This window comes from Zea mays, chromosome 8 (genome assembly GCF_902167145.1).
Source record: "Zea mays cultivar B73 chromosome 8, Zm-B73-REFERENCE-NAM-5.0, whole genome shotgun sequence".
Taxonomy (NCBI): Eukaryota; Viridiplantae; Streptophyta; class Magnoliopsida; order Poales; family Poaceae; genus Zea; species Zea mays.
This window is the reverse complement of record NC_050103.1, coordinates 153,010,761-153,071,708: the sequence shown is the minus strand read 5'-3', so window position 1 is coordinate 153,071,708 and position 60,948 is coordinate 153,010,761. Positions and strand designations below refer to the sequence as shown.

The window sequence follows — 60,948 nt, the reverse complement described above, 5'->3', positions numbered from 1 at the left end:
GCCGAAGTTCAGAGGCTTGATGTGGCCACCGCGGGCCCAAGCGCGGTGCTGGCGTCCTCCTTCGAGGTGGAAATCCTTCCGCTTGCGTCGTCGTCCGAGGCCGAGGCGGACCTCGCCGAGGGTGGAAACGACGCTGAGGGTGGAGATGAAGCCGAGGGTGCTGCTCCTCCCCCGGGCGATGCCTGATTCTGCCGGAGCAGTTTGTTTTGAACATGTATGTGTCTTTCGCGGCCGCCGAGGCCTGAACACTTTGTCGTCGTGTTACAAAGCTGCGTTTCTTTTCCTCCCGTTTCGAGTATCCGGACTTGTTCGTCAGTAGCAGAATCGCTTATCCGAGTAAGAGTTATTTTTCGCGAAAGGTGACGAGTGAGGTATCCGTATCCCGGAGGCGTAGGAGTCCCTCGGCTCGGTCGGCCTCGCCGCTTACATGCGCTCTTATTCGTTTCGCGGGGTCCTGTTACTGATATAGCCGGGAAACACGAAAGTCGTTTTGGTAGAAGACTTTTTCCGAGGAAAATTTTGACGCAGAGGGGGTTCCCCCCTTCTAGCCCCCGAGGGAGGGTCGGGCTTTGCCGAGGCAAGGCTGACCCTTCCTTGACGGTTAGACTCTTTTTGCGTATGTAAAGAGAACGAGGTATGTGAACGACTTGAAAACATCTTAAGGGTAAAAGCGACGTAGCTGTCGGATGTTCCAAGGGTTGCTGTAGACCACGCCTTGTCTGTTGGCCAGCTTGTATGTTCTGGGCTTCAAAATCTTGGCGATGATGAACGGCCCTTCCCAAGGAGGTGTGAGCTTATGGCGCCCTCGGGCGTCTTGTCGTAGCCGAAGCACCAAGTCCCCCACCTAGAGGTCTCGGGACCGAACCCCTCGAGCGTGGTAGCGTCGCAGAGACTGCTGATACCTTGCCGAGTGTAGTAAGGCCATGTCCCGAGCCTCTTCCAGCTGGTACAATGAGTCTTCTCGGCTGGTCTGGTTGCTCTGGTCGTCGTACGTCCTTGTCCTTGGGGAGCCGTATTCTAAGTCTGTGGGCAAGATAGCCTCGGCCCCATAGACTAGAAAGAACAGCGTGAAGCCCGTGGCTCGGCTTAGCGTCGTCCTCAGACTCCAGACCACCGAGAGGAGTTCCTTCATCCATTGCCTGCCGAACTTGTTGAGGTCGCTGTAGATCCTCGGCTTGAGTCCCTGCAGAATCATGTCGTTGGCACGCTCTACCTGCCCATTCGTCATGGGGTGAGCTACGGCGGCCCAGTCCACCCGGATGTGGTGGTCCTCGCAGAAGTCCAGGAACTTTATGCCAGTGAACTGGGTGCCGTTGTCGATGATGATGGAGTTCCGGACCCCAAAGCGATGGATGATGTTGGTGAAGAATGCCACCGCCTGTTCGGACCTGATGTTGTTTAGGGGTCGGACCTCAATCCACTTGGAGAATTTGTCGATAGCGACCAGCGGGTGCGTGAAGCCCCCGGGTGCCTTATGCAAGGGAGCGACGAGGTCCAGACCCCACACAGCAAACAACCAGGTGATGGGTATTGTTTGCAGGGCCTGAGCGGGCAGGTGTGTCTGCCTTGCGTAGAATTGACACCCTTGGCAGGTGCGTACAATCCTAGTGGCGTCGGCCACCGCGGTTGGCCAGTAGAAACCTTGTCGGAAGGCGTTTCCAACGAGGGCTCGAGGTGCTCCGTGATGACCGCAAGCCCCCGAGTGTATTTCTTGCAATAGCTCCTGACCTTCAGCGATGGATATGCATCGCTGGAGGATGCCTGAGGGGCTGCGGTGGTAGAGCTCCTTTTCTTCACCCAGCAAGACGAACGACCTGACGCGCCGCGCCTGTCGCCGAGCTTCGGCTCTGTCGAGGGGTAGCTCTCCTCGGTGGATATATTGCAGGTACGAGGTCTGCCAGTTTCGATTAGGCGTGACCCCATTCCGCTCTTCCTCGACGCGCAGTGCCTCACCCTCGGCGGCCAAGGCTGCTTCAGGCTGAGCCGAGGGTGCCTCGGGCTGGGCCGAGGCCTCCTCGGGTTCGGGCGTGTCGTTGGTCTTGACGGAGGGTTGATGTAGGTCTCGGGAGAAGACATCCGAGGGAACCGTTGTCCGCCCCGAGGCTATTTTAGCCAGCTCGTCCGCAGTCTCGTTGTATCGTCGAGCGACGTGGTTGAGCTCGAGCCCATAGAACTTGTCTTCCAGGCGCCGAACCTCGTCGCAGTAGGCTTCCATCTTTGGGTCGCGGCAATGGGAGTTCTTCATGACTTGGTCAATGACAAGCTACGAGTCGCCACGAGCATCGAGGCGCCGAACCCCTAGCTCGATGGTGATGTGCAACCCGTTAACGAGAGCCTCGTACTCGGCCACGTTGTTTGACGCCGGAAAATGGAGGCGCAGCATGTAGCGGAGCTGCTTCCCGAGGGGTGAGATGAAGAGCAGGCCCGCGCCCGCTCCTGTTTTCATCAGCGACCCATCGAAAAACATGGTCCAAAGTTCTGGTTGGATCGGAGCTGCTGGAAGCTGGGTGTCGACCCATTCAGCCACAAAGTCCACCAAGACTTGGGACTTGGTGGCCTTCCGAGGGGCGAACGAGATTGTCTCGCCCATGATCTCCACCGCCCACTTTGCAATCCTACTTGAGGCCTCTTGGCACTGGATGATCTCCCCCAGGGGGAAGGATGACACCACAGTCACCGGATGAGGCTTGAAGTAGTGTCGCAACTTTCACCGCGTTAGGATTACCGTGTACAGTAGCTTCTGAATTTGCGAGTAGCGGATTTTGGTCTCGGACAGTACCTCACTGATGAAGTAGACCGGCCCCTGGACGGGCAATACATGTCCTTCTTCTCGTCTCTCGACTACGATCGCGGCGCTGACCACCTGAGTAGTTGTGGCTACGTAGATCAAGAGGGCTTCTCCGGCAGCGGGGGGCACCAAGATGGGCGCGCTTGTAAGGAGCGCCTTTAAGTTCCCGAGGGCTTCCTCGGCCTCGGGGGTCCAAGTGAAGCGCTCGGTCTTCCTTAAGAGGCGGTACAGAGGCAGGCCTCTTTTGCCGAGGCGCGAGATGAAGCGGCTCAGAGCCGCAAGGCATCCCATGACCCTTTGTAGTCCTTTCAAGTCCTTGATAGGTCCCATGTTGGTGATGGCTGTGATTTTCTCCGGGTTAGCCTCGATGCCCCGCTCGGAGACGATGAACCCTAGGAGCATGCCTCGGGGGACTCCGAAGACACACTTCTCGGGATTGAGTTTTACGCCTTTCGCCTTGAGACACTTGAATGTCGTTTCAAGGTCAGTGAGGAGGTCGGAGACTTTCCTCGTCTTGACTACAATGTCATCAACGTAAGCCTCGACCGTTCGGCTAATGTGCTCTCCGAACATGTGGTTCATGCACCTTTGGTATGTCGCACCTGCGTTCCTCAAACCGAATGGCATAGTAATGTAGCAGTACATGCCAAAGAGCTGGTCGGACTCTTTCATCCTGATTTGGTGATACCCTGAGTAGGCATCGAGGAACGACAGGGTTTCGCACCCAGCAGTGGAATCCACGATTTGATCGATGCGAGGCAGAGGGTAGGGAACTTTCGGACATGCTTTGTTTAGAACAGTGTAGTCTACACACATCCTCCATTTCCCACCTTTCTTTTTCACAAGCACAGGGTTGGCTAACCATTCGGGATGGAATACCTCTTTGATGAACACTGCAGCCATCAGCTTGTGGATCTCCTCGCCTATGGCTCTGCGCTTTTCTTCGTCGAATCGACGTAGAGGCTGCTTCACGGGTCGGGCTCCAGCTTGGATACCCAGCGAGTGCTCGGCGACATCCCTCGGTATGCCAGTCATGTCCGAGGGACTCCACGCAAAAACATCGGCGTTTGCGCGAAGAAAGTCGACGAGCACGGCTTCCTATTTGGGGTCGAGCTCGGAGCCGATCCGGACTTGCTTGGAGGCGTCGTTGCTGGGGTCGAGAGGGATGGACTTAACCGCCTCTGCTGGCTCGAAGTTGCCGGCGTGGCGCTTCACATCTGGCACCTCCTTGGAGAGGCTCTCTAGGTCGGCGATGAGGGCCTCGGATTCGGCGAGGGCCTCAGCGTATTCCACGCACTCCATGTCGCATTAGTACGCCTGTCGGTACGTGGATCCGACGGTGATGACCCCGTTGGGGCCCGACATCTTGAGCTTGAGGTAGGTGTAGTTAGGGACGGCCATGAACTTGGCGTAGCATGGTCTCCCCAGCACTGCGTGGTAGGTTCCTCGGAACCCGACCACCTCGAACGTGAGGGTTTCCTTTCGGAAGTTGGAGGGAGTCCCGAAGCAGACGGGCAGATCGAGTTGCCCAAGGGGTTGGACGCGCTTCCCGGGGATGATGCCGTGAAAGGGTGCCGCACCGGCCCGGATCGCGGACAGATCGATCTGCAAGAGCCCGAGGGTCTCGGCGTAGATGATGTTGAGGCTGCTGCCTTCGTCCATGAGGACCTTGGTAAGCCTGACGTTGCCAACGACAGGATCGACAACGAGCGGGTACTTCCCCGGGCTCGGCACGCGGTCGGGGTGGTCGCCTTGGTCGAAAGTGATGGGCTTGTCGGACCAGTCTAGGTAGACTGGCGCCGCCACCTTCACCGAGGAGACCTCACGGCGCTCTTGCTTGCGGTGCCAAGCCGAGGCATTCGCCACTTGCCCACCGTAGATCATGAAGCAGTCGTGGACCTCGGGGAACTCCTCTGCCTTGTGGCCCTCCTTGTCGTTGTCGTGGCCTCTGCCACCTTCTGCCGGGGGCCCAGCCTTGTGGAAGTAGCGCCGAAGCATGACGCACTCCTCAAGGGTGTGCTTGACGGGACCCTGATGATAGGGGCACGACTCCTTGAGCATCTTGTCGAACAGGTTGGCGCCTCCAGGAGGCTTCCGAGGGTTCCTGTGCTCGGCGGCGGCGACAAGGTCTGCGTCGGTGGCGTCGCGTTTCGCTTGCGACTTCTTCTTGCCCTTCTTCTTGGTGCCGCGCTGAGCGAACGCCTCGGGGACGTCTTCCTACTGGCGCCCCTGAGGCTGCTTGTCCTTCCGGAAGATGGCCTCGACCGCCTCCTGACCAGAGGCGAACTTGGTGGCGATGTCCATCAGCTCGCTCGCCCTGGTGGGAGTCTTGCGACCCAGCTTGCTCACCAGGTCGCGGCAAGTAGTGCCGGTGAGCAACGTGCCGATGACATCTGAGTCGGTGATGTTGGGCAGCTCGGTGCGCTGTTTTGAAAATCGCCGAATGTAGTCCCGCAGGGATTCTCCCGGCTGCTGGCGGCAACTTCGGAGATCCCAGGAGTTCCCAGGGTGCACGTATGTGCCCTGGAAGTTGCCGGCGAAGGCTTTGACCAGGTCGTCCCAGTTGGAGATCTGCGCAGGAGGCAGATGCTCCAGCTAGGCTCGGGCGGCGTCGGAGAGGAACAGGGGGAGGTTGCGGATGATGAGGTTGTCATCGTCCGTTCCACCGAGCTGGCAGGCCAGCCGGTAGTCCGTGAGCCACAGTTCCGGCCTTGTTTCTCCCGTGTACTTGGTGATGGTAGTCGGGGTTCAGAACCGGGTCGGGAACGACGCTCGTCGTATGGCCCGGCTGAAAGCTTGCGGACCCGGTGGTTCGGGCGAGGGGCTCCGATCCTCCCCGTTGTCATAGCGTCCACCACGCCTGGGGTGGTAGCCTCGACGCACCTTCTTGTCGAGGTGGGCTCGACGGTCGCGGCGGTGGTGCTCGTTGCCGAGGCGACCTGGGGCCACAGGCGTTGCATCCCGCGTGCGCCCGGTGTGGACCGAGGCTTCCCGCATGAATCGGGAAGTCGCGACGCGATGCTCCGGGGGGGTACCCCTGCCTTCGGAAGGCAGAGCTTTCGGCCCGTCGGACTGCGGCATCCTCCAGGAGATTCTTGAGTTCTCCCTGGATACGCCGCCCCTCGGTGGTGGATGGTTCCGGCATCGCTCGGAGTAGTATTGCTGCTGCAGCCAGGTTCTGGCAGACCCCACTGGAAGCCGGGGGCAGCCTTGCCCTGACATCGTCGGCGATGCGGTGCTGGACGTCCTAGGCCAGATGACGCACTTCTCCGGCTGGTGCTCGGCCTGCCCACTCCTGCCCGATGTTCTGCCGGAGCTGCACAAGTTGTCATGCTTCCTCGTTGAGCCTAGCCTGCATCTCGCGGATTTGCTCGAGCTGTGCGTCCTGACCCCCCCGTAGGGACTGGGACCACAGCTAGCTCCCGCAGGGACTGGTTGCCTTCGTTGAGACCCCCTAGATCGACATGGAAACATTCGCGACTTGGGCCACAGTCCTTGTCGTCAAGGCTGTGGCCATCATTGGAGTAATCGGAGAGGCAGTAGTCACAAGCGGCCGTGAAGTCTCGCATGACACTGGGGTTACCGAGCTCGGAGAAATCCCAACCAGAGTCAGGCTCGTTATCTTCCTCGGAACCCGGGGGCCCGTAGGTCGAGACGGCCGTCAGTCGGTCCCAGGTTGACCACATATGGTACCCCGGAAGGTTAGGATATGCCTTTATGAAAGCGTCCACCGAAGCGGAGTCGCTTGGTGGGTCGAAGCTGAATCTAAAAGGCACAGGGTGGAAAACGGACGGTACCTCTTGATCGACGGATGGTGACGGAGTCGCGTCGGGGACGAACTGCACCGTTATCTCAGGTACGAGGCTAACGCCCAGCAAGTCCTTCGCGAGCGTGCTGGCGTCATCCGTCCGCTTGGGGTTGGCGTGTTGCGGGGAAACGACGCTCGTCTTCGTCTCAGACGTGAGGTCAACGCCCGACGTGTCTCCCGCTGGGGCACCGGCGTCGTCGACTCGCCCGACAGCCGACGAGGTGCCACCTCCTGCTTGGTCATGGTTGCCCCACCTCCTCCTCCGTCGGCGGGGAAGGTGACGGGACAGACCCAGATGCTGCTCTTCTGCCACGTGGGGAAGACGTTGTCGATTCTGCCGCCGGCGGGCGGGCTGACGGCCGCCATTGTCGTTGTCGCGCGGCGGAGGAAGGAGTACCATGTTGTAGCTGCCGTCGAGGGACATGAACTCGAGACTCCCGAAACGGAGCATCGTCCCGGGCTGGAGAGGATGCTGGAGACTACCCATCTGGAGCTTGACGGGAAGCTGTTCGTCAACACGCAGCAGGCCCTACCTGGCGCGCCAACTGTCCACGTTGCGACCCCGGGGGGTCCCTGGACCGACGAGTAAATTGTCGCTGCATGTCCCAGCCCCGATGGGTCGGCGCGAGATGGAACACAAGGGGGAAAAGCCGCGGCTCGTGTTATCCTGCGCCCAGGGCGGATGCGCTTACAGTAGGGGGTTACAAGCGTTCGCGTGCGCGCGCTCGAGAGAGAGAGAGAGAGAGAGAGAGAGAGAGAGAGAGAGAGAGAGAGAGAGAGCGAGAGAGAGAGAGAGACTGTCCGTCAGCCCGTCCTCCCGCGCGGCCACCTCCTTGTACGAGGGCCATGGACCTTCCTTTTATAGATGTAAGGAGAAGGCCTAGGTGTACAATGGGGGGGTGTAGCAATGTGCTAACGTGTCTAGCAGAGAGGAGCCAGAGCCCTATGTACATGCCGACGTGGCTGTCGGAGAGGTGTTGCTGCCCTGTTCATGTGATGTTGTGGTCGTCGGAGGAGCACTTAAACCCTGTAGAAGTACAATTGTCGGGGTTGTCGGATCCTTGCTGACGTCTCCTTGCTTCCGTAGGGGGCTGAGAACCGTCGTCGTCATGGAGCACGCGGGGTGCCATCATTACTTGTTTACCGGGGCGAGCCAGATGGGACGCCGGTCTTGTTCCCCGTAGCCTGAGCTAGCTAGGGGTAGGGTAATGATGTACCCCCCTGCGGCGTGGTCGGTCCGAGCCCGAGGTCGGGCGAGGCGGTGACTCCTCCGAGGTCGAGGCTAAGTCCGAGCCCTGGGGTCGGGCGAGGCGGATACCGTCTTCCGAGGTCGAGGTGGAGTCCGAGCCCTGGGGTCGGGCGAGGCGGAGACCGTCTTCCGAGGTCGAGGTGGAGTCTGAGCCCTGGTGTCGGGCGAGGCGGAGACCGTCTTTCGAGGTCGAGGTGGAGTCCGAGCCCTGAGGTCGGGCGAGGCGGAGACCGTCTTCTGAGGTCGAGGTGGAGTCCGAGCCCTAGGGTCGGGCGAGGCGGAGCTTCCTATGGCGCCTGGGGCTGGATTCGACTACTGTCAGCCTCACCCTGGCGGGTGGCACAGCAGTCGGAGCAGGGCAGGCGGCGCTATTTCCCTGTCAGGTCAGTCAGTGGAGGGGCAAAATGACTGCGGTCACTTCGGCCCTGTCGACTGAGGAACGCGTGTCAGGATAAGGTGCCAGGCGATCCTTGCATTGAATGCTCCTCCGATACGGTCGGTTGGCGAGGCGATCTGGCCAAGGTTGCTTCTCTGCGAAGCCTGCCCGAGCTGGGCCTCGGGCGAGTCAAAGGTGCGCCCGTTGCTTGAGGAGGCCCTCGGGCGAGGCGTGAATCCGCCTGGGTCTACTGTTTCTGCCCGAGGCTGGGCTCGGGCGAGGCGAGATCGTGTCCCTGGAGTGGACGGAGCTTTGACCTGTATTGCGCCCATCAGGCCTTTGCAGCTTGTGCTGATGGTGGTTACCAGCCGAGTTTAGGAGTCTTGGGGGTACCCCTAATTTTGGTCCCCGACAGCTATAAAAAAGATAAAATCCATTTGGTAAAAGTCGCTAAAATACGTTAAAAGTCCTTCCATATATATTTGCACAATCCCATCTGAAAACCACTAAAAGCGTGTCTAAAGGTGCTTTCAATTTTGCACTACAAAAAAGTCAGCTTTTTAAAAAAACTGTTTTCTAAATCCATCACTTTGGTTTGATTTTTGTATTTTTAGAGGCAAAAGTAAAAATTCAAAAGCCAAACCAAACACACCCAAAAGCTTTGCAAAAAACAATGAACTTGGAGGCTCAGTCACACTGCGTTGCGTGAACACGAGCAGTGCGGTCACTGCATCTGAGGGCACAAATGCGCACACCTATACTCGAACCTCACTCCCTCTGCTCCACCATCCCTGCCTCCTAGCAGGAACGCATGAGCGGCGAGCGGTAGCACTTGGGCTAGCGCATTACAGTGTGGTGGAGCTAGGAGACCCAGAGAAGACGAAGTACATGAGGAGATGCATCACAGCAACGTCGAACGTAGACTCATAGTTACCGGCCTCAACGACGACAAGTGCAAAGGCAGTAGCAGGGCCGAGCGGATGCGCAGGGGATGGCAAGCGAGTGGGGCGCGGTCGAGGGCAGGGCAGGGAGGTTGTAGTGGAGGAGACAGAGCTCGACTTCGTAGAGGACGCGTAGGCTCTTTCAGAACCACATTGTTGTCGTCGTGGCGATGATTGCGCCCTCTATCATGGACGACACTTACGAGGTGTGGAAGGTTGGGGATTTTTCTGCTATGTGACGGAGCGACTTAGTGCAACCTCGGTCCACAAGCCGTCGCTTGGCATTCACCTTCGCTTAGTTCCTCAAAGCCTTTTCCTTGCTATCTTCACCCTATCAAGCCATTCTTGAGTCACATCATATTGAGCATCCATTAAGAGAATCATTTATTCGATATTGTGAACCTTGCTTGAATGTCTTCTAGATATAACTGTTAAGATCAATCAAGCTCTAGTTTGATTCTCATATAAGCATATATGAACTGGTAGTAATATGGTCAAGCCAATTCACGATTCCTCATATCTTATTCACTTTGGCTTGGCCAATCCTCTCAATCACTTCATCCTCTATCATGATCATATGTTTGTAGTGATTTCTGAGGTATTGTCCATATATTTAAACCAATATAGAGATCATATTATTTCCATTTGCATTGTCTCACTAGTTATTTAACCTTATGTTAAACCTTTGTTCACTGATCATTATACACTATTCAAGTATGTTCATCATACTAAATTTCATGTTCAACACTTAGCAAACTTGTTAGACCTTTAAACGTGTTGTTATCCAAATCACCAAAACTCACAAAAAGGATGAGTGCACTTTCAGCCTCCCTCACATCAATCTCAATCACACTATCTAACACTTTCTCAAGAACAACCTACTTCCAACTAAATAGCCTTCTGAAACCATCCTCCCATGTACCACGCATTTCAACCAATGTTTTCTCTCCACCCTTCCACACCATATCATATGAAATGGTCATTTCGAAGGTATTTTCCAATTGTTTCTGCGATTCTTTTGCACATATATTCGGTTTGGACTTTAATATAGGGAGGGCAAGAACCAATGACTAATTGGTGTTGTGGTCCTTCTCCTTGAGCTTGAGGTGTATGAACATCAGTCATGGCAGTTACCTAAAAGACACTTGGAAATGGTTACAAACTACACAAATCAGATTGTCATGCATGCAAACAAATTTGCAATATAAACTAAATGTACAATGATAGTAGGTGACTCTTTTACATTGGTATGTGCATGTATTTTCTAGGGACACTCATCTCCTTGACAGAAAACTCTATATCGAGAAGTGTTGGTTGCTTCTATGCCTAGCTCAAACTCCTTGTTAATGGCATACTATCTCATTGACAGCCTAAACTCTTTCATGTTAGGGTACAAACTCCTAACTCTCATCACAGGATTGAGCCTACCATACACCACCACAATGTCTTCAGGAATTAACTCAACATCAAGCAAAGCAAACAAATCAGTAGCACCTTCATTTGCAATACCATTACCCAATGTAATCTGACTAACGTTCTCCTATGGCAGACCAAGTTTTACATATAAAACTTCCTCATTGGAGATTTCTTGTGTTCCTTCCTCCTCCCATCTATTTTCTATCTCAATATTATCCCAATCAAGATCACTTGTTCCAAAAATAGCTAACACCAATGCATTTTCCTACATATGGGATGAACATTTATTCTACTATTGACCTAACAGAAATGGAAACATCTATCCATACATTTACTCAAAATAGGGACAACTAGGGAACTTACATTGCCGCCAGAGGGATAGAGGGAACCAAACCCAACAGTAGGACCACCATCAAAAGCTCTCGAAGCCGACAGATCTACCTACCCATGGTTTGCGTCTCGAAATAGCGAAAGAACAACAATGCCAATAGCATCAGGGTATTCTCCAAGCTCGACGATATGCAAAAATGAATGGCGCTCACTAGGAACGTCACTAGGGCCAGCTCTCTGTTTCTACTCTGTAACTTATAAGACTCTCTTTAGCTCACTCCTCTATAGTAAAAAATGTAGCACATAAATATCTCCAACATCTTGCTAACATTAGTATACAAATATATTTTATATAAAACCGAATTAGCTTAATTGATATGTACATAAATTATTATTATTATTATTAAAATGGACGATCCAACGTAAAATAAATTATAATTTGGTAGAAAGGGAGTATCAAATTCCCGATTTTTAGCGTCACCGGTGGTACATATGGTAGTGGATACCTGCGACCCGATATCCGATGGATATTTACTCCATTAGGGTATGCATGTGGGCTAAATAATCTACCCGTGAGTCTGTTATTGGGCAAAAATATTCACCCAATGGGTAAACGAGTATTAGAACGTTCCGTCTTCACCCATACTCGTTAACCCATGGGCTATGAACTTAGCCCAAGTATGAACTTGGACTTGAGTCATCCATCTTTTCTACTATTTAACAACCTTTTGGACCATAATGTCATAGAAGTCTTAGTGACAATTTAATGACCATGTAATGTGCTATGTAGTACTATCCTAGTGTTACTACTTTATCCAATTATGTTTGGTGTGTTGAATGGATGGTTAAAGGATACTAGAAATGTTGTAATTGTATTTCTATACTAAAAGCACCAGTTTCAACGGTTGCCCTGCGTCATTTTTTATAAATAACCCCTCATAGCTATTTCAAATTAATCCGATACACGCCTATAGATGGCCAAACGGTGGTTCGGCACGGGCCAGACGCCCGCGGGCCACAACTCTGGCCCAGGCACGTCATGCTGACCTGCTGACTATGTCGGGCCAGCCCGTTAGTCCGTCGGCCCATTTGATTAAATCAGCGTAAAATGTTAAAAAACAGTGCAAGAGGTGAGGTTTGAACCCATGCCCTGATGGAAGAAGGGCGAGAGATACTGGGTGAAGCCGTCTAACTAGTAGAACATAATGTTCATATATTTTTAATATTGAATACAAATTGTATATATGTATATACATTTTTGTAAAATAAAAAATATAATCGTGTTGAGTCAGACCAGCACTATGGGCCGAGGCTACAGCCTAAGCACAACACGTCGTTATTGGCTCTTGCAAGTATTATGTCGTTTCTGAGACCACATTGGCGCAATGGACTCAATGGTGTTTGAGGTTGCTGAATTGGATGGAACAACAATGATTTGACACACTAACAGTGAAATAAAAGGTTATTTGTTAGTTTTAAACGTTAGTAATCGCTACGAAATAACATAATTTATATGGAGCGCATCCAGTTTTTATTGATGCGTGACTTTAGCAATCACTCTATATTTTGATTTATCTTTTTTATAAGTTTGAGTTCATGTAACTTATTTTAGAAACTTGAGCTCATAAACTTTCTCTTATTTGGTCTCTGTACGGTGTAATTATGTTATTTTATAATATCTATTCGTTCAGTCAGTCGTTGCGAACTCTCGTTTAATCGCTCACTTCATTGACCGTATTGTACCAAGACATATTGGATGTAGTAAACAATAACATCAGTTAGCCAAATAAAAAAAATATATACGGATAGCGGAGACAATCAATAAAAAATCTTGAAAATTGTTTGGTGGATAGTTTACATGGGTATTGTTGTAAGTCGTCGCAACGCACGGGCAACCGACTAGTAGATGTATATACTTGACATTTGTACAATGTAATATTTTGATAGATGTTTAATTTTTGTGGGTACAGGTAACTCGACGGGTGATCCATACCCATATAGGCACGAGGATAAATCTATAACCACCAGTGTATATGAGTGACCCGACAGAGTTATTTTTTATCGTGGATATGAGTATGAGGTAGTAATACCTGGTGGATATTACTCATTGTCATCTCTAAGGGTTAGTTTGGTAGTCCAAAAACTGGAGGGGATTGGAGGGGCTAAAATTCCCGTTTTATTCAATTTTGAATAAGAAGGAAATTTTAGCCCTACAATTATCTTCGGTTTTGTGGCTTCCAAACTAGCTCTAGAGGTCGATTTAGTGACCAGAGATCACGAGAGGATGGAAGGGATTCCGAGAAAAAATAGTTCATTTCTCTCTTAATGCCCTCTAATGCTCCGTGATCCAGGGTGACGCTGCCCGTCTCCGCCACAGAAATGCCGTGGGCCGTGGCCGGCGAGCGGAGCTTTGATACGGGCCCGGCGCACCACATGTTCGAGCTTCGTTTGGATGTAGCAATCTTCAGACGGCGGAGGCATATTTTTCTTTTGTGGAACGACCACCGGCCTTCTCGATTGGACGCTGAGTGGGCCTAGGATTGGCCGACGAGAGTGCAGCCCAACTAGTATTTGGTCGCTCGTTCGCAGAAGCCACCAGCCCAGCCCATACAGCCTTTCTCCCCTCTTTCCCCACTGGCTGGTTCCTCTGTCCTGTCCTGCCGGCCGACGAACCTCACCCTTGTGGCACGGACGGCACCGCCGCGATGTCGTTGCCGTCAGCGACCGCACCGTCCTCTTCGGGCGCGACGCAGCCCTTGCCAACGGAGCAGCAGGGAGTCTCGAGGGAGCGGCGGATGGAGTCGCTGGGTTGGCTGACGGAGTCGGCGGTGATGCCGAAGAAGCACAAGGCCATCGAGGGCGTCGGCGCCGCCTCCATCCTCGACCTCAAGGCACAGCTCTACCGCACCCAGGAAGAGGCCCGAAACCCCATCGCCCCCAGCGCCGTCGCGGCCGCTGCTTCTGGTGGGGAGTTTCGCCGCGCAAAGATACGCTCCGCACCCACCGACCCCCTCGGGGCCAAGAACTCCGGCGTTGAATCCCGGGCGCACAAGTATGTTTCGTCAGCTCTTTGTATAGATTTGCAGTGAGTTGGTGCAGTTGTAGCATGACCATTTGATTGTAGTTTTGGGTTGGATTGGTTAACCTATAGCGTGACCTTGATTTAGGAGTCCGATGCCCTAGACTAGATAGTTATTATGAGAGCTTTGGTAAAAGGTGCGGAACAAATAGCTCCTTTCACGATAAAAACATATCTCTCCTCTATATTTTTTACTTTCGAACCACCAAAAAGAATATTTGATTGCATTTTACAAGTGTTGCTTACCAAAGATTTTTTTATGTGCCATATGTAGTAAACTAAGAAAATAAAGTATTTCTTCATATCAGTATTATATGTCACCTTGTAAACTTGTCTACTCCAATAGGAGGATGGTCGAGGACTAATTGACTCTGATCACCATGCAGCCTGATGATTTCAGGGAATGTAATTCACATTGTTTATTCAATCAGAGTGAACACTTTTTAAGCGTTTTCTAAGCAACAACCAACTCAAAAGAAAACAACGGAGCTATTGTCAATGCTTATCCCAAACCACAGTCCAGTTTTTCTCTGGCAGTTTAGAATTTACACTAACAAGAGATAGAATGAAATATATTATCTTGTATAGAAAAAGAAATCTGATGTTGTTCTCTTCCTCCGTGCAGTTAACTGCTACCCTGGCCACAATTTTCTGTTACTTCGCAGTTTATTTCCATTCAACATGAGTCATGTTGTTTTTTACTCTTCATACAGCGTTTCGAGTTGCCATGGTTTCAATGCAACTGTCTTGTGCTTTCAGCCTCACGTAGCCATAAGTCCTTTTTTCATGCTTTTGAGTTGTGAGTATTGACCAGAACTAAATGCCTCCTCTGTCATTGCACTTTGGGCACAGGGATAAGCTGGAGCTTAAAGCCGTGAAAGACGGTTCAGAAAGCTATGCTGCTCTGGAAAAGAAAGCAGAGTTGTATGAAAAGTTATCCAGAGGTGAACTACCTGATGAAGAAGACAAGGAAAAATACTGTGTGGATTTCTTCCAAAAAGGTTTCGATCGGGTTTATGAGCCTCAGATACCAGAATGTAGCCACAGAGCCACTGATGGTGCGGAACCGGTAAACGATCGTGAAGATTCTATGCCTAATGCCAAACCATTGGGCCTTGGCCGAGCAGGCACTACAATCGACAGAGATGAACACAAGCGCTTTGTGAGGTACTGTTTTCTATGTGCAGTATCTGCACCGACACCCTTATGAAGTTATATTGCATGAAGCACTTTTCCCCTTAATTATTCTATAGATATAGAAATCGGAGTAATTTCAGCTTTCTCATGGACAGATGAAGAATGAAACAAAAATGGTACTATATTCATAGCATCTGAGCATTTAGTGCATAGGCAGACAGCACAATGAATATGAATTGAGCTTTCAATATAAGATATTGAAATTTTAGGTGCCGGGTTATTATATACCAGTAGGCACATGAAACGGAGCAGCCCTAGGCTATGCCAGGGCCAGCATATTTTTCATGCTGTGAGGTACTGTTCATGGTGTTTTTAGGATTAAATTTATAATTTAAAAATAAGGTTAGATTGAGTTGATTCCTTGATTTTAGAGAATGTCTCTTAAAAGACAAGTTACCCATCCATGTGAGGATGGAATTCTGGTTAATCAAGAAATGACAAATAAGTAGATCTAGACTTTCTATCTCCTTATCTATTCCTGTCCTTGCGGTGTAGCTGCTGGGAATCGGCATAGGTGCACTGCTTGGATTAAGGGCCATCGAATTTATGCCCTTGACATACTATCTTTTATGTTCAGACACTTCAAATTAATTTATTAGTTACCCGATTTGAGATCTCAAGTAAAAAAACACATGATACCTATTGTTTGATACTTGATACCAGTTTTGGACAATATTCATGACATGGTGAGATCAATGAACATCATTGCCAGTAGTGATATCAATATATCACTGAACTTCTTGGCTTCAGCACATTTTCCTCTCTTTGTAATATATTATTGAACTTCTCGACTTTAACACCTTGATTTCTCGTGGCGATATAATATGGCCGCTTTGGATTTTGTACAATGACGTGCTGTGACCTTTTGATTAAATTTCCCCGACATGGTACATCTGCAGGGAAGTTCACGAGGAAGTAACTGAGGCAAGGCAGAAGGCCTCAACAGTAAGATCTCGACGACAAGAGCAGGATGCTGCTCGTAGAGAGAAACTCAGGCAAGCTTACCTGAAGAAACGATTGGAGAAGTTGATTGCTGAAAAACAGGCCTCTTCAACCAGTGATTGACCTACCCAGCTAGCTAGTATATTTCCTTGCATGTTCTATCAGGCTACCAGCTGTAGCCTGTAGTAGTCCATGGTCTCATGCAACCATGGAACGGTTACTGTAAATGTCTTCTGATCCAGTACAGTCGAATTCAGGAAATAGCGTTTGCATGTACAGGTGGTGTTGCAGAATATTGTTGTACACAATTCTAGGCAATGGCATCATGATTTTCTGAGACATTCGCTAGACCCAATCCATATTTCTTCAGCTTTGTCCCATTATATATGTTTGGCTATTTTAGACAATATTCCCATTACGTTTGCTGTGTCTCCATTTTGGACGGATGTTTATAGTCTTGGTTCTAGTAGTCGTCTGAAACTTGAAAATGACTCACAAACAAGTGGAGGAAGAAGCAGGTTCTGTATTCGTATTCCCTTTGATAGGATAAAAAGTTCATTTGCCCTTTCTGTGATTCTTCTCCAACTTGCTACTAGCCATTCTTGCTGGACTGCATATCATGCTGCCTCCAAACTATTCCTCTTCGCTTTTAAATTCGAGAAGCAAAACCGCGACCTCGCCGGAGAACAATGGCCAATGCACTGCCAGGCCAGAAAACCGGCGAGGTCACGGCGACGCAGAATCCGTTCGAGTTCCATGTGTACGGGCCGCGACACCTGTCGTCCCCCAGCTGGTGGGATCTCCTCCGTTCGAGCTGGTCAGTTACTCTCACCTTATTTTCTGCGAAGCGCACGACAAAAGCTCCGTGTCACTGGTCTTAGGCTTGGGGTTTCTCAGGAAGGATCCCAGCTACCGGCGGATGGTGATCGCGTGCTTCATCCAGGGGGTGTACCTGCTGGAGCTGGACCGGCAGGACAAGCGCGACGAGCGCACCGCCCTTGCGCCGCAGTGGTGGCGCCACTTCATGTACAGGCTCTCCCAGACACTCGTCGACGAGCGCGACGGCTCCATCTACGGCGCCGTGCTCGAGTGGGACCGCCGGGCCTTGCTGGCTGGCTACGCGCCGTTCCGCCCCGCCGGCGCCCCGGCCGCCGTCGTGGCGCTCCGCGGCACGCTGCTGAGCGGGGCCACGTTCCGGCGCGACGTCGTGGACGACCTCCGGTTCCTGGCCTGGGACAGCCTCAAGGGCTCCGTGCGGTTCGCCGGCGCGCTGGCCGCGCTGCGGTCCGCGGCGCGCAGGCACGGCACGGGGAACGTGTGCGTGGGCGGGCACTCGCTGGGCGCCGGGTTCGCGCTCCAGGTGGGCAAGGCGCTGGCCAAGGAAGGCGTGTTCGTGGAGTGCCACGTGTTCAACCCGCCGTCGGTGTCTCTGGCCACGAGCCTCAGGGGCTTCGCGGAGACGGCCGGCGAGATGTGGGGCTACGTGCGCGCGTGGCTGCCCTACGTGGGCTCGGCTGCGGCGGCGGACGCGGGCGGCGAGGCCAAGGAAGTGTCGCTGGGGCGCGCCGGGACGGCCAAGTGGTTGCCGCACCTGTATATCAACACCAACGACTACATCTGCTGCTACTACACCGACACTGCGGCCGGGACGGCGACCGTGACGGCCAGAGGAGGGAGCGGGGGCAGTAAGGTTGCTGGAGGGGACGGTGGCATCGGCAAGCCGGGGCTGGCGAGGATGTTGACGGTGTCCAAGGGGCCGACCAAGTTCCTTGATGCGCACGGGCTGCAGCAGTGGTGGGCTGACGATGTGGAGCTGCAGGTCGCCCTCAACCACAGCAAACTCATCGACCGCCAGCTCAGGTCGCTCTATGCCGCGCAGCCGGCCTCGCCGCAAGTGAACCAGTAGGCTGTGTAGCTCTGTAGCAGCTCACAAAACGCTGAGAAAAAAACGCAACGCTAGCATGATGCTGTTGATGGATTGGACTCCGCTGCGTGATGGTCCGCTGAGCGCACGGATGATGAGCGTTCCAAACATTTCGGATTTGAAACAGTTGTGGGCTTGTGGCAAATTTAAAAAATTCAAAAAGTGAATTTCAAAATAATACGACTCCGCTGGGGATCGAAACCCAGAATCTCTGGTTCCGTAGACCAGCGCCTTATCCATTGGGCTACGGAGTCATTTTTGTTTTGAATTGTTAACCAGATTTTATGTCCTTTTGCACCTCATACAAATTTATCACGAATTTCCAGATAAACTGATTTGATACAGTAATTCGGTGTGCTCAGTATATAGTTTTCCGAATAAATGAATTCGATACGATAATTCGGCGTGCTCAGTATATTTGACAGTTGATATGTCATTTGTTTTAGGCTATGTTTGGTTCACACCATATATTTGAAATCTGATATTCAAAATGTATTATTCCAAACATATACTACCAGAATTCGGCACTTTATCGATTGTTTTTTTGGCACTCCACAAATAAGCTCTTTACCGAGTGTCTAACAAAAAACGCTTGGTAAAAACAAACACTCGGCAACGGGTTTTCTTTGACATGTGTTTAATTTTTGACACTCGTAAAAGAGCTTCTTTGTATACTGTTTTTTTTTCAACACCAGACAAATACAATTTAACCATCGTGTTTTGAAACAGTAAATAAATTCAAATGAAAAAATAACTACAAAATTATATAACTCATCAAAATGTACAATTTATATTTTGGTCATTTATTCGTATGGTAAAATAAAAGTAATTTTATTTAGAAAAAATATATCTCGTAGTCTATGAAACTATAAGAGAGATGTATAAGATTTATGAATAATGTTAGAACCAACATTGTGGGATAAATAAATGACCAAACAACAAAAAAAACTTTGTAGATCTTGAAAAGTTATGTAATTTTGTAGTTGGCAACTTTTTGATTTGAAGTCATCTTGTCAACGAAAACTATGTCTGAATTTTAAGAATTTAAAATTCTGAATTTCAAAACGATCTCAAACTGAAAACACTAAAATGAAAGTTGTAGGTCTTAAAAAGTTATGAAACTTTGTAGTTGAAAACATGTTGGCTTGAAATCATTTTGTCATGCAAGACTTGTTTGAATTTTAAAATTGGAAACTTTCAAACGACATCGGATGAAAAACCCACCAATATAAAAGTTGTAGGTCTTGAAATGTTATGGAACTTCATAATTGTCAATTTTTTTATTTGAAATCATCTTGTCGTAGAAAAATATGTTTGAAGTTTTTAAATTTTGTAAACAACCTTGGATGAAGAAACCATCAATATTGAAGTTATAGATTTTGGAAAGTTATGGCACTTTACGATTGACAGCATTTTCATTTAAATTTGTTTAGTGCCTTAGATAATCAATTTACTCTCGGTTTATTATAATACATGGGGAAGGAAAACATAATATAGACATAAGTGATATATTATTGTAGTGGTAGAGGAGGTTGCGTGCGAGAGAGAGGTTGAGTTCGAATCTCACCAGTCACAAAACTCGTAAATTCAGTTCAAAAAATGGTGAAAATGATAGGATGATGGATAGGACAATGGTGATGATTGGGAGGTTGAATCTCACTAGTCACAAGTCACAAAAACTCGTGAATTCAGTTCAAAAATTATGAAAATGATAGGATAGGGTAGGACAATGGTGATGGTTGGGAGAAGTTGTTCACCCAATTAAAAAATGTTATGTTGTTTTTTAGATTTTTTTTGTGACTCTTAAATTGCCGAATGTTTTTTGCAAGTGTTTTTAACACTCGATAAAGAATCATTTGCCAATAAAATATTTGCCGAGCGTTATTTGTCGGGTGTTTTAGACACTCGGCAAATAATATGAGTACTATAGTGATAGCTACGTGCTATGAATTTTGTGCATAGATAAACGGGATCTCACAATCCGTGGTACATTGGATTTTGTTGGATAACGGACAAGCGGCAGATTCTGACAATCCGTGGAAACCAAACGCCGCTTTACCCGTGACAAAATATTGCGTTGGAGGACATTATGCACAATCATACAGCTTCATAATAAGCAACTAGGTATGTGCCCGTGCGTTGCGACGGTAGTAAAAAAATTGTATGAAACATAGATACAGAACGACAAGGATGGCATCCTCGAGCTGTCTCGAGCTGTCTGGGTTAACGTCGAAGCAAAACTCGGCCTGCGGTCGAGTGCGTCGAGCCCGCGGTAAGAGGTCGCCCGTTGCGTGGCACGCAAGGTGGAGGGCGGGCGGCAGTCTCATGGAGAGGGTAATCTCCGGGGGACGGTGGTGGAGTGGCGGCGCGCGGTAGAGAAGGTGTACGTGGGAGCCGGCGGAGGGACAGCGCAGCGGGCGTTAGAGCAGCGTCGGAGTCGGTGTCCAGCGGAGCTTCGCGCTGCTGCGGCGGGAGGGAGAGGCAGGGCACTGAGGACGGCCTCGCCTGTGCATTCGCGCGAGCGAGACTGGGGAGGAGGAGGCTATCTCGGTCGGAGGCATCGACATCGTGCCTTGGTGGCGGCAGCGATGGGCGCGCGAGAGGTGGGCATCACGAGAGGACATGTGTGGGAGTATGGCCTCATCCCTATAGACACACACCCTTCCACGCTTAATAGTAGTAGGGACTACCAGGTTATCATTTTTTTAAATCAAAGGGATGGGGCACATGATATATTGATCACAGGTTTCAATTATTACAGTTTAGTATGTCGTTTGTATAGTTCACATGATTAGCAAATTGAACAAAACTATCATTAGGACTAAAAATAGTCAGTAACGATATCTTTTACACAGAAAACGATACCTGGTCGGTCAGAAACTCACCATATTTTCAATTTAGCTATTCAGTGACACGCCAATATGGTACTAACAAAAATTAGAAACTATAATTTTAAAAACAGTAATGGTCAAAAAAGACAAATTAAATCACTTTTATGGAAACGGTTCTTAGTAAACGAGTATATCACAAAGACTAATGGCCAGCTTAAAAGTAGAAATTTGAATAGATAACACATAAGCTTTTTAATTAAAAACACAGAAAAGAGCCACTAAATGAACTTGCAAGTATATTACAAACGTAAAGAAAGGGACCATAGCATACTAAAAAGGGTATTAGAAAAACCATAGCATACTCAAAGCTAGTAAACATAGGATAACTCACTTCATATATATCACAATAGTTTCACTCGAACAACAACCCTAATACACAGATTTTCATGAAGACTGAAATATTAGTGTCCAACACGCATCTACCACCGTCCATCCGAACCTGGGGCGGGAATAACAACTTCAACACGCGCACGACCTTCCTCCAAGAACCGTCGTCCATCCGAACCTGGGGAGAAGATTGGAGGTATCAGGCATCAAATGACTAACTGTGAACACTATGCTACATGTGGTCTAAATGAAAATGCACTGCATTGTAAGATGGCAATAAAAATGCACCAAGACAAAAAGGTTTGTACCCACGAAAAAATTACAATGCTATTTTTTACAATGCAAGCAACATAGTTTTTTCTCTCCACTATAATGCTTAAACATTTGACACTTGACTTCTGACCCAAACTCATCTTTTCAACTTTTCAGACTTCTTGAACAACAGCTATTTTGCCCTCTTTTATTTAAGAAAAACATTGTCTACCTTCATTTTCTTTTGTGACCTTGGTTTTGAGCGTTAGTTGCTAGAACTTATACATTGTATAACAGGTCACTGTTGAAAATATACCTGCCACTAACATGCCTGCTACAACATGAACCCCACTCGAGTAATTGCTAGGTATATGCCCATACGTTGCAACGGAAACAAACTATTCGTTAAGATGTTAGTGCACAACGATTGCAGAAGATGAACAACACATAATTTATAATCATCATTGTAGTCCTCTGCAGAGACAATGTTTGAGAGAGCCAAGTTAATTAATGCCAGTATCGGATCCATTGTCATTTTTCAAATCTCCAAACACATTGGAATTTTTTCTCCAAATTCAAATGATGTCAAAACTGCATGTTGGATGGTTAACAAATTTAATAATTTCTATTTCACCAAAAAATACAAATTAAATAACTCAAAAGATCAGACATGCCTAATTTATATGGTTATTGTAACAATGTTAAGTACCTTTTCAAAACGAGAGGATGATTGGAAGCCATAATGTTTCTCCTGCTAAGACTGTTGTGCTTCAAAAGATTTAGTATGTTCACGGCTGACAATGCCAACCATCTTTGCCATAGAAAATAGAGATATGAGAGTTTTGTTTCTCGAAGTGCCAATAACCCACCTCCCACGTAGAGAAACTTTCACTACCCCAAAACAGATTAATAAAGACAGTTCAATGAATAGGTCATCAAAATAACTTTACAATGCACTAAACAAAAAGAGATATATCCCGAAACAGCAGCTTCATGTACCTCTCATGTAAGGCCGAATATTTAAGTTGCAAGGTTCATGTAGATTTAAAGGTTTCTACGGATCCTCATCATCAGAATAATCTCCAGCAGGATCCCCTAACATCTAGGTGAGACATTTCTACATCATCAGTAAAGCTAGGTTCAACGTGTTTGTCATCTGGGCTGGTTTCTGGAGTTGAAGGTTGGTCATGATTCTCCTGAGTTGGATCTAGACCTCCTTGGATTTTTACAGAGGCCAATTTATAGCATGTTGAAAGGGAATTAGGCTTACACCTATTTCCTAAATGATTTTGGTGGTTGAATTGCCCAACACAAATAAATTGGACTAACTAGTTTGCTCTAGTGTATAAGTTATACAGGTGCCAAAGGTTCACACTTAGCCAATAAAAAGACCAAGAATTGGGTTCAACAAAGAGAGCAAGGGATAACCGAAGTGTGCCCTGGTCTGGCGCACCGGACAGTGTCCGGTGCACCACCGGACAATGTCCGGTGCACCAGGAGACTTCACGCTGAACTCCTCACCTTCGGGAAAATCCAGAGGCGCTCCGCTATAATTCACCGGACTGTCCGGTGTACACCGGACAGTGTCCGGTGCCCCAGGGAAGAGCGGCTCTGGAACTCGCCAGCTTCGGGAATTTGCTCAGCTATAATTCACCGGACATGTCCAGTGTACACCGGACTGTCCGGTGAACCAGCAGAGCAACGGCTACTTCGCGCCAACGGTCACCTGCAGGCGCATTAAATGTGCGCCAGAGCGCGCAGAAGTCAGGCACGCGCGCGCTGGCACACCGGACACTCTACAGTACATGTCCGGTGTGCCACCGGACATCCAGGCGGGCCCAGAAGACAGAGCTCCAACGGTCGGAACCCGACGGCCTTGGTGACGTGTGTGCACCGGACTGTCCGGTGTGCACCGGACTGTCCGGTGTGCACCGGACTGTCCGGTGCACCATGCGACAGACAGCCCCACCAAACGGCTAGTTTGGTGGTTGGGGCTATAAATACCCCCAACCACCCCACATTCAAGTCATCCAAGTTTTCCCACTTCAACTACTTACAAGAGCTCTAGCATTCAATTCTAGAGACACCCAAGTGATCAAATCCTCTCCAAACTCCACACAACGCCCTAGTGATTAGTGAGAGAGATTTGCTTGTGTTCTTTCGAGCTCTTGCGCTTGGATTGCTTTCTTCTTTCTTTGATTCTTCATTGCGATCAAACTCACTTGTAATTGAGGCAAGAGACACCAATCTTGTGGTGGTCCTTGTGGGAACTTTGTGTTCCAAGCATTTGAGAAGAGAAAGCTCACTCGGTCCGAGGGACCGTTTGAGAGAGGGAGAGGGTTGAAAGAGACCCGGTCTTTGTGACCACCTCAACGGGGAGTAGGTTTGCGAGAACCGAACCTCGGTAAAACAAATCCACGTGTCTCACTCCTTATTTGCTTGCAATTTGTTTTGCACCCTCTCTCGCGGACTCGATTATATTTCTAACGCTAACCCGGCTTGTAGTTGTGATTATTTTTGAGAATTTCAGTTTCGCCCTATTCACCCCCCTCTAGGCGACTTTCAATTGGTATCAGAGCCCGGTGCTTCATTAGAGCCTAACCGCTTGAAGTGATGTCGGGAGAATTCGCCAAGAAGGAGATGGAGACCGGCGACAAGCCCACTACAAGCCACGGGAAGGCTTCATCGGAAGAGTCCCGCAACAAGGAGAAGAAGAGGGAGAAGAAGAAGGAGAAGAAGACTTCTTCTCACAAGTCGCATCGGAGTGGCGATAAGATAAAGAAGATGAGGAAGGTGGTCTACTACGAGACCGACACCTCATCGCCATCTACCTCCGGCTCCGACGCACCCTCCATAACTTCTAAGCGCCATGAGCGCAAGAAGTTTAGTAAGATCCCCCTACGCTACCTTCGCATTACTAAACATACACCTTTACTTTCCGTCCCATTAGGCAAACCACCAACTTTTGATGGTGAAGATTATGCTAGGTGGAGTGATTTAATGCGATTTCATCTAACCTCACTCCACAAAAGTATATGGGATGTTGTTGAGTTTGGTGCACAGGTACCATCCGTAGGGGATGAAGACTATGATGTGGATGAAGTGGCCTAAATCGAGCACTTCAACTCCCAAGCCACAACAATACTCCTCGCCTCTCTAAGTAGGGAGGAGTACAACAAGGTGGAAGGATTAAAGGGCGCCAAGGAAGTTTGGGACGTGCTCAAGACCGCGCACGAGGGTGATGAACTCACCAAGATCACCAAGCGAGAAACGATCGAGGGGGAGCTCGGTCGCTTCCGTCTTCGCCAAGGGGAGGAGCCACAAGACATGTACAACCGGCTCAAAACCTTGGTAAACCAAGTGCGCAACCTCGGGAGCAAAAAGTGGGATGACCACGAGGTGGTTAAGGTTATTCTAAGATCTCTTATTTTCCTTAACCCTACTCAAGTACAATTAATTCGTGGTAATCCTAGATATACACTAATGACTTCCGAGGAAGTAATCGGGAATTTTGTGAGCTTTGAATTTATGATCAAGGGCTCACGGAAGATCAACGAGCTTGACGGTCCTTCTACGTCCGAGGCTCAACCCGTCGCATTCAAAGCGACGAAAGACAAGAAGGAGGAGTACACACCGAGTAGAACACCCATCGACGCCTCCAAGCTCGACAACGAGGAAATGGCGCTCGTCATCAAAAGCTTTCGCCAAATACTCAAGCAAAGGAGGGGGAAAGATTACAAGCCCCGCTCCAAGAAGGTTTGCTACAAGTGTGGTAAGCCCGGTCACTTTATAGCTAAATGTCCTATTTCTAGTGATAGTGACAAGGGTGACGACAAGAAGGGGAGAAGAAAGGAGAAGAAGAGGTACTACAAGAAGAAGGGCGGCGATACCCATGTTTGTCGGGAGTGGGACTCTGACGAAAGCTCTAGCGACTCCTCCGACGACGAGGACGCCGCCAACATCGCCGTCACCAAGGGACTCTTCTTCCCCAACGTCGGCCACAAGTGCGTCATGGCAAAGGACGGCAAAAAGAAGAAGGTTAAATCTAAATCCTCCACTAGATATGAGTCTTCTAGTGATGAAAATGCTAGTGATGAGGAAGATAACTTACGCACTCTTTTTGCCAACTTAAACATGCAACAAAAAGAGAAATTAAATGAATTGATTAGTGCCATCCATGAGAAGGATGATCTCTTGGACTCCCAAGAGGACTTCCTAATCAAGAAAAACAAAAAGCATGTTAAAGTTAAAAATGCTTATGCTCTAGAAGTTGAGAAGTGTGAAAAATTGTCTAGTGAGCTAAGCACTTGCCATGAGACCATTGACAACCTTAGAAATGAAAATGTTAGTTTAAATGCTAAGGTTGTTTCTCATGTTTGTGATGTTTTAATTCCCAATCCTAGAAATAATGATGATGATTTACTTGCTAGGATTAAAGAATTAAACACTTCTCTTGCTAGCCTTAGGAGTGAAAAATGAGAAATTAATTGCTAAGGCTAAGGGTTTTGATGTTTGCAATGTTACAATTTCCGATCTTAGAGATAAGAATGATATATTGCGTGCTAAGATTGTTGAACTTAATTCTTGCAAACCCTCTACATCTACCGTAGAACATACCACTATTTGTACTAGATGTAGAGATGTTAACATTGATGCTATACATGATCACATGGCTTTAATTAAACAACAAAATTATCATATAGCTAAATTAGATGCTAAAATTGCCGAGCATAACTTAGAAAACGAAAAATTTAAATTTGCTAGAAGTATGCTCTATAGTGGGAGACGCCCAGGCATTAAGGATGGCATTGGCTTCCAAAAGGGGGACAATGTCAAACTTAATGCCCCTCCTAAGAAATTGTCTAATTTTGTTAAGGGCAAGGCTCCCATGCCTTAGGATAACGAGGGTTACATTTTATACCCTGTCGGTTATCCTGAGAGCAAAATTAGGAGAATTCATTCTAGGAAGTCTCACTCTGGCCCTAACCATGCTTTTATGTATAAGGGTGAGACATCTAGTTCTAGGCAACCAACCCGTGCTAAGTTGCCTAAGAAGAAAACTCCTAGTGCATCAAATGATTATGACATTTCATTTAAAACTTTTGATGCATCTTATGTTTTGACTAACAAATCCGGCAAGGTAGTTGCCAAGTATGTTGGGGGCAAACACAAGAGCTCCAAGACTTGTGTTTGGGTACCTAAAGTTCTTGTTTCTAATGCCAAAGGACCCAAAACCGTTTGGGTACCTAAAGTCAAGAACTAAACTTGTTTTGTAGGTTTATGCATCCGGGGCTCAAGTTGGATTATCGACAGCGGGTGCACAAACCACATGACAGGGGAGAAGAAGATGTTCTCCTCATATGAGAAAAACCAAGATCCCCAACGAGCTATTACATTCGGGGATGGAAATCAAGGTTTGGTCAAAGGATTGGGTAAAATTGCTATATCTCCTTACCATTCTATTTCCAATGTTTTTCTTGTAGATTCTTTAGATTACAATTTGCTTTCTGTATCTCAATTATGCAAAATGGGCTACAACTGTCTATTCACTGATATAGGTGTCATTGTCTTTAGAAGAAGTGATGATTCAATAGCATTTAAGGGAGTGTTAGAGGGTCAGCTATACTTAGTAAATTTTGATAGAGCTGAACTCGACACTTGCTTAATTGCTAAGACTAACATGGGTTGGCTCTAGCACCGCCGACTAGCCCATGTTGGGATGAAGAATCTTCACAAGCTTCTAAAGGGAGAACACATTTTAGGACTAACAAATGTTCATTTTGAGAAAGACAGGATTTGTAGCGCTTGCCAAGCAGGAAAGCAAGTTGGTGCCCACCATCCACACAAGAACATCATGACGACCGACAGGCCACTGGAGCTCCTACACATGGACCTATTCGGCTCGATCGCTTACATAAGCATCGGCGGGAGTAAGTACTGTCTAGTTATTGTGGATGATTATTCTCGCTTCACTTGGGTGTTCTTTTTGCAAGAAAAATCTCACACCCAAGAGACCTTAAAGGGATTCTTGAGACGGGCTCAAAATGAGTTCGGCTTGAGGATCAAGAAAATTAGAAGCGACAATGGGACGGAGTTCAAGAACTCTCAAATTGAAGGCTTCCTTGAGGAGGAGGGCATCAAGCATGAGTTCTCTTCTCCCTACACCCTCAACAAAATTGTGTAGTGGAGAGGAAGAATAGAACTCTATTGGACATGGCAAGAACCATGCTTGATGAGTACAAGACTTTGGATCGGTTTTGGGCCGAGGCGGTCAACACCGCTTGCTACGCCATCAACCGGTTATATCTACACCGAATCCTCAAGAAGACATCTTATGAACTCCTAACCGGTAAAAAGCCCAACATTTCATATTTTAGAGTCTTTGGTAGCAAATGCTTTATTCTTGTTAAAAGAGGTAGAAAATCTAAATTTGCTCCTAAGACTGTAGAAGGCTTTTTACTAGGATATGACTCAAACACAAGGGCATATAGAGTCTTTAACAAGTCCACTGGACAAGTTGAAGTTTCTTATGACGTTGTGTTTGATGAGACTAACGGCTCTCAAGTAGAGCAAGTTGATCTTGATGAGATAGGTATTGAAGAGGCTCTGTGCATCGCGCTAAGGAACATGTCCATTGGGGATGTGTGTCCTAAGGAATCCGAAGAGCCTCCAAATGCACAAGATCAACCATCCTTCTCCACGCAAGCATCTCCACCGACTCAAAACGAGGATGAAGCTCAAGTTGATGAAATAGAAGATCAAGCAAATGAGCCACCTCAAGATGACGGCAATGATCAAGGGGGAGATGCAAATGACCAAGACAAAGAGGATGAAGAACAAAGACCGCCACACCCAAGAGTCCACCAAGCAATCCAACGAGATCACCCCGTCGACACCATCCTCGGCGACATTCATAAGGGGGTAACCACTAGATCTCGTGTTGCACATTTTTGTGAGCATTACTCTTTTGTTTCCTCTATTGAGCCACACAGGGTAGAGGAAGCACTACAAGATTCGGATTGGGTGGTGGCGATGCAAGAGGAGCTCAACAACTTCACAAGGAATGAGGTATGGCATTTAGTTCCACATCCTAATCAAAATGTTGTAGGAACCAAATGGGTCTTCCGCAACAAGCAAGACGAGCATGGTGTGGTGACAAGGAACAAAGCCCGACTTGTGGCCAAGGGATACTCCCAAGTCGAAGGTTTGGATTTCGGTGAAACCTATGCACCCGTAGCTAGGCTTGAGTCAATTCGAATATTATTAGCCTATGCTACTTACCATGGCTTCAAGCTTTACCAAATGGACGTGAAGAGTGCCTTCCTCAATGGACCAATCAAGGAAGAGGTCTATGTTGAGCAACCTTCCGACTTTGAAGATAGTGAGTACCCTAACCATGTGTATAAAGTCTCTAAGGCGCTTTATGGGCTTAAGCAAGCCCCACGAGCATGGTATGAATGCCTTAGGGATTTTCTTATCACTAATGGATTCAAAGTCGGAAAAGCCGATCCTACACTCTTCACTAAAACTCTTGAAAATGACTTGTTTGTATGCCAAATTTATGTTGATGGTATTATATTTGGATCTACTAACGAGTCTACATGTGAAGAATTTAGTAGGATCATGACACAAAAATTCGAGATGTCTATGATGGGGGAGTTGAAATATTTCTTAGGATTTCAAGTGAAGCAACTTCAAGAGGGCACTTTTCTAAGCCAAACGAAGTATACTCAAGATATTCTAAGCAAGTTTGGAATGAAGGATGCCAAACCTATCAAGACACCCATGGGAACCAATGGGCATCTCGATCTCGACGAAGGAGGTAAATCCGTCGATCAAAAGGTATACCGGTCGATGATAGGATCTTTGCTATATTTATGTGCATCTCGACCGGATATTATGCTTTCCGTATGCATGTGTGCAAGATTCCAAGCCGACCCTAAGGAAGCTCACCTTACGGCCGTAAAACGAATCTTGAGATATTTAGTTTATACTCCTAAGTTTGGGCTTTGGTATCCTAGGGGATCCACATTTGATTTGATTGGTTATTCGGATGCCGATTGGGCTGGGTGTAAGATTAATAGAAAGAGCACATAGGGGACTTGCCAGTTCTTGGGAAGATCCTTGGTGTCTTGGGCTTCAAAGAAGCAAAATTCCGTAGCTCTTTCTACCGCCGAGGCCGAGTACATTGTCGCAGGACATTGTTGCGCGCAACTACTTTGGATGAGGCAAACCCTTAGGGACTATGGTTACAAATTAACCAAAGTTCCTCTTCTATGTGATAATGAGAGTGCAATCCGCATGGCGGATAATCCCGTTGAGCATAGCCGCACTAAACACATAGACATTCGGTATCACTTTTTAAGGGATCACCAACAAAAGGGAGATATCGAGATTTCATATATCAACACTAAAGATCAATTAGCCGATATCCTTACCAAGCCTCTTGATGAACAAACCTTTAACAAACTTAGGCATGAGCTAAATATTCTTGATTCTAGGAACTTATTTTGTTGATTTGCACACATAGCTCATTCATATACCTTTGATCATGTCTCTTTCATATGCTATGACTAATGTGTTTTCAAGGTTATTTCAAACCAAGTCATAGGTGTATTGAAAGGAAATTGGAGTCTTCGGCGAAGACAAAGGCTTCCACTCCGTAACTCATCCTTTACCGTCGCTCCAAGCCACTCTCCATCTTAGGGGAGAAGGACTCCGTCTTTGGTATAAATCTTCACTCTTTTATTTATGACCAAAGGGGGAGAGAGTATTTCTAAGGGCTCTAATGACTCCGTTTTTGGCGATTCATGCCAAAGGCGGAGAGAGTAATAGCCCAAAGCAAAAGGACCGCACCACCACCTAATTTTAAAAAGAATTTTTAAAAAATGGTATGATTCTCAATTGATAAATTTAAAATTGGTATCTTATTATGTTCAAAGGGGGGAGAACGTAGCATTTCAAAATTGATATATCAAAACCCTCTTGAACACTAAGAGAAGAATTTTATTTAGGGGGAGTTTTGTTGAGTCAAAGGAAAAGCATTTGAAATAAGGGGAGAAAATTTCAAATCTTGAAAACGCTTCGCAAAATATTATTCATTTACCTTTGACTATTTGCAAAAGAACTTTTGAAAAGGATTTACAAAAGAATTTGCAAAAACAAAACATGTGGTGCAAGCGTGGTCCAAAATGTCAAAAATTGAAGAAACAATCCATGCATATCTTATAAGTATTTATATTGGCTCAATTCCAAGCAATCTTTGCACTTAAATTATGCAAACTAGTTCAATTATGCACTTCTATACTTGCTTTGGTTTGTGTTGGCATCAATCACCAAAAAGGGGGAGATTGAAAGGGAATTAGGCTTACACCTATTTCCTAAATGATTTTGGTGGTTGAATTGCCCAACACAAATAAATTGGACTAACTAGTTTGCTCTAGTGTATAAGTTATACAGGTGCCAAAGGTTCACACTTAGCCAATAAAAGACCAAGAATTGGGTTCAACAAAGAGAGCAAGGGATAACCGAAGTGTGCCCTGGTCTGGCGCACCGGACTGCACCGGACAATGTCCGGTGCACTAGGGGACTTCACGCTGAACTCCTCACCTTCGGGAAAATCCAGAGGCGCTCCGCTATAATTCACCGGACTGTCCGGTGTACACCGGACAGTGTCCGGTGCCCCAGGGAAGAGCGGCTCTGGAACTCGCCAGCTTCGGGAATTTGCTCAGCTATAATTCACCGGACTGTCCGGTGAACCAGCAGAGCAACGACTACTTCACGCCAACGGTCACCTGCAGGCGCATTAAATGCGCGCCAGAGCGCGCAGAAGTCAGGCACGCGCGCGCTGGCACACCGGACACTCTACAGTACATGTCCGGTGTGCCACCGGACATCCAGGCGGGCCCAGAAGACAGAGCTCCAACGGTCGGAACCCGACGGCCTTGGTGACGTGGCTGGCGCACCGGACATGTCCGGTGTGCACCAGACTGTCCGGTGCACCATGCGACAGACAGCCCCACCAAACGGCTAGTTTGGTGGTTGGGGCTATAAATACCCCCAACCACCCCACATTCAAGTCATCCAAGTTTTCCCACTTCAACTACTTACAAGAGCTCTAGCATTCAATTCTAGACACACCCAAGTGATCAAATCCTCTCCAAACTCCACACAACGCCCTAGTGATTAGTGAGAGAGATTTGCTTGTGTTCTTTCGAGCTCTTGCGCTTGGATTGCTTTCTTCTTTCTTTGATTCTTCATTGCGATCAAACTCACTTGTAATTGAGGCAAGAGACACCAATCTTGTGGTGGTCCTTGTGGGAACTTTGTGTTCCAAGCATTTCAGAAGAGAAAGCTCACTCGGTCCGAGGGACCGTTTGAGAGAGGGAAAGGGGTGAAAGAGACTCGGTCTTTGTGACCACCTCAACGGGGAGTAGGTTTGCGAGAACCGAACCTCGGTAAAACAAATCCACGTGTCTCACTCCTTATTTGCTTGCAATTTGTTTTGCACCCTCTCTCGCGGACTCGATTATATTTCTAACGCTAACCCGACTTGTAGTTGTGATTATTTTTGAGAATTTCAGTTTCGCCCTATTCACCCCCCTCTAGGCGACTTTCACCTGTGCCCATTGATTTTTCATTTGGCGAAGTGAAAACGCTGGCTTGGCTTTTAGAAGGTGATGTACTGCCTTGGCGAGCCACACAATTATCTTAACCAGAATGTTTTCCTTTAAGAAAGTAAAAAAATAGCTGGTGCATCACAAGGATACAACATAAGAAAATCTCCATAAAAATCACATGTTGATAACTGCAATACATAAATAACTACGACTGTTTTAGTATGCAAGTAAAAATTGGTCAATTTTGCAGTTAAAATAAAGGGGATAAAAAGTTTACCACATATGAGTCTACCTTCACCATCCAGATCGTCCTCATCAGCAACAAAAATTAAACACGTTTCCAAGCCAAATGAATGGACTCTAGGGACAACCTCCCTCGGCGACTTAACCGATAGTGTTGCGTGAAATTCTTTTTGGAGACTCATGTGCAGCCTGTGCTCCATTTCCATTTCACCCCTTTGGTGTCGACAAAGCAGCGGGTGAATATCGCAATTATTGTTCCTACCTCAATGACAAGCTGGTAAAGTTGTGTGTCATCATAAGCTAGTTAGTACTGATCGGATTCAAGAAATGCAAAATTAAAATGATGACAAAAACGTTGGGTGCGCGCTGCGTGTCCCATTTGGTCTCTAAGGAAATTGTAATGTCAACAAATATTCAGTGTAAGAAAAGATGATGTCTATGCAATAAAATATCATTATTAAGATGTTGGTAATGCTACACCTGAAACGGTGGAAATTGTCTTTTCCCTTGGAGTTGATGGTATTTAGAGCCACATCTAATGGTAACAATACCTTATAGATGTCAATCAAGTTTTCTAGCATGGGCTTTGAGTTACTGAAGAAGTTGTGTGTTGATGTACTCATAACTAAAACATCAAGCTGCTCTTTTGTAGTCTAGAAATCCTAGTTTCTGCATGTTGAGTCCTGCAGAAGAATTAAATTGAAATTGTTTTCAGTAAGAAACACATCATTTGGTGCAGATAAATAGAAGATCGAAGCGAAATAGGCCCTAAACCCTAAACATACTGTATTTGGCTTGTTATGTGGAAACCAAAAGGTTCTTGAGTGTATAATTGTAATTTTAGTGCTTGTACTGCATCTATGCACTTTGTAAGCAAGTATATTTAGAAATTACTTATATCTCTTGTTTTCCCAAAAAGATAACAATGGTGGTAATAAAGTATTGACTCAAAAATCAAGAACATTATGTGAACTTGGAGAAAGGGGAACATAAAGCGAACTCAAGTTTTTTTTCTGATCCAAGTCTCTTCATGTGTAAAATATAAAGTCATGTAAGCTAGTATTAATAGGATCAGTGAAATTAGTGCTTATATTAAATGTCAATGTCACTTCTCGTTCAGTCTTACCTACAACAATAACCCATAATGTATTATTTAGTTTGGTATTTTTGCGGGTTAGTTTTAGTATTTAGACTCTCTGTCAGAGAAAGCCACGCATGATAACATATATCACCCAGGATAGATTGTTTTGATAGTTTCTTACTGAAAAGTCACCCAATTAAGGTCATGTTTCAATCTTATGGGATAAAATTTAGCTTTCTAGTAAATTTTAGCCATATAAATTGAAGTGCTAAAGTTTAACTTCTTAGGGTATTTGGACTACTCTAATAAAGTTTAGCACATTGTAACAAAAAAGACACCCATGTCCCTAATACGGAGATAGAGAATATGAGGTTGGAGGGTATGAGGTGAAAATAGGGTTCCCTGGCCCACGTTTAGCTCCTTTTAGCACCCCTTGAGCAGTTTATTAGATAATATGTGCTAAATTTTATCACACCATCATTAGATTTTCTGTTTAGATCACCAAATGGCTAAAAGTAGCTAAAAAACTGCTAAAGTTTAATCTCGTAAGATTAAAACAGGGTCTAAGTTACAGATTTTGAGGAGGCAGAGGGGCTGGGAGGGAGTCTCATTTCAGAATAGGTCCTATGTTGAACAACGCATAAGCAGCTTCTCCATGCTAAGTAGTCGAGCAGAATAATATGCGGGCAATGACTCGTACCAGCTGTTGGGCATATTGGAGCGGGGCATGCCGTCAGCCTTCTTCGCGTGGCGGTCGCAGCACGGGACGTCGCTGGTGGGCATCCTCTTCTCTGCGTTGGGCGTCCTTGGCGTAGGCAGGGAAGTAGCTCGGCGCGACTTCCGCCCGACGTCCTTGGGCCACCGCGAGGCCCGTGTGCCCTGGGACCGCCTCACATGGAGCTCGGCCAGGTTCGCGCTCTCCTATCTCGCACCGACACCTGGGAGCAGCAGGGCCTGCCGTCGCACGCGATGCTCAGCGGGACGATGCGGCCAAATCCTCACCAGGTTATGCAAGGACAAGCACAGCGTGTGGTTCAACACACACGTCGAGGTGGAGCGTCTTAGCCTCCACGCCGTTCCCGCCAAGGAGGGCCTCGCTGCCGAATGGTACGCCTCGCAGTAGGGTATGGCGAGGTTTCGGCGGGGGATCTCGCGCCGAGATTTCTGTGGTGCACATGGAAGAGGGCAATTCATGACGGGGGCGGACAACGCGGGAGCGGCGGGTGGGTGTGCGGGGCAGGAGCGTTGGCAGAGGCGGGGACAGGTGGGGGCCTTCTGGGTGTGGACGCCCACGGGCTGGGGCTCCGTTGGCGGGATGGGGGTGGGTGGGTGGGGCGCGGCCATCACGCCGGGAAGGGGGCGACGTGTGTATGGTCCGGCGTAGTCATCGAAGGCTGGTTGTCAATGGAAGGAGACGCTGAGGTTGGAAGGGCGCAGGAATGTGGGCGGGGAACGCAGGGCGCGTGATAGAGGCGAGACAGAGCGGGGGCACGGACGCTATGGAGGGAGGGGCACGGTGCCGCTGCTTCGGATCGGCGGCGATCTCGGGAGGAATTTGGGCGAGCGCAGAGGGTTGCTGACGCTGACGGGACGGGGGCACGTATTCGGGAGGGATTTACGCGAGCGCAGAGGGTTGCTGACGCTGACGGGACGGGGGCATGTATTGCAGCCGCAACGGGAGCAGGCGGGGGCATGGTGGACGCCCTCGTTACGCTCCCAGTTACAGTGAACAAAAATTATTCGGGAGCAGGCGGAAGTAGTATAGATTTAACAAGCAGTAAGCATGGAACAAAAATTATGTACCGATGAACCACCGGTAGAAGGCTCGGTGTCATCAACTAGGATCAGTCGACTACAGAAGATACGTATCTGCATGAGCTGAAGGTTCCAGCTAGTATATATCTATGAATTCCATTACAAATCATAGTTCCGTAATATAAAGTTGATTGATTCGTCCAGTTACGGTGAACCATGAAGAATTTGGAACAGATACATATTCAGCTAGTCAGCTCTAGTCGTAATCTGATTGCTCGGACATTTATCCGCTCTCCTGCATGAGAAAATAAAACAAACAAGAGGATTATGCTTTTACCCATAAGAAAACAGGGGCTGGGGCAAGACTGTATCCAAGAGAGGGGAAAGTGTAATATACACCTTTTTCTTGTTATATTCAATCATCGCCTTCTCAAATTCTGCACGTTTCTCGGTAGCTTAATCATAGTACTTGACCTTTCCCTGTGAAATGAAACTGGCATTTGGATCCTTTCATTTTAGAGGAATTTGAATTCACTCAATAAAGTAACTTATTTAGTTTGGAATTTGGCATTACACCAGTTTCCAAAGTTTAGATATAAGCCTATCTCAAATTCATGAGGTGTGGAATGGGAAATTATTTTATGCATTAGTAGAATTTGTTTCTATTTTGTAACTTATATGACACTGTTCGTCTCACTCCTTTATAATAAAAATGTAACACATAAATATCTCCTATATCTTGTTAATAATAGTATATAAATATATTTTGCATAAAACTGAATTAGTTTAATTGATATATGTCTAAATTATTATTATTAGAATGGAATTCAATTCTAATGATCCAAACGGGACGTAGTGAAAACTATTATTTTCTAGAAGTCAAGTTTTGTGACCATTTAGAAGCACTCAGTATTAGTAGCTTTAAAGAATACATAGTTTATCTTTGTATCGGAAGAAATCTTACTACTTTCATTTTCCTAGTCATTTGCTAGCATGCACAGTAAGAGTAGCCAGAACTAGAGCTGAAAGTTGGGCCGTGCTGTGTCGGCCAGGCTCGATCGTGCTTTGGACTAACTTTTTTTGGGCCAGCACAATACGAAATAATTTTGGGCTGGGCCGTGTCATGCCTAGATACTAAAGCTAGGCCCGGTCTGGCCTGGCCCGAAGCACGGTGGGACGATGATCGGGAGCGGCTCCGTCCGGTTGCGGAATATTCATTTTTCGGGGGACTCCGTCCTACATGGAACGGATCCGAACAGCAGCAAATTGGGAGCGGAGTGGCTTCGTCCCACTATACTTCGGAACCAAAGACTACCTAACAGATGAGCCATGGGCGCCAAGGGAAATCACTTCTTCGCCATTAGAATAAAAAGGTAAAAACAGCTCATGTTCTTTGAACTGTATATTAACCAAATGAAGCATAATACCAAAAAGCTTCTGATCCCTAAATACTGTGTTTCCCATAAAATGGTTGATCCGGGGGAAAAGAAGTATATGCAAAAACAGAACTACATATCCAGTCCTCCGTGTTCGAATTCACACCAACAATGTGGAATCGACCAATTTACATCAGCAGGCAGAATAAGGGAGTAAATAACTAATGCAAAACAACTATCACGCTGCAAAGAGAAAATACTGACCTCAAATGCCATCGTATTCCATTTTTCGCCGCATGCCTTCCCTATCTGCAGGGCAAGGTATATTACTACAAGACTAAAGATTTGAAGGTCCAACACTCAAGTACTGAAAAACTTACTTCCTGCATTGATTTTACACTTGTTTTTTCTTGCTTATAAACCTTCCGAAAATCCTCCCTTCAGCACAACATAGAGCTTCATTATAGATTGGTGTATAACACAAAGGCAAACAACTGAAAGAGCTTTCACATTAGTGTTACACCTGAAAATGTGGGAGAAACCTTAAGGAGCAATTGATATGTTCGGTGATGGTGTGTCAATATGGTTGAAGCATAAAGCATTTATATTAAATAAGAATTTAATAAGTAACACCACGTATGATTCTTTTACAAACCCATGTAAAGTCGACCTGGACTGAGTACAGTAAGATGATTACTTTCCAAATGTTCTTCACACCAGTGCCATATGTTAAGTTCAGCAATGACATTAACCAATAATCTCAATCCTAGATGAAACTGAAAGACAAAATCACAGTACACAAAAAATGTAAACCTATAATGGTGAGCATCCTAATTTCCCAAATCAAAAGCAAGAAATGGCAAAATCACAGCATCCCGAGATGAAACTGAAAGACAAAACCACAGTGCACAAAAAATGTAACCTTACCTCCCAGCATCCCAATTCCCAAATCAAAAGCAATAAATGGCAATTTGTTAAAAGAAAAGAAACGAAAAGACTAGGCAAAAGCCTGATTGCACAAGCTGCTGAGCTACAATGGTGAGCCCATTTAGCAGTACCTTGCACTAACACTAGCATACATTAGAATTTTTTGATATGTAAGAGATGCACGCTAGAACCCCCAACTAATCAAAATTGCTTAGTCGCGGCCAGAACAGGCATTAAATCCGTAGGCGGCAAATTAACAGGGGAGCAGCCAGCACAGAACATACATGATACATGAAGTAGAAGAAGGTGGTGGGTGGCTTCTTGGGTGCGCGGGGGTCGCCCTTCCCCGCCGGCTTCGGCCTCGGCTTCCGCTTAGGGCCGCTCGGTCTGGGGGCCATCGCCACCGCCTTGAGAGGCTTCGGCGCAATCTGCGACCTCGCCTTCATCCGGCAAGGCAAACCCCTTCTCCTATCCGCGTGACGGTTGGGGCTTTACGCGACGTTTGGAGCCCGGCGAATGTGGAGGGCGGCAGCGAAGATGAGATCATGAGAGAGAAGAGACGCGGACAACGGCTGAAGGCTGAAGCGCTCAAGCGCACGGAAGAGGAGCGGGAACGGAAGACGACCTGGCCAGTGGCCACCGAGCATTCTGCCTCTAGTGGGCCGGATGTGTGATCCACCTAGTGCTGACTGGGCTTCCACACGACCCAAATAGATGGTTCGGTGGTCTATGACTGATGGTTTGTGTAGTTTTGTACCACATCGGCGGGCAAGGACGGGCTGAGAGAGGGATTAGTCAATATGAAGAGGGGTCAGGGGACAGAGAGATCCTATCTTTGCGCTTGGGGCAATGACGCAGCTTATGAGGTCATACCGAGGCGCGTCAATTGCTGGTTGAAAACTATTTCCAAACCCCCTCTTTGGCTCTTTGGGCCACTGAGAATTTCTGGAAGGGTTCCTCCTTTTCGAAGGTGGGAAAGCCCTACAGTTCTAAAGTAAAAATGTTATAAAAACAAATACACAAGTGAAAAACAAGCTAAAATAGCAAAGAATGGATAACTTGAAGGTATTTTATGGTTCCTCATTTTCGAAGGGGGAAAAATCACATTGGTCATCGTTTATTCTAGAGACAAATTTTCTCGTTATCTTTTTAATGGATCCAAATATATTTTTTCTCTATTTAACATTGAACGCAAAATTCTGTTGTTTATATGTTACCTTATACCGTCAAATCACATACTACTACGTTAATTCTCTTTTTCCTGGATCGTGAAAACCTTGACCCTTCTTTCGCACATACTCTTTTTCCCGGATCGAGAAACCCTTCTTCCGCACATAAGTAAGCAGAACTCTATCTCACTTGTGAAGAACCCAAGAAATCATATAGCATGGTGAGGAACCTTGCCTCTTCCTCCTACGATGCAATCCCACCCCACGAAAGTTGTTGCTGGCGGTGCCACCAAATCGAGAAAAAGCAGGGGCGACAATGGTCTCTTCCTCCAGCAGGGGTTGCTCGACCCGGGCATGGAGGCCCACGGTAATGCGTGGGATAGAAAGCCATGGAGATAGTTCCATGGGACCTGTCTCCCTTGGCCATGGATGCCTTCTGTGGCAATACCTTCTCATCTTCCTCTACATGGTTTCTCTAGGATTGTTCAGTTATCTTATTTATGTTAACTATGGTTGTAGCAAGAATTAGTGAAAGTTTCCTTTACCCGAGCATGTTAACTATGGATGTCGCTGAGGGGGTGAATAGCCAAATAAGACGCCGACTCCGCCCGCGTCCATTGCAGCCCGGCTCCTTGCACTGGCAGATGATGACATGGGCACACGCACACCCGCCGGCTCACCTGCTTGCTGTCTGTCACTCTCGAATCGACCAGGACCAGCTGTTGCTCCGTGCCCCCCTGCAGTCTGCAGATCGTACACTTTTTAACACTTGTTATCCTCCCTATCTATCTATTCTTCACGGGCTAACGGTCCAGGAAAAGTCACTGCAGATAAGGAAGATTCTTTCTGGTCCCTCACTAGCAGGCGCCCAGGCGTGACGGACCGAGCTGGTCAGCTAGAAAGCTAAACGGCAAAAAAAAAAACAAGCCGAAAAATCCGCAGCTTTCAGGTGCGCACTGTATACAATAATATCTTAACCGCGCTGGTTGCGGTGGATATTTCGACAGGACACGACGTGCACTTGTACAATGACTTCGAGACTTCGAGTACGAGCTCGTGTCGATGTGACACAGCCATATGGTAAATGCACCGGGTCACAAATATCACGGGCGCGCCATGCACTTTTTTTTTCCGTCGTTGTTGTTGTGTAGCACAGTAGTCGGGATCACTACGGTCAATAATTCACGAATGGCGGGCGGATGGTGAAGACAAACAGTACCAAGGCAAAAGGATTACTACTACTCTCTTCATGTCGCGTCGTCGATCTTCTGTTTTTCCCCACCTCTCTATAAACTCAGACTCTATTTATATATGTGTGGGAGAGCATCTGTTACTAGACTTATCTTTTTCTTAATACTCCTATATATATACAACGATATACTGTGGTACGTATTTTAAAACAAGTACTCCATTTTCTTAAGAAACATAAATAGAGTACTTGATTTATTAAGAAATCACGTGTGGGTTATGTGCTCTGCCAAGCAGGAAAATTGGAAAAGAAAATTAAAAACACACGCAAAACATGAGCTACAGACTACGACGTAGGGTGATAGGCACCTGGTACCGTGTAACAATTGCTCTAAGAATGCATGCATGTACTTGAAGGGGGTTCCGAGTTAGTTTTTTTCACTACGCTCGAGCATCTGCGAAGGGTTGTGGGCTCATCTTCACTCGGTCCTACGCCGCTAGTTGAAAATATCTCAAAGTCTGCGATGGAGTTTGATTTCTACGGGAGATTTCAATTATTAACCAATAATACTATTTTTAGTGACAGTTTCTTAAAACAACTCAAGCGATCTACTTATGTAGGGAATGTGACAGTAAAAAAATAAAGAATTAGTAGATGTTCGAGCAATTAATGACTCGTTCCATAAATCATACACTCTGCATTTTTTAGGCTTCCTCTAAAAGAATGTCCGTCTAGGCTGCAGCCCAGGTCGTGTCGGCTGTGCCCTAGTCTCTCTGTTTCATCTTCTGCTTTGCTAGCAAGCATCAACAACACGCGGGGGCAGGTCAGCCCCTCCGTGCTGCAGCAGCATGCAGCACAGCCTAGCAGCAAGTGTCCAACATCCAATAACCTGCACAGTGCACTACTTAGCAGCCACAACCAAGAATCATTAGGCACTCAACCACTACGCCGAGCAGTAACTAGCGCGCACGCAAGACACCCGACGTATCTGTAGGCTTCCAGCAAAACATGTTCTGAAGTGGACTAGGGGGGGGGGGGGGGGGGGGGGGGGTGAGCTTTTTTTTATATCGTACATATGATTTTTTTAATATATATTTCTATTATTTGGATATTCCCTAAAACGAAACAGAGACAATGAGCTGATAATTACCCAGTGCCGTAGTACATAGATACATCCGCCGTAACGCCGGCGCGATCTTGGGTATCAAGCGGCGGCGGCGGGCGGCAGGTGTCACCGACCTTTGCGCAAGCGAGGGGCGCACCCCGCGGCAGGCGGCGGCAACAATGCGCGAGCAACGGTACGGTATCTGCTAGAAATAAGACTTTAGAAATGAATTTAAGTATAAAACGAAATAAGACTTGTGGAATTGATTGCTGATCGTCGAGAACAGAATAAAAAAAACACGCACCCCACTTTTGGTTCCGCGGTTTGCCAGACGAGACGGGAAAAGAACGTGGGGGTGCGTATCTGAAAGAAACAAGAGCGTGCGGGAACGAACGCTTGGCGCGCGCACAACGGGTCAGGTAGCACGTAGCAGTCGCCGGAACGACTTTTACAGGTAGGAGTGAGAGGGAGGATTCGCAGGCGCGAGCGCCTGGCTAGAGCTGGAGCCCAACTGGCCGTGCCAACGAGGCCCACCATGCTAGCGGTTCCGTTCGGCCGCTTTTCGCTCCCGGGCCCGGCCACCGTGATTACTTTTCTCGCGGTTTTTTTTCTCCGGCCCGGGCCCGGACACCCTGCTGGTTCCGTTTTTTTTGGGGGGCGGGGGGCGGGGCGGGGAGCAGCTGGTTCGCGGCCTCGGATCGGAACGCACACGCACCCCAAGAGAAGGAAAAGAGAAAGTGGTTAACCAAGACAGCGAGCGGCCCTGGCAAAAGAGCGAACACGAGCAAACGGAGCCGAATGCCACCATCAGTCCTCTATGGGCACCAGCTAGCTAGCGGCTAGCGCTGCTGCCCGTCCGTGCCAGTCCACCTCCCATGCATTGATTCGGACGACCGTTGGTCGCGGCCGCCGGAAATCCGTTACACCTGCGCGGTGGCGATGGCGACCATTCCATTCCAAGCCTTTTGCCAGATGGGCGGCAAGGCAATACGAGCGCGATGCCGCACACAACCCGCGTCCGGTCGCGCGAAAAAAAAGGAGGGCGCCGCTCACATGGGCTGCATTGCATGCACCGATGCGCGCGCGAGACCGTCAATCATGCATGCAGTGCAGCTGGCCTGGCTGCAGGCCCCGTCGTCGAAATTCCAGGAAAACACTGCCCACGACCACGACGCTGGCCGGCCGGCGTCGCTTTCATCTGTCCTGGTAGGCTGGTAGCTAGGTACCATGCAACGCACGCTGCAGCGATGCAGCTACCTGCAAAGCCTGGAGCACCGGTACAGTGTGGTGAGTGAGTGTGTGTGTGTGTGTGGGAAACAATCTTCCTGACGGTAAGGCAACTCTGTCTGGTGTTCGCCGCTACTCTGTCTCCATCTGTGTGCCATCGCTAGCTGCTCAATGTTAGAAATTAATACGCGCGTAGAATAAGATGATTCCTCAGCGGAGTTTTCTTAAGGGCACCAAAAAAAGAGTATTGTTGTTAGAATTATAAACATTTTCCATATCATTTTAATTCCATAAATTAACATTATAATGATGACGTCTGAATAATTAACCATAGAAATCGTGATCTTAAATTGATCCATACCAATATGAATCAAGAGAACATAAAGCATATGAATTATATAAATCATATAAATACGATAAACATGTAAACTGACTGAACAATTGAAAATAAACAGATAGAAACACAAACATCATGACTGTAAAATTAAAACAGACAGATCTATCATATTACAATAAGACAGAACAGATAAGATACAATTATTCCTACATATGAAGCAGCATAGATGAATATATGAAACATATATAATATCCAGAACACAAAACAGTAAGTAAATAACACGATCATACCCTCCGATGCGCTCTGATGATCCAGATCCTTGACCAGCTTCTTTTGTCATGTTGGAGATGTTTTGGGCAGTCGCGTAGACGCTCCCCAAAAACCTAATTGCCGATCCCCCGTGGAAGGTCTCGAACGACACCGGCTTCGGAGACACCTGCCCTCTCGCTTCTCTGTGCGCGCAGAGTCACGAGATGGAAATACCCTCACTCGGCGGCTGGACTGTGATTCTGCAAGTGTTCTCACCTGTACCGAGTGACAGGGGTGCTCCTCTATTTAACCTCTCGCAGAGGGAAGCTGAAGGAGAAAGGTCGCCGAGTCACGCCAAGAGTCGGCCAGCTCTAGCCGAGTTATGCCATGAGTCGGCCAGCTCTAGCCGAGTCACGCCATGAGTCGGCAGCTGAAGGAGAAGGGTCACTCGGCTGGCTGACGAAGAGACATGGTCACTCGGCTGACGTACGCGGTTAGTGAGTGCTAAAAATTAACACAACCACACCCCGCCCGCTCACCTGCCTGCCTGCCTGCCTGCCTCGCCTCGCCACGCCACGCCACGCCCGGCTCGGCCCGGCCGGCGGCGGCGCGCGCGCGCGCGTGGCACGCCCTTGTCCATTTCTTGACTTCTCAAGTTAAGTGGAATAAATCCCACCATATAAGTCAAGGCAAAAGACCCTTGGACTTCCAATGTGGTACTATTGGTATTCTCCACCATTACACACCGTAGAGTTTATTCAATAAATGGGCCAAGCCCATAAAAGATCCACATTAGAGAAATATTCTCCACCTCGGTCGGACCTTAAACGTTTTATTTTCCTCTCAATTTGGTTCTCAACTTCAGCTTTATAGGCCTTAAAATAATTGAATGCTTCATCTTTTGTTTTTAAGAGATACACATAACAAAATCTAGTGGAGTCATCTATAAAAGTGAGAAAGTATCTTTTACCACCTTTGGTCAAAATTTCATTCATCTCGCACAGATCAGAATGAACAAGTTCTAGAGGTGCCAAACTCCTCGCCTCAGCAGCCTTGTGAGGCTTGCGGGGTTGTTTTGATTCAACACACACATGGCACTTAGACTTTTTGACCAAGTTAAATTTAGGAATTAAATTTATATTTGCTAACTGCATAAGACAGCCAAAACTTGCATGACAAAAACATGAATGCCATAAATCTGACTCATCAGAAAAATTAACAGAATTCACCATTTTATTACACACATCATGCAGTGATAAGCGGAACAAGCCTCCGCAGTCATATCCTTTACCAACAAAAGTACCATGTTTCGACACAACACATTTATTAGACTCAAGAACAACTTTGTATCCATCTCGACATAGCATAGAAGCGCTAACGAGATTCTTCTTGATAGAGGGCACATGCTGCACGCTCTTCAATGGCACCGTCTTTCCCGAAGTAAACTTCAGAATGACCGTACCAACACCAAGAACATGAGCACGCGACCCATTTCCCATCAACAAGGCGCCAGACCTCCCGACCTGGTAGGAATTGAACATAGAGACATCAGCACACACATGAATGTTTGCACCACTGTCCATCCACCACTCAGGTGAATTACAGACTGAAAGAACAAATGGTAAAGAATTACCATACCCAGATGTTCCACCTTCAGTTTCAGTGGTTACAACATTAGCTGATTTCTTGTCTTGAGTGAACTTGCGATCAGGGCACTCTCTTGCCCAATGTTGATCACTGCCACAGACAAAGCATCCTCCCTTTCCCTTGTTATTGTTGTTCTTCTTTTTAAACTGTGCTGGTTGAACAGGTTTATTCGCGTTCTCTGATTTGTTCTGGTTTTTCTTCTTGTTAAACTTGCGGAAGTTTCTCTTCTGCACCACATTAGCAGTAGAGGTCTCCACACCTTTTCCATTGTCCTTAGTTCTAGCCCTTTCCTCAACATCAAGAGTACCAATGAGCTCTTCCACATTGAACTCTTGTCTCTTATGTTTGAGAGAGGTAGCAAAGTCCTTCCAAGAAGGTGGCAACTTGGCGATTATACCGCCAGCCACAAACTTGTCAGGCAAAGGACAAGGAAAAAGTTCGAGTTCCTTAGCTAGTGCCTGAAACTCATGAGCCTGTTCCACTACAGATCGGTTCTCAACCATCTTGTAGTCATACAGCTGCTCCATGAGATACAGCTCGCTACCAGCGTCAGTAACTCCAAACTTTCCAACAAGAGCATCCCACAGCTCTTTCCCCGTGGGAAGGATGATATAGCTTTTCTGGAATTTTGTGTCAAGTGCGCTAATTACTGCACCTCGAAAGAGGTTGTCTTCAGCCTTAAACTTAGCCTCATCCTCAGGAGGTAAGTTGGCAGGCTTGCCCTCAGCGGCATGAAAACAAGACATTGCAGTTAGCCACAATTCCATCTTAGCTTTCCATATCAAGAAGTTTTTACCATCAAAAGGATTAGGCTTTAGCACAGCAGCAAAACCTCTGACAGAAAAATGCCTAACATTAGGTTTTTGGATTGTTAGAATTATAAGCATTTTCCATATCATTTTAATTCCATAAATTAACATTATAATGATGACGTATGAATAATTAACCATAGAAATCGTGATCTTAAATTGATCCATACCAATATGAATCAAGAGAACATAAAGCATATGAATTATATAAATCATATAAATACGATAAACATGTAAACTGACTGAACAATTGAAAATAAACAGATAGAAACACAAACAGCATGACTGTAAAATTAAAACAGACAGATCTATCATATTACAATAAGACAGAACAGATAAGATACAATCATTCCTACATATGAAGCAGCATAGATGAATATATGAAACATATATAATATCCAGAACACAAAACAGTAAGTAAATAACACGATCATACCCTCCGATGCGCTCTGATGATCCAGATCCTTGACCAGCTTCTTTTGTCATGTTGGAGATGTTTTGGACAGTCGCGTAGACGCTCCCCAAAAACCTAATTGTCGATCCCCGTGCAAGGTCTCGAACGGCACCGGCCCTCTCGCTTCTCTGTGCGCGCAGAGTCACGAGATGAAAATACCCTCACTCGGCGGCTGGACTGTGATTCTGCAAGTGTTCTCACCTGTACCGAGTGACAGGGGTGCTCCTCTATTTAACCTCTCGCAGAGGAAAGCTGAAGGAGAAAGGTCGCCGAGTCACGCCAAGAGTCCAGCCAGCTCTAGCCGAGTTATGCCATGAGTCGGCAGCTGAAGGAGAAGGGTCACTCGGCTGGCTGACGAAGAGATAGGGTCACTCGGCTGACGTACGCGGTTAGTGAGTGCTAAAAATTAACACAACCTCGCCCGCTCGCCACGCCCGGTCCGGCCGGCGGCGGCGGCGCGCGCGCATGACACGCCCTTGTTCATTTCTTGACTTCTCAAGTTAAGTGTAATAAATCCCACCATATAAGTCAAGGCAAAAGACCCTTGGACTTTTAATGTGGTACTATTGGTATTCTCCACCATTACACACCATAGAGTTTATTCAATAAATGGGTCAAGCCCATAAAAGATCCAACAATTGTTTCTGATTCAAATGCCGATCGAATTATACAGGAAGGAGTTATACAGGCCGGCCGGGGAACTGTAAGCGTAGGCAAGCAAGCCTTTTAAGTCCGGGGGTGGGCTGCAACTACCGCTAATTAACGATCAGCGGTAAAGGATTCGTTCTCGGCATCTTTTGTGGAGCTCCTCGTTCGTTTACAAGGAGCGTTTTTAATTTGTAGGTGGCTGCAACTGATGCTGCTGCGCTACTGATCAGCGGTTCCTCACGACAGCCTCTCGCGAGAGATAGAAACGTGATTAATTACGTGAAACGTCCAAGAATCTGGACCAGGTCCGGGTCAAATTGGACGTGCGCCCAACACTAGGCCGGTCGGCCCCAGATCTCGCAGGATTATTGTGGGCGCCATTGGAGACGTTCCAACGTGACACGACAGGTGCCGGCCGGCTTCTGGAATCTGGATCGGAACGCAACCTTCAGAACTCGTCTGGAGTTTACGCGGCGAATTGAACGCCGGTCTCGCGACTGATGTAGGAAGGATACGCACGTCCGACAGCACAGCACAGTCCAGCTCATGCAGACACGCACGCACGCCAGCCGTTGGTGTTTCGGGGTGTGCACCAGCACCAACACGGTCCACGGGTTAGCTGCAAATGAAAGCGGAACAAACGGGACGCAGAGAAAGCCCTATATGGAACCGGCCTATATGTCCATCGAATATATGCCGTTATCTTATTTATCATCATGAATCTCACAGCGTACCACCGTATGCACTCTGCACTGGCACCACAGAGGTTCCGGCCCGTGTGTGCTTCTGAGATGATCACACCGTGACGTACGTACGCGCTATTCCCTCTCGTGTCTTTGGGTGATGTACTGATGGACAACAGCATGGAATAACGTCGGTGAATGTCCTTTACTACCACGTAATGGTGTACATCCGGCCCGAAACACGGAAAAAAAAGTACGACCCAGCCTCAGTCACAACACGACACGAAATATTTTAGTGCCGGACCGGCACAGCCCGATATATCGAGCCGGGTTTGAGCCTAGGTCGCGGTCCATAGCGGGCACGAGCACGACCCGTTTAAGCTAAACACGAAATGGCCCACATAAAGGCACGGAAAGGCTCATTCTATACTATACTTAAAGTATCAGATTCAACGGTCATCCCGCATCATCATTTTACAAATAACCCATCACAACTATTCCAAATTAATCTGTTGCACGTCTATAGATGGCCAAACGGCGGCCCGATACGGGCCAGACGCCTGTGGGCCACAACTCTGGCCCAGGCACGTCATGACGACCTGCTGACTGCGTCGGATCAGCCCATTAACCCGTCGAGCCATTTGATTAAATCAGCATAAAATGTTAAAAACAGTGTAGGAGGTGGGGTTTGAACCCATGTCCTGATGGAAGAAGGGAGGGAGACATTAGGTGAAGTTGTCTAACCAGTAGAACATCATGCTTAGATGTTTTTAATATTGAATATATCATTTGATTAAATCAGCGTAAAATGTATTTGATTAAATCAGCGTAGAATGTTAAAAACAATGCAGGAGCTGGAGTTCGACCCCATGCCCTAATGGAAGAAGGGAGGGAGACATTGGGTGAAGCTGTCTAACCAGTAGAACCTCATGCTCAGATGTTTTTAATATCGAATATAATTGTATATATGTATATACGTTTTTTATAAAATAAAAAATATAATCATGTCGGGTCGGGCCAGCAATACGGGCTGAGGCTACAGCCCAAGCACGGCACAACGTTCTTGGCTCTTGCAAGCATTAGGTCGTTTCTAAGACAATATGGCGCAATGGACCCCATGGTGTTTGAGGTTATTGAATTTGATGGAGCAACAATGATTTGTCACACTAACAGTGAAATGAAAGGTTATTTGTTGGTTTTAAACGTTAGTAATTGCTACGAAGTAGCATAATTTATATAGAACACATCCAATTTTTATTGATGTCTAACTTTAGCAATCACTCCATATTTTGATCCATCTTTTTTATAAGATTGAGTTCATGTGACTTATTTTAGAAACTTGAGCTCACAAACTTTCTCTTATTTGGTCTCTGTATGGTGGAATTATGTCATTTTATAAACTATGTTCTTTCAGTCAGTCGTTGTGGACTCTCTTCTAATCGCTCACTTCATTGGTCGTATTGTACCGTGACATATTGCATGGAGTAAACAATAACATCAGTTAGCCAAATCAAAAAATATTATACGGAGAGCAGAGACAATCAATAAAAAATCTTAATTTTTTCGGTGGATAGTTTACCTGGGTATTATTGTAAGCCGTCGCAACGCACGGGCAACCGACTAGTATTTATTAAAATCACACTTCATTCCACACTTTCATGTACTTGATAAACAACACAAAGCTAAACATAATGTTAGTTAGATGTTTTTTGTAGCTTTGAATTAGAGTACGTGATGTAATTTTATTTTTGTTATGAACATTAGATAATGAACTGAACTTACGAACTTTATATAGAGTTGATTATACTCTTTTTCTTTCTAACAAAATGATTTTTAAACGAAGTAGTCATTGCATAGCTCTAGTAACTTAATACAATATTAAATTTGCTTTTGGTCAAATTTATTTGTCTTATCTTTTATTTGTTTTTATTAAATTTGTTTTGAATTTTGGGCTTTGATGTGAATTTCGAGCCCTGATGTGAATTTCGGGCTGCCCGAAATGAGCCCGGCACGTTTAAGCAATTACGAGCCGGGCTGTGGGCCGAGGGCTAGGCCCGTGGCCCGGCCCGTTACGGCCCGAAATTCAAACGGGTTGGGCCGACCCGAAATTCATATAATACGAGCCTTTTCGGGCTTGGGCCGGGCGACCCGAATGTACACCTATACTAACACGACCCCCAAGGTTCACCAAACCGGATCCCTAACAAAAACCAATCGGGTACCGATATCCAGCTAATCGCGATAAATCGGCAGAAACAGGTCGAATTCGACATCAACTCAGTTTTTGAATCCAAACGGATCGAGACCGATTAATCGGTTACTTAACTGATAAACCGGCAACATTGGTGCAGAAACCGAACCAATTTTTTGGGCAAATAAAGCACATTGAAGTCTCATGATTTAAACAAAAGATACTAAAAAATGTAATCCCAAATCCAATAACAACATTTAGCAGTTCAAATACATTATATGCTATCGTTTCATAGTTCAAATAACTTGCTCACGCATCAATTGCGTACTTCGCCTAAGCCGTAGCCATGGTGTATAGTGTTTTTTTTTGCATCGTGCGGTAGGAACTAAAAGAGCTGACGTTAGAGATGGCCAAATGAGCCGCCCAGCCCGGGCCCGGTGAAGCACGACCCGTTTTGGGCCCGGCCCGCTAGGCATGGTTAGGAAACCGGGACGGGCCTTCTAAGCCCGTGGGCTTGATTCCATGTCCGAGCTCGGCCCGCAGCGGGCCTAAACAGGCCCGACCCGTTTAGCACGAAAAAGCGGACCGAAAAGCATGTTTTAGTGCAAAAAAAAGCGGGCTCAACGTGCTTAGAGGTAAACGGGCCGTGTCGGACTAGCCCAACGTGCCTAGTTTCTTGTCCGAGCCCGGCCCAGGCCCGCATAAAACCAGGTCGTGCCGGGCTCGGACCGTGCCCAAATAGCGGGTTTCGTGTCGGGCTCGCGGGCCTCGTGCTTATTGGCCATCTATAGCTGACGTGGACGCACCTCATAGCAGAGCTGCTCTCAGCTATCTCTACTACTTATTACTACTTATTAATGTTGCAATAGTAGTCTGCCATTCCTCGTTCTGCCATTCCCTGTTCTGCCATTCCCTGTTCTGCCATTCTGTGTTCTGCCTTTTCGATTCCCTCCTCCTCGCGCACAGTCCATTCCCATGTTCTGCCACCATTATATCTATCATTCTAATTCCCCCTCCCCGCAAAGCTCATTCCCATTCTCATTCCCCCGCACAGTCGACGGCTAGCTACAATTAAAAAATACACATGGCCCCAAGGGGATTCAAACCCACGACCTCTCAAGCAAATGCTATCGGTAGCTACCACTACACCACATGTGTGTTTATGTCTACAACTATAACAAAAAACACATCTACTACATCTCTCCTCAAGCAAACCTGCTACCCTTGCACATGCGTAGTAGTAGATAAGTATCACCAAGATTCTTGAATTATATTTTTGGATGGGAGGTAGTATTTAAAGAAGAGCCTTTCATGCAATTTCTTTTGTTTGAATAATGTTTTCAACTTAAATTCTTTTTTTGCATGCGTGACATTTATTCTTCGTAATATTTTTTCCATGGATCTGACTTGTGAGTCATTTTTATAAACCAACGTCAAACATGAATCCATGTTTCTTACTTGAAAACCCCGAACAAACACCATTAGCAGGAGCACTCGCGTTGGGGTCGCTCATCGACGATAAGAAGACACTTGGCGACTGCCAATTCGACATCTAGAAACAGTCATACGTGGCCGCATGTGCCGCCATGTACGACAAGCTCCGGCGCAGCCGCCGCTTGGACGCGGTGCAGAGCAGCTGCTCCGCGCTGTCCATCGTGAAGCAGGTGGACCTCATGGTCGTCGCCAACGTCGGCGACTCTCAGGTTGTTCTAGGCACCGCATTCGATGACGACGCCATCACGTCATCCAACTCATCGTCCATCTGAAGCCCAACCTGCCACGTAAGCCGCTACTGACTGCCCATGAATTCTTGTGCGCTGAGACTATGGATGTTGCTGACGTTGTATGAGTGTCCTCGAACACGATGTATGTAGAGGAGTAGCGAATCCGGTGGTGCAACGGCCAGGAGTACTACCTTGCTGATGAGCCCGGGGTGCACTTCGTTTTACAGCCCAGCCAAGAGTCATCAGTACTCGGTATGTCGCGCGCGTTTGACGACTACTATATCGAGGACTGTGGCGTCATCTTGGCGCCAGAGTTGACGTAGAGGAGGACCGACAACAATGACCAGTTCGTCATCCTCGCCACCGTTGGGGTAGCTTTTGTGTCGACTTGCCTTTAATTCTATTCGCAAACACACACTTGCCTTTTGTTTAAGCAAAAGCGTATGATGGTACGTGTCTGATGACTAACGATGTACGAGGGAATTTCTTCCGGTATGTGTGGAACGGGCTCTCCAATGATGAGACCATGCAAATCGTGACATATATCGAAGTCTGCATGATACTGATGGTTGCAATGTAGTGGTGAAACAGATAGATTATAAATAACAAAATTTATTGTCGGCGTTTCGAGACCGGGGGGTCCCTAAGCCGACGAGTGAGTGTGCTGCGTGCCCCAGCCCAGATGGGTCGAGCGCGTGGGCGAGCGCGAAGGGGGGAGAGGCGAGGTGGCCGGAGACGGGCGTGAGAGAGGTGGAAGTCCCGCGGCCTTCGTGTTCGTCCCGCGCCCAGGTCGGGTGCGCTTGCAGTAGGGGGGTTACAAGCGTCCACGCGGGTGAGGGAAGCGAGCGGCCCCAAGAGAGCGCCTGTCCCGTCCTCGGTCCCGCGCGGCCAACCTTCTCTAAGAAGGCCCTGGTCCTTCCTTTTATAGTCGTAAGGAGAGGATCCAGGTGTACAATGGGGGGTGTAGCAGAGTGCTACGTGTCTAGCGGAGTGAGAGCTAGCGCCCTAGGTACATGCCAATGTGGCAGCCGGAGAGGTCTTGGCACCTTGCTGGCGTGATGTCGTGGCTGTCGGAGGAGCGACGGAGCCTGGCGGAGGGACAGCTGTTGGAGCGGTCGAGTCCTTGCTGACGTCGCCCTGCTGCCGTAAGAGAGCTGAGAGCCGCCGTCGTCACAGAGCTTGTGGAGCGCCATCATTGCCCATTGTCACACCCGGTTTTGAAGGTAAACCGAATGCGAACCATGTACGTGCCAGGATTAGAAATTCACGTACACAGCGATTACATAAATGACTCATCATAGCACAATGCTTCGAATAACAATAAAAAGTACGTAATAATATTACAGACTAGAGCCATTTACATAATATAAATCAAAGTACACAGAATCGAAACGTAGCCAACGTAAACAAACCCACCACAGGCAGCTGACTGGGGGAGGTCGCTAGCCTAAACCACGAACTCGCCGAAGTCCTGGCACTCCTGGGGATCCGCCTCGACGCCTTCTTCTTTACCTGAGCATAGATTGCACCAAAGGCAACCTGGTGTTTTGTGAAAGCAAGGGTGAGTACACATCAACGTACTCAGCAAATGTCCCGTTTGGCTGAGGTGGACTAGCTTTATGTGGAGTTAAGCTCAAGCAGTTGCTTTTAGTTGGTCAGGTATTTATTATTAGTGGAAGCCAAGTTTTAGTAATAGCCAACCCGTGAACAGCTTCCTCCTCGAGGAACATCAGGAACATCATGATCATCATCGAACCAAAAACATTAATAGAACCATTGAGTCTCGAACCAGCTGTATCTCTAATCAAAGAGGATCCCAAGGCCGCTCATAACCGTGAGCACGGCTGATATACCAGTTTCACTACCCTCTGCAGAGGTCGCACACTTTACCCATGAGCCGTGATTCCCTCTCTAGCCTGGGCTTGCAAGACCCTTATTCACTCCCAAGGTGAATGGCCAGGGATTCACTACGAAGCCTTTACAAAGATTCCCTAGAGGTCATAGCTGCCCGTTAGGTTTCTCCAGTTTGATAAACACAGTACCTCTCCCCGCAGGAGGGCGACTAAAAAGCAAAACGAAAGAACCTCGGCACCCAGCCTCGGCAGAGCAAGCACTGTGCCTGGACCCCATTGACGGCACGACGGCGAAGCAACTACACTTCCAGTTCATCTAATTAATTAGCTAAGGGCACCCCATTCCACCCTCATGGTTGCACTGTTATCCCGGGTGGTCTCTCAACGAACAGGTCCTTACGGAGAGGTACTCAGGAAACAGCCTGAGCCCCCTAGAGTATCGCAAGAACAACAGGATAACATCATCGTATCATAATATTCACATCATGTTCATTGATTAAAGTAAAGCAATAGCATAATGCTAACCATGATAACCCAAAAGGTAAACAAGGATAAGGTAAATAGAAAGCTAGTCAATCCTTAGGTTTCAATTGAGTAATGCGGGACAATGAATTATAAGTGAATGGGACATAATAGGTCAGAGGACACTTGCCTTCACCAAACAGATGCTCAGGGTCTTCGATCTCGTAGGACTCGAAGAGCTTGATCTCAGGACCGATGGTTCACCAAATCTTGATCGTCGATTCCTCGAAGCTCGGGAATAGATTGCAATCTATTCGCGATGCGCAGCGAATACGAACAGACATAGACAAACAAACATATACTGGCATAAGAACATTACACCATACAATGGAAACCATTATGAAAACGTGTACTATGAAATAGAGATCGCTTCTACAGTCACACGAGGAAATAAACACTAAAATCGAAACTATGGTTGAGACGGTATGGTTGTCAGAAAGTTTGCATAATAAACGTGTAATCTATGTTCTAGGCTGATTCTAATTAGTATAGACCGTTTACGGAGGATACTCTAAAGAAATATCTAATATGGCATTAATTGGGATTGTAATTTGATCGGAAACCACATTTTTAAACTGGTCAGATTATATTTATGAACACGATGCATAGGACTCACTATATTTAAACATATACTAAATTTATAAACGATACGACATACGGGTACCACTAAATTATATTGTTTTATATTAATCAAATATTGAATATAACGTCTAAGTCGGCATAATCGCTTAACAGGTTCGATCGAACTATTATTTTAACTAATCGGCGCTAAACAAGAAATTAATTATTTAACATGAACAATGCGGCAAAACGATTTTATCAAAGCGTCTGAATAGCAATTTATGTGAGCGGCGACGCGAGCGAACAGTGTGAATTCGCACACGCGACGACAAGTGAAACAACCCTGCGGCACGCGCGAAGGATCACACGGACAGCGCACACGGCAACACGTGACCATGTGATTAACGACGCGCGCGAACAGCGCGCGACAACACGTGAACCATACGCATGGCGCGAACGCACGAAGGTATGACGATGACGCGTAAACGGCCTGCGAACTACGTGGAACGACTTGCGTGAACAGCACGTGCGCCACAAGAATATCATGCGCGAACATCACACAGATAGTGCGACGACGCGTGATAATCGCTAACAAATAATGTGATTACACTACCAATTATTGAATCGAAATATTTGAGTTGGTATTAATCAAGTTAATGCATAAAACTATGAATTAGTTTTAGTCAAATGGCTACTTTAATAAACAACGTACAAACCAATACTTAATTAACTAATTGAACTTATGTCGCGACAAAATAATGTTATTAACACGTAATCGACATGGTTACAAACTTAACGCATCCGAACCAAGTCGAAAATAATTTAGGACGTAAAATATATTAATTGCTTATGATTTGCGAACTTGATTGACGTGATGCAAATCTATTGGCTAGGCAACGGAGCTGCGCAAAGGGTCACATGGGTTACGGTCACAAAAGATCCTGCAGGTCGGATCCTGTGTGGCCACACCTGTCTTCAACCTCACGGTTACAGGAAAAAGGAGGGGGATGGGGGAAGTTGCTGCCGCAGAGGGGGGGGGGTGTTGGTCGCGGCCCAGGGCGAGCTCGCCCAGGGGAGAAGGACGACGGCCGGCCAGGGAGGAGCTCGACAAGGGTGGGCTCATGGAAGGGGATTAGCGGTCGCGCCGATGGCCACCATGGATGACCCGGGACTGCTGCTGTCGTGCCCAAGGGAGAAGGGAGAGGGAAGAAGTGGGAGAGGGGCGGCTGGATCTTGAGGGGGCACTGCGAGAGGGAGGTTGGGGCGTTCCCTGTCGCTGGGCGGGCCAGGCTTGGCCGCGTCGCTTGCAGGGATGCAGGGCTGGCCGCGGCTCGCCATGGCTGGGGCACGGCCGCAGAGGGCTGGCCATGGCTGGAGCACGACCACCCTGCTCCGCGTCGCTGCCGCGCAAGGAAGATGGCATCGCAAGGCGGGATGCAGTCGGGGCATGTGGGGCACAACGGCTGGGAGCCAGGCCGCAACGCAGGCTGCCGCGCCATAAAGAAAACGAAGAAGGATGTGCCAGATTTCTCACCTCACGACACAGCCTGACGGAGAGAGCTCGTGGATGCCTCCTGGTGAAGCTCCGGCACGCGGTGCTCAACGACGGCCTGGCCGACGACAATTTGCGGTAGGGACCAACACGGGCGTGCGGCTTCAGGTGGTGCTACAACGCTGACGAGGGGAGGTAGACGCTAGAGGCTGGGGCTACTCGCTCGGCCACCGACGTTTGGATGTCGAGGTCACATAAGCGGGCAACCAGGGTGGGTGGTTATTGGGATCGTGCGCCGTGGCCACTGGCCGGTTCATGCGGGATGGGTGGTTTCCACGGGAGGAAAGGCAAGCGGGACCCACGGCCTGATGTAGAAGCGAGGAAGGCTCTTGTGCGGCTGATAAGTGGAGCCCAAAGCGCAACAACCTAGCACGGCGTGGGGCTACGGATGGTTTGGCTGGACGGATTCGTCGGCGATAGGCTTCGAGATAGTGTGTCGCTGGGAAGAGGAGAAAGCTTACGTGCGTCGCCGGGATGAGGAGCATGCTCGGGTGATCTGGGTCTCGGGAAATCGGAGGCAATTTGGCAATGGGAAACAAGAAGAGGGATGCCTGCGTACCTGGTAACAGCTGCCCTCCACGCCTGCGTTCAGGATCTAGGCGAGACGAGGGGTTATGCGATGACGGGTGGATTTATATAAAAAAAACGGGCACAGGAGATGGTTGCTCAATTCGTCGCAAATTGCGTCGCGACCGAGCGAAAAATACAATTGCGCGAGACAGTGTAAGACAGAGACTGACTTATGCGGGTTAGACAAAATTAGATGAAGACGGCCAGAGCTGGCATGTGGACCTAAAATGACGAGGATAGCCGACGCGGGCAGCATGCTGTTCGCGAGAAGACGTGATTCGGTGATCTCGCGAAAAAGGTAGGAGGTTTGGAACAGGTTCGACGAGAGGAAGAAATATATATATTATCGTGTTTCCAAGATTTTTGTAGTTTTCGCAAATACAAAAATTTAGGTACTTAATTAATAATTAGAGAGACTGAAATTCATATTAATACTCGAAGGAACGTTTCGAAGGTTCATGAAAGCCTTCAGAAACAAGATCAAGATTATTCGATGTAGTTTTGAAAAACCTTTACACTCATAAACACTTTGCAACGACTTGAATGCAATAATCAAAGTTTCTCTAGGATTTTATTTTACTACGCCAAAAACTCACATATAAATATATAATAAAATAACTCTCCATTATTTTGAAACAACAAAGAGAGAAGAAAAGCAAGTGATTTAGAGGGTAACACCTGAATTTGGTGGATATTAGAAAAGAAATTTTATACCCCCAAATTCAGGGTGTTACACCCATCCGGCGGAGCTGGCCAGATGGGACGCCGGTCTTGTTCTCCGTGACCCGAGTCGGCTCGGGGTAGGATGATGATGGCGCTTCCTGTTGACGTGGCGGGCCTGTGCCCTAGGTAGGGCGACGTGGGGGCTCCTCCGAAGCCGAGGTCGAGTCTGTCTTCCGTTGCCGAGGCCGAGCCCGAGCCCCCGGGTCGGGCGAGGCGGAGATCGTTCGGCAGAGGCCAGGGCGGAGTCCGAGCCCTGGGGTCGGGCGAGGCGGAGTTTCGTCGTCTTCCGGGTCTTAGCTCGAGTCCGAGCCCTGGGGTCGGGCGGAGCGGAGTTCGTCGTCTTCCGGGTCTTAGCCCGAGTCCGAGCCCTGGGGTCGGGCGGAGCGGAGTTCGTCGTCTTCCGGGTCTTAGCCCGAGTCCGAGCCCTGGGGTCGGGCGGAGCGGAGTTCGTCGTCTTCCGGGTCTTAGCCCGAGTCCGAGCCCTGGGGTCGGGCGGAGCGGAGTTCGCCGTCTTCCGGGTCTTAGCCCGAGTCCGAGCCCTGGGGTCGGGCGGAGCGGAGTTCGCCGTCTTCCGGGTCTTAGCCCGAGTCCGAGCCCTGGGGTCGGGCGGAGCGGAGTTCGCCGTCTTCCGGGTCTTTGCCCGAGTCCGAGCCCTGGGGTCGGGCGGAGCGGAGTTTCCCATGGCGCCTTTGGCAGGGCCTGACTGCCTGTCAGACTCACTCTGTCGAGTGGCACTGCAGTCGGAGTGGCGCAGGCGGCGCTGTCCTTCTGTCAGACTGGTCAGTGGAGCGGTGGAGTGACGGCGGTCACTTCGGCTCTGCCGGGGGGCGCGTGTCAGGATAAAGGTGTCAGGCCACCTTTGCGTTAAATGCTCCTGCAACCTGGTCAGTCGGCGCGGCGATTTAGTCAGGGTTGCTTCTAGGCGAAGCCAAGGCCTCGGGCGAGCCGGAGGTGTGTCCGCCGTTAAAAGGGGGGCCTCGGGCGAGACGGAAGTCTCTCGAGGTCGGCTGCCCTTGGCCGAGGCTAGGCTCGGGTGAAGCGTGATCAAGTCACTCGTGTGGACTGATCCCTGACTTAATCGTACCCATCAGGCCTTTGCAGCTTTATGCTGATGGGGGTTACCAGCTGAGAATTAGGCGTCTTGAGGGTACCCCTAATTATGGTCCCCGACAGTAGCCCCCGAGCCTCGAAGGGAGTGTTAGCACTCGCTTGTAGGCTTTCGTCGCACTTTTTTGCAAGGGGACCAGCCTTTCTCGGTTGCATTTTGTTCCGGTGGGTGCGCGCGAGCGCACCCGCCGGGTGTAGCCCCCGAGGCCTCGGAGGAGTGGTTACACTCCTTCGAGGTCTTAATGCCTTGCGTAACGCTTCGGCTGGTCTGGTTTTTCCCTCATGCGAACTGGTCGTAGCCCGGGTGCACGGTCGGGACCCAAGCTCTCGGGCTGGTATGCTGACGCTATCAACGGTTTGGCCGGAGTCGGGTTTGCGAGAGCAGCCCCCGAGCCTCCGCACAGGGCGAGAGGACGATCAGGAACAGACTCGACTTTTTACATACGCCCCTACGTCGCCTTTCCGCAAGGAGGAGGGGGGAGTGCGCCATGTTACCCTCGATGGGCACCGAACATGGTGTCTCCGGTGAGCTGCAGGCGGGTAATCCGAGTGGACGTCCGTGCCCCGTTCGTTGGGGGTCGGCTAGGGGCCCAGAGGCACGCCCAAAAGTACCTGCGGGTGATTTGCCGGACCCGGTCCCCTGGCGACGGGGTCCGAGGGCTCGATGCCTCCCTCCGATGGGATTCCGTTACAAGATCATTCCCGCTGGTCTCGGAAATGTCCTAGGGTACCTCGGGAGCGCAGCCCGAGCCTCGGTTATGTATCGAACGTACCCCTGGTCATCCCTCGCTCGGTGTCTGAGGCGACTGTGAACCCTTCGGGGGCCAGCCTTCGAACCCCTGATCAGTAATGGGCGCGGAGCCCGAGTAGCCTGAGGCGGCCATGGAACCCTTCGGGGGGCTGGCCTTCGAACCCCTGACCAATAGTGGGTGTCGGGCCCACACGATCTGAGGCGACTGTTGAACCCCTCGGAGGGCCAGTCTTCGAACCTCTGATCAGTAGGGGGGGCTCGGAGCCCGGTTCCTTCGCGGAGAAGGATCCTTTTCGGGGTATCCCCCTTTCCCGGTCCCTGTTGCAAGAGATAGAGAAAGAGGAAAAAGGAAAAAGATACGAAATCGAACGACGTGGCGTACCTTTTTTGGCGCGGTCATTACGGCGAAGGCGAAGCGTCGCCCGCTTCTCCTGCCAGAGGCGCCGCGTGTCCCGCCGCGGAGTTAATGCGACGGGGCGAGTGGTTGGCGGGGCGGCCGTTGCGCGTGCGCGAGCCGTTCGAGGAACGGATCACGGGTGCACCGTCTTCACGCCGTTGGAGGAGGCTCTCTTGCTGTCCCAGGATGGGACGTGAGCCTGGCTGACGACGTGACTGCTGCGCCCGCCCGCCTGCCACCGCCATTACTGCCGGCCCACTTTCGGCCGCTTTGACCGTCGCGCCAGGCTGGCGCTGCTGGGTCGCGCGCTGGGTCACCTCAAGTCACGGCACAGGCTCCGCAACCGAAGAGGCGCGACGGTGGCACAAGTGGCAGTGCGGTTGCTTGCATGCAGCAACTGGCGTGCTGGTTGCTTGACGCGTGGGCCTGGGCCTCCAAGCTGGCGTGTCAGAAGTCGGAGAAGCGCGTCCACCTGGCGCGGTTGCATGCCGCCTGCATGGCTGCCCGCCCTTTCCGCCCGTTGGTCTGGGCAAAAGTGGGGGGTCGCTTGTAACCGCTGGGCGGTTGTGCGCACCACGCGCGGCGGTTTGGCTTCTTCTGCTCTGAGCCGGTTTGCATGACATGCGGGACCCAGCCCCCGAGTCGTAGGGGGGGGCCTTGGAGCGTGTTGGAGAAGACTCAGCCCGTGGCGTTTGGGGGCGCACGTAGGGAGAGTTGCCTTTAAAAGGAGGGAGACTCCTTTCAGAAGGCAACCGTGTCTTCTTCCTCCCTTATGCGTCGTGTCTTTCCATCTTCCAAGCCCCCGGATGGGGGGTATCCGCCGCCTTTTCGCCTCCCCGTTGGAGGAACGCAACTCCATGGGAGTTGGTACCTCTCAGCCATCGTTCGGCTTCAAGGATTTTCATCATGCAGCCTGGCCGCACCCCTCCACCGACGGTCACCCAAGATGGTGACCTCCAGTTCGACGGTGGGGAAAGCGGGCCAGGCTGCGGCCTCTACTCCTCCCTCGGCCTCAAGGATTTTCGTCATCCAGGCCAAGATGGAAGATGAGGCGAGTCGGGGGGCTACTCCCGCATGGGTCGGCTGCCTTTTTCTTCCCCCCGCGCCTGGGGGAGAATGGCATCCTTGAGTCCCACGGGGACTTCCTCCAGCCATGCCGGGATAGGTAGGGCGCCAGTAGCCCTGGGTCTCCGTCTCCCGGCCTGAATGGCTGGTTCTCGTCCTCTGCGGGGGAGAGCCCTCCTGTCGTGACACCTGCCCCGAAGCAGCTGCCTAAGCCGCTTCGCTGCCCGGGGCGGGGGTGGTCGTCGTCGTGGTTAGAACGGGCGGCGGCGAGCCGCTCGTCAGTCTTCTGTTGCTCCGCAGGCCTTCCCCCTCGGAGTGGGGTTGTTCGTACCTGCGGAGGGGAACCGGAGTTCCGTTTGTAATGGCACTTCGAATGCCAGTGTTTTTTGTTCATTGTGGCTGTCGAGGCCTGAACATGTATGTAATTTCGGCACGGAGCCGTGTTTTTTCCTCATTTTCGAGCACTAAGTCTCGCCTGTTGATTATCTGAACCGCTTCACCAAGCATGAGTCGCCCCGTGTCAAGGTGACGAGTGAGGTATCCGTATCCCGGAGGCGTAGGAATCCCTCGGCTCGATCGACCTTGTTGTCTGAGGCTCCTCTAGCTTAGTTAAAGAGACCCCTCGGCTGCTCTTCGATGAGCCGAGGCCTGGGGTAGCGATATCAGTACGAACAGAGGCGGAATTGGCTCGAAAATGGGAACCTGGTTGGCCGGAGCCTAGCCGGGTTGTCCGTCAGCGGAGCCGACGCCGGAGTCGATCAGCCGAGGCCTCGGGTCGGGCTGGCGCCCTTGGAAGACGGTTGGCCGAGGCCCCAGGGGTAACCGGCCGAGCCGCCTGCTCGGGCCGGATTCCCGGAGAAGTCCCTGACCGTGCCGCCGTCCGAGGCTGGGTCG

At 48.5% G+C, this 60,948-nt stretch overlaps 2 protein-coding genes, 1 long non-coding RNA gene and 2 other non-coding genes across 5 annotated transcripts; 3 read left to right on the top strand and 2 right to left on the bottom strand.

Annotated features, from left to right (window-relative positions):
* Positions 1–13,206: 13,206 nt before the first annotated feature.
* On the top strand, positions 13,207–16,533 carry LOC103636147 (uncharacterized protein At4g18257). The gene is made up of 3 exons (XM_008658503.3): positions 13,207–13,960; positions 14,840–15,154; positions 16,084–16,533. Exons 1-3 carry the CDS (start codon positions 13,614–13,616, stop codon positions 16,247–16,249), a joined length of 828 nt encoding a protein of 275 aa, XP_008656725.1. The 5' UTR covers positions 13,207–13,613; the 3' UTR covers positions 16,250–16,533.
* Positions 16,534–16,697: 164 nt separating this feature from the next.
* Positions 16,698–18,462, top strand: LOC103636146 (GDSL esterase/lipase At4g10955). The gene is made up of 2 exons (XM_008658502.4): positions 16,698–16,943; positions 17,024–18,462. The coding sequence occupies exons 1-2, from the start codon at positions 16,816–16,818 to the stop codon at positions 18,030–18,032; spliced, it is 1,137 nt and encodes a 378-aa protein (XP_008656724.1). The 5' UTR covers positions 16,698–16,815; the 3' UTR covers positions 18,033–18,462.
* TRNAR-ACG (transfer RNA arginine (anticodon ACG)) lies at positions 18,231–18,304 on the bottom strand. Its single transcript has one exon. It is a non-coding gene; the product is annotated as a tRNA-Arg (tRNA).
* A 16,796-nt stretch (positions 18,463–35,258) lies between the features above and the next one.
* On the bottom strand, positions 35,259–38,094 carry LOC103636145 (uncharacterized). Its single transcript, XR_002264427.2, has 4 exons — positions 36,975–38,094; positions 36,859–36,903; positions 35,618–35,698; positions 35,259–35,513 (listed from the first exon to the last, which is right to left on the bottom strand). It is a non-coding gene; the product is annotated as an uncharacterized lncRNA (long non-coding RNA).
* Positions 38,095–38,352: 258 nt separating this feature from the next.
* LOC111590086 (U4 spliceosomal RNA) lies at positions 38,353–38,502 on the top strand. The gene has a single exon (XR_004852358.1). It is a non-coding gene; the product is annotated as a U4 spliceosomal RNA (small nuclear RNA).
* The last annotated feature ends 22,446 nt before the right edge of the window (positions 38,503–60,948 follow it).

What these genes read in the sequence shown, in the direction of transcription:
- LOC103636147 (XM_008658503.3), top strand. Translation starts at nt 13,614, where the DNA reads ATGTCGTTGCCGTCAGCGACCGCACCGTCCTCTTCGGGCGCGACGCAG. An exon ending in GTTGAATCCCGGGCGCACAA is followed by an intron (nt 13,961 to 14,839) that starts GTATGTTTCGTC and finishes CTTTGGGCACAG; the next exon opens with GGATAAGCTGGAGCTTAAAG. An exon ending in GAACACAAGCGCTTTGTGAG is followed by an intron (nt 15,155 to 16,083) that starts GTACTGTTTTCT and finishes GTACATCTGCAG; the next exon opens with GGAAGTTCACGAGGAAGTAA.
- LOC103636146 (XM_008658502.4), top strand. Translation starts at nt 16,816, where the DNA reads ATGGCCAATGCACTGCCAGGCCAGAAAACCGGCGAGGTCACGGCGACG. An exon ending in GATCTCCTCCGTTCGAGCTG is followed by an intron (nt 16,944 to 17,023) that starts GTCAGTTACTCT and finishes GGGGTTTCTCAG; the next exon opens with GAAGGATCCCAGCTACCGGC.